Source organism: Mytilus californianus, unplaced genomic scaffold (assembly GCF_021869535.1).
Source record: "Mytilus californianus isolate M0D057914Y unplaced genomic scaffold, xbMytCali1.0.p SCAF_11, whole genome shotgun sequence".
Lineage (NCBI taxonomy): Eukaryota > Metazoa > Mollusca > Bivalvia > Mytilida > Mytilidae > Mytilus > Mytilus californianus.
Genome location: NW_026262593.1, coordinates 12637310 through 12709398, shown reverse-complemented (window position 1 = coordinate 12709398; position 72089 = coordinate 12637310). Strand labels below are relative to the sequence as shown.

General features: G+C 31.6%; 1 long non-coding RNA gene across 1 annotated transcript; it reads right to left on the bottom strand.

Annotated features, from left to right (window-relative positions):
* Positions 1 to 24909: 24909 nt before the first annotated feature.
* Positions 24910 to 51307, bottom strand: LOC127719574 (uncharacterized). Its single transcript, XR_007990377.1, has 2 exons — positions 50868 to 51307; positions 24910 to 25319 (listed from the first exon to the last, which is right to left on the bottom strand). It is a non-coding gene; the product is annotated as an uncharacterized LOC127719574 (long non-coding RNA).
* Between the last annotated feature and the right edge of the window lie 20782 nt (positions 51308 to 72089).

Sequence of the window (72089 nt, the reverse complement as noted above, 5' to 3'; positions counted from 1 at the left end):
TGGCTTTTCTTGTATTCAACAGATGAGTGGAAAACGTATTTACTTTTGATTAATGGCTGGTATTTTAAATGAATAAACTTATTGTATTTACGGAAAGAGAAGTGCTATGCCGAAAATTACTTTTTGTCGTTTTTGGTTTATTACTCTTCGTCGTTTTAATAAGCTTCGGATTTTCAAATATTTTCTCCTCGAGCATCACCGAAGAGACATTGATTGTCGAAATGCGCATGTAGTGCAAAAAAATAGTACCATTTATGTTATTATTTAAGATGACATACTAGTACAATCACTTATTTTTTGCAATATCGATGTATCTAATTAAGTGTGTGGTAGATATTAACATGATTAATATATACAATAAATGTTCAGCGTGACAACAAGAGAAAATTATATTCTATTCTAAGCATTTCTGTTGTTAAGGAGTTAGTTTTCAGTTCGATGAGTATTTATGGTATGAAAACGTTAAAAATGAATAGATTAATAATCAAATTTTCTTAAAGTGGATCATTACTATCTTTTTCTTCAGAACGAATTTCTTATTCTTTAATTTGCCACAATGAAGATTTTACCAAGTTTTGTTTTCAAAAATATAATAAACAGTTAGGGTCACCGTGCTATTTCTGAACTACAAATGTTTCAATTACGACAAATATGTAACCATATGATTATTAAGATTAACAAACCCTTTGATAGAAAAAAAATTGGTTTTAGTACTGGAAGTCAAATCCGTATAACTAGTGTTCAATAGTCTATCTTTGGAAAACCAGTCTGATTTGCTGCTCTCTGTACCATTAAAAATAAAATAGGCCTTTTCAACTCCATCTTTATTCACAGACACTTTAACCTATAAAGATGAAAACACTAATTACTTAATACATATTATTTTATATTATTATGGTGTTTGTTTTTGTACAGACACAAGTAATTTTATTGGGGTAAATTCTTTTTATTTGGAAGAGCACGTACGTTTAACATGAAACAATATTAAAAGAAGGGAGAAGATATCAACATATTGTTACAGTAATCAACGATGCCGACATGTAAGAGTTCAAAATTTCTGAAATAAAATTATTAGAACGATTTTCAAAAGAAAAACAGTATTTTAGTGTTGACATGAATTGTCTTTGATATGGTCATAATCATAAATTGACTGTTTACAAAACTGTGATTTTTTTCGAAATACTAAGGATTTTCGACCCCAGGAATATATTACCTTAGCTTTATGTGGCAAAACCTTTCGGAATTTTGGATCCTAAATGCTATTCAACTTCGTACTTTATTTTGCCTTTTTAACTTTTTTATTCGAGCGTCACTGATGAGTTGTTTGCAGACGAAACGCGCTTCTGGTGTAATAAAGTTCAATCCTGGTATCTATGAGTTTAATTACCTGAGGTAATTTATTTCTTTTTATTTAAAAGAACACGTAAGTAAGCCATGGAAAAAGAATGAGAAGAAGGGACAAAATATCAACATATTGTTTTAGTAAACAAGTTGAGTTACACAACAAAGATGCAGACACGAAGAGTTCAAAAATTCTGAAATTAAATAATTAAAACGATTTTCAAAAAATAAAAATCAATTTACTTGTTCGATATTTAGAAATACCCAATTGTTGATGATGTCAGACTTGTAATGTTGCATGACTTCTGGAGTGGAATCCAAGGCCTCCTGCTTTGTCTGAACAGAAGTATCGTCACGCATATACAGACCATAAAAACTGTTTGACACTGCAAAACACAGTCCAAATGAAAATTACAACAATTCTTCATTTGACGTCTTCCCTGACTCTACCAGAATAGCATACCAAATGTATAGAAGTACAAAATGTATCAAAAATAAAAATGTATCAAAAAAACTGGTAAAAAAGGAAAATACAGCTTATCAAATGTTAACATGTATTTGACTTGACATAATTCGTGTTAAGTGGAAGGATGAACTATATCTAATGGTGGTCGAAACCACAATTCAAAAGAAGTCGTTTCCATCTAACATACATAAGATAATACACGTAGTGATTTGAAGTTTGTTCAACCTAATTATCAAACACTGATTTTCAAATGCAGATCTGCAGATAAATTTTTAATGTTTATAGACAGAGTATTAAAAAATTACTCGATGCAGTAGGACATTTACATAATTCAAACACAATGACTTATAGTTTTTATTATATATTCATGAAATAATAATCAATTGCGTGATAGAAAAATCATAAAAAACATGTAGTAACAAAATGATACCAAAGGGATATTCAAAGTCGAAAAACTGACAATGTCATGTCTACAAAACAAATGACCAAAACACAAACAACAGTATACAAAACAAAACATAGAAAACTGAACATTGAGCGACACAAACCCCACCAACAACCGGGGGTGATATCAGGTGATCCTGAAGAGCAAGCAGATCCTGCTCCACAAGTGACACTCGTCGTGTTACTGTCATAAAATTTGTTGATACGTTATATAAAGTGATTAGGCATCTCGCAATAGCAGACTGATAATTGACTCCTATCTTACCCTTTGACATCACCAAACTCATAAACTATCGTTTATGTTAATTTTCTAACCTTGAAACTGAACCGAATATGAAACTTTGAAATTGAAATAATTTTTTTCATGACAAAGTTAAAATAAAAAAACTGTTACCGGCATAAACATCACATAAATTCAAAAAATATAAAAACTAAAGAACAACAAAAAAAACTAAAGCAAGAGCAAAACTAACTCCTTTAAACAAAACTGCAGCACATCCCAGGTGCTCCGGAAAGGTAAACAGGTTCCGCTCTACATGTGGCACCCGTCGTGTTGGTCATGTAAGTACAAACCCTGTGATAACTTTAATTCGGTAGGTCACATTTGAGGAAAGAGGACGGGATTTTGGTTGCGACAATTGACTGTCGTCAACAGATGTTTCATATCGGTCAACCAACTCGTTATGGTTCATATTGAACCCCTGGTACTCTTGGTTCTATAGATTCCTTGTAAGCAGCAACCCCCATTCGAGGAAATCAGGATAGGAAATGCAAGCGCTGGAGTATAGTATTAGCTGAGAGAGGGGTTTAAATACAGCACAAACAACATTTTCCAAAAGACCAAAAAGAGTGAAAAAGTATATTATAACAAAACGCATTAGACTGGCAGGTCGAACAACTGATGTTCTTAAACCCTGCTGACTGCTATTGACGATTGCAAAATTAATTGATCACAAGATGTAACAAAATGGATCTTAATATTAATTTAATACTAAACAAAAAACAATAAACTTGCGGCAAAGATGTTTAACCACAAACATGAGGTGCAAAAATTAGTACACTATAACCGGATTTCGACAATTAATGTCCCTTCAGTGATGTTAGGGATCGAAAAGTATTTGGAAGGCCATTTAATTTACCCCAATTTGGGATAGACTCTTGAATTTTAAAAAGTCAAAATAGAATGAACGGATTGTTTAAACCAGAGGAAAAATATGATACAAGCCCAAACGAAATAAATATAAACAAGTCTAAATTGAAAACAATGTTCAAACCTATGATTGCGTTGGATAAAAACCGCAATTGGTATACGTGTGCATGTATCTAATTTCGTTTATTCTTCCTAAGAGCTCCTGTAAATCGACATCGTGTAAATAAAGGTAAAGTCGACAAGACGAGTAGTACAGTTGGTTCCCATTTAAATGCCGATTGTTTGTTGAAAAACACGTTCTCAAAAGTATCGAATATGTTGTAAATCAAGAAATCAAGCATCTTGATAATGTCAGTATCAGAGAATATTTGTTTGAATCAAAGTTATATTTCACAAAGTACGATTTATCCATCCAGTCAAACTCTAGTTTCGTCTAAACAAACATCAATGGAATTTGGAACAAAAAGAGGCGGAAGATACCAAGGGAACATTTAAAACTCATAAGTTGAAGAGGAACTGACAACGTCATGGTAAAAACGAACATCGACAGAAAGACAAACAAGTGCACAAAATTTTACATAGAAATCTAAATGATAAGCAACTCTAACCCCATCTTCGGGGTGGTCTTAGTTGCTCTGGAAGGATAATCATATTTGGCCCAACATGTGACCCCGTCGTAATACTCCATTAAAAGACGTTAATAAATATATTTAGTAATTTGGCATCACGCAATATCGGATTGGTAATTGACTCCTATCTATCGATATGACATCACTAAATCCTTAAACAGAATGTAAAATTTTGAAATTTAAAAGCGTTTTTCGGGAGAGATTGAAAGACAAGACTGTTATCGTAGAAACATAACAACTATGAACATTTTTAAGCAGAAGTACACAACTGAAAATTAAATCTAGATCAATACATGAGTATATACTGTTCATACGACTTGTCTGGTTATCCCCCTTGTAGTTCAATTAACCAAATATAGAACAAGTTCAAAATAACCTTTAAAACAAAAACGAGATAAATCCGTCGAATGATATGTATGCCTTTGGTTTGAAAACCCATTGCGTTTCGAGTTGTTCAAACATCGTATTAGCGGGAAATTACTCCACTTTGAAAGCCCTTATAATGACAAATAATCAGTCTTGAAATTTTTATCGCTACGTTTAAAACATTGACCCCACAGAGCTGTTTTGAAATAGCATAGTGCAAGTGAAAACATTAATACATTCATAAATGTTTAATTCTTGATATCTTTGTTTATTACTCTCTAGTAGGCTATACTTGAATATGAAATAAGTTGACAAATAAGACTAAAGATGGCAAAATCAACAACTTTACTAAAAAAGAATAAAAGTATAAAAGAAGAATACATCATATCTAAAAGACTTTCATATAAAACAAAGTTGCATGTAAAAAACGACACAAATCCCTTTTATCAGCCAACTAATTTAGAGAAAAGATTTACACTGATACAACATAATTTTGATTCAAAAAACGTTAGACGCCCTATTTTAAAAGTATTTTAAAAAATTCAGAACTCCAAGTTAAATTACAGAATGGAGGTCTATACAACGTGAAAAAACCAAACGGTCGACTATATCAACAAACTGAATGCATGGAAAACAACTGTCATAATCCTAACATTAAACAAGCATTTTCCGAAGACAATGGTGACTTTAACTTGGTTTTATAGCTAACTAAACCTCCTACGTGTATGACAATGTTTTATAATTTCGTCATATTAACAAGAGATTAAGTGAGACAACCCAAACAGACTTATTTATTTACGTGACCTTAATGGGGTCTAGCTGCCAAAATTTTGTAAACGAACATTAGAGGCATACAACAAAACTGACTTAAAAAAATTCCAAACATACATAAAAAAACGTGTAGCACAATAGAGTAATACATAATGCCACTTACACTTTCCCAATAAAGTACAAATTAAGTAAAATAAAGCTACAAGGGTATACAAAATGAAAACGTGTCTATACAAACCTCATGCGTTCGAATTGCACCATTGGATACATCCATGAACGCATAAAGCCAAAAACCTGAAAGCTGGATGTACAAATACCGATCCACGTCAAGAGTCATAAAACCAAAAGAAACATAACAGTAAAAAGACAAATATAGGAAAAACTGTAAAATTGATAAAATGATAAGCAACATCTGTACCTAGTACATATATGTATACCTCAAGACCATCCTGTATTATTTGTAAAGTTGACACTGAATATTTATCTATAATGTGCTGGTACTTTCCGGTGAAATTTGTTTTTTTAAAAAAAGGGACGAGACGTTCTTTGAAAAAACCATAGCTGGTTAATTTTTGGTTCAGACACCGATGACGTTTTAGTCTGCGTAGCAGCTGCTAGGTCTTTAATATCGTTTAACTTGAGAAATGTATACTCCTTACGCGGGAAAAGCTGGTATATTGCTACTAAGGAGAGAAAAATTATAATTTCCAAATTTAATCGTCTTGTTTGTCATAAACTCTGGTCATAACTGCTGCGGTTAAATGCGAGGTATACGTTTCAAAATCAGGAACCGGAAGTTGTATCTGTGGTTTATTTTATCTCTAAGTTGATATATTAATGCGACCCAATCCGACATATTTGGATTGTTAATAGAGAGAACAAAATCAATATATATATCTGTATAAGAAATTAAATTAAATGATTTAGCTTCTTTTATCTTCTTGTTTTCTTTTTTCTGCAAATGTCTAAAGGAACTCGGACTCATATGAACATAAGAAAAGACCGACAAGTAGTTCCCATAGCAATCCCGACAACCTATTGACAAATTCTACTATCAAATTCAGCAAGAAATACACATAGCAAGTTTGTAAAAAACCTCATTAAAGACACTAGGTTAATAAGTTGGTACGAGTACATCGCAGCTGCTCTCTTCGCTCTCTTAGCGAAAAATAAATGAAAAACAAACTTTTTGAAGGGCAGAGTTCACATCCTAGGCCATTGACACTATCAAATAATTTGACCAGATTGATATCCGTTATAAGTCGCCGCCTAATCTGAAGTTCCAGAAGGCGATGAAATAGCTATTTTGTTTTTATGTATGATTTTAACTGCGGCCTGGACAAACCCCGTATTGTCAACGCAAGCGTTGTATCCTGAATTAAACAAATTTTGGCGTGTTAATTCAGGACTTTTTGTCTAGGTTTTCACATCGACAAAGCATTACCATTTCAAATTTAAACTAATCATGATAGGGAAAGAACTTAGTATACTCTCTCATTATAGATTAACTGGCTATATTTATTGTTATTTGAATCAAGCTTTTCAGTATTTGTATCATATCCAATCGGTTCAAAAATAATTGGTACATAAGTAGAAGCGAATGTAAAGGAAGCAATAAAAATCATTAAACGGACAAGAATGAGGACACCATGGTCAACTAAAACACGTTAACTAACAACATCCCAAAAACACCGGACAAACTGATTGTGCAACATAACCCCCAACCCCCAACCGAAAACGAGGATCACGTATACTACTTTGGAAGCAAGCTATCGAAGCCATATTTGGCTTCAATTGATCTTCATTGTCAATATACAGGTGTGGGTCAAAATATGAATCAGATATAAAAAAATTAAATGCAATTGAAGCGACTATCATTGTCACAAAACGTTGAGAGAGCACATCTAGTGTATAGCGGAGCTTGACGTCCACGTTCAAACAAATTTAGACCGCCTTCATGTATAAGGTTATGAAGTTATCCCATGACTTTTAACTCAAACCCGAAATAAATGGCAACTTCCAAGACCATCCGATACAACGGATTCCTTGAGAATGGCTAAAACTTTAATTTTCACTACACATGACTAAAATCAGTATGCATTACTCTTAGTCATGTCCAGTTATTCAAGTTTGCATGCTTGTTAACAAAAGACATAACTCTGTAATAGAACGAAAGTTAGAATGGCCTAAGATGTATGGCTTGTCCAAATTGGTCAATGTTGATACAGTACTCCAATACCGGTACCATAACCTACCTCCAGTGGTCACAGTAAATACATGATGCCAATCGTCTCCTGAGGTTCTTAGCATCAGATTCAGTAAGACAGTTATTACAGCTGAAAATGTAAGTACATCAATTATATAACGGACATGTATTTTATTTTGTTCTGCTGTATGGTTTCTGTCTAGATTAAATACCTCGTATATCCACTTTAGATTATATTGTATTTCCCTTAATTACTTTTAAAAAAGAAAAACCTCAGCCTACAAATATAACTTAATAATAGTCCTCTTCATTAGAAAAATAAATGGCTACAACGATGAGCAATTGTGTGAAGAACTCATATTGATTAGCCTAAGAGTCAAATTCCGACTTTTTGTAAATCAAGCAATATACAAAATATTTCAAAATACTAGTATTTAAAAATCCTGCTTTAAATAAAAGATATTGTCAAATTTCGGAAGAATTTATTGCTGAGTTTTTATTTAAAATACCCAATAACCTAAAATATAAAACAGTACATGAGACATTTGTCCTTTTAATTTCAAACTTGTACATGTGTTTCATAGTTTTGTCAAATTGATGTTTACAAATACATGTGCCATTCATTCATGTATTTATTTATTTTCATATTAAATGTCAGAATATAGGTTGTAAAATATGAAAACAACAATAAATTGCATGCGTCCGAAGCGTTTTTCTGGATTTACCTTCACGAGGAACGCTTAAAGCATAATATAAGAACCGAAACAGTCGAAGAGCTATAAAAAAATCAAAAAGGACCTAAAAAATAGTCAAATCAATCAAAGGTCACCAAAGGAGTGGAAACCTTAGTTTTTTTTATAATTTCAAAATTTATAAACGGAAAGGCTTGCTGAAAATAGAACTTTTAAATTAAAACAAAAAAACTACGGATTTCATTAAAATGATTTCTGTTTGTTTGGTTGTTAATGATAATGTGTTTCACATATAGATTTAAATAGAAGAGATGGGTATGTACGTCAAAGATACAACATCAAAGAGACAACAACCCAGAGACACAAAAGGTTTATGGATGTCATTATGATTGTCCATTATGGAATATCTGTGTAACGTGAATATTTCATTTGTCTATACCACAGTCCAATCCTTTTTCCGCTTTTGTAACATTAACGAATGCGACTAATCACTGGATATCACCTGTTATCAGCATCAGAACGGATGCCACAGATAACGCGGGAACTGCTCCCCTTTCATAAGAAGTCCTGATTTTACTCTCATTGTTTTTAAGTTGAATTCAATGTCCTTTAGTTTTGTTAGTGTGTTTGTATATGTGTATGTTGTTCTAATTTTTCATGGTTGGTCATCCTTTATCATGAGAAACTGTAAGTAACTTCATTGTAAAATGTCACATTCGGTCAAGTTTCAGAGATACGTGAACTAATGGCTTATGAATAAAGTAATGTCTTAGGAGTAAATAAGAAACACATATCAATCAAGGATGTTCATAGATGCAAAATCAACAACCATACATTGAAAAGAGTCGGGAAATTCAGATGACTATATGCTGACAAGAAAACGCTTGCAAACAGGTATCACAAAACTATATAAAACATTTCTTTTTTGCAGACACCCACAAAACACGTACGAACTAAGGTGATAAATAAATGATTAACACTTTTTGTGAGAAACATCGTATTGTTATATTTTTGTTAAAGTCCATTGATAAGTCGCATTCGGTTATAAACGAGGAAAGGAATCAGAGTACTCACATTAAAACCATTAAAACCACGTGATAACGTAATTCATTAACAAAATGTTACTATTTGAATAGCAATTGCATTTAATAAATATATTAAATGTAATTAAAATTCAAATAGATATAAGAAGATGTGGTATGAGTGCCAATGAGACAACTCTCCATCCAAGTCACAATGTGTTTAAAGTAAACAGTTATAGGTCAAAGTACGGCCTTCCACACGGAGCCTTGGCTCACACCGAACAGCAAGCTATAAAGGGCCCTAAAATGACTAGTGTAAAACAATTCAAACAGGAAACCCAACGGTCTAATCTATATAAAAACGAGAAACGATAAACACTAAAGAACCGCATCAAAAAACGACAACCACTGAACAACAGGTTACTATCAATAATTGAAACGCATACCTTGTCCAGTTTTAAAATGAAACGTATTGAATAATTAATGACACTTAAATGCTTAAGATATTCAATATTTATACGAGGTCAGTATAGGGAGAGACGCCCGACATTGATGTAACAGTCTTAACACAAAAGAGGATTGATTAATGTATGTTATCCAACACATAAGCACATATCATTTAGACGTTATCATCGTCTCCTTGGGTGAGTTCCATAACTAAAACATCTTTGCTGAAGTCTGTTTCATCGATGACAACTGAACATATACAGCATTGAAGTTGCACATTGGCGAGGGGATAACAGTTTTTTTTTTCTTCAAAAATTATAAAAAGTAAATATTTTTAATCCTTTCTAAATTGTTTTATATATATGTTAACTTGATAACACGGTCGCTTTAGGTGTAATAAATGTTAATGAAGTCACTGTTTGTAACGGTTGAAATGTTCAAATTGACAAATTTGACCTCACATGACCTTTCACAAAACATTTCTAGTAATATCAAAATCTTAGGAGCAACTTAACTCAAAGTCAAACAACTTCTTTGTATGGAAGGTGAAGACGTATACATATATTACTCTGTAAAACGGTTGCTCCAATAAACAAACTGTTGACAATGATTTATAAAATGGAAGGTTTTGCATTCATCGGCAAATGCTATAATTTTGGAGACAATAAGCAAATGTTTATGACAAAATTACAAAACAAATATATAAATACCTAAATGTGACAGACAAATGACCTAGGGGTATCTAACAAAATGCTTAAACAAGTCTGTTAACTTCGTTTTTGCCATGTTCGAACGGGAAAAGTGGCATATCACACATTTGTTTTTTCTAGCTTTTTTTATTTGGAGTTTATCTGTCTAGAACTATGCGCTTAAAAGTGTTATCCCCGCATAAAAAGTATAATTATTCAAGCGGTTTTACTTCAATAACTTTATTATTTTTATTGCTCATCTGTATATTATTCAATCAACCTTAATAATCAATATATTGCACTGCAAATATTATGGTATAGTTTTTTTAGATAAAGAAAACTTTTAACATAGGATATGCAATTTGTTTGTGTGTGCAGTGAGGAGAGGACTTACATTCGCCTAAAAAGCTGTAACGCAATAAAATTACATTTATTTTGCTGAAAACAATGTTGTATATATATGTTATATTTCTAAGTTGACTTGAATGAGTATTGAACATAATTATCATTAATAATGGAATACAACAAGGACACATAATTGTGCAGCATAATTTAAGAGAAATTATTGATTTGAAAAGTACTAACATTTTTATAGTATCATGAAATAGCCTAAAAGAAAAATTAAGAATTTTTTTTTTGGAAATTTACAACTAATAGAGAGGCGTAAGATACCAAAGTGACAATCAAACTCATACGTCGAACACAAACTGAAAACGCAATGGCAAAATAAAAAGACCAAAAGACAAACAAATGTACACAAAACAAAACGGAAAACTAAAGACTGAGCAACACGAACGCCACCAAAAACCGGGGATGATCTCAGGTGCTCTGGAATGGTAAGCAGATCCTGCTCCACATGTGGCACCAGTGGTCAATCAATGATAACATACAATGTAAGATTAATTTATATAAAAATAAAGAGATGTGGTATGATTGCCAATGAGATAACTATCTACCAAAGTTCAAATGAAGTGGATGTAAACACTTATAGGCAACCGTACGGCCTTCAACAATGAGAAAAACCCATATATGTTATGCTCATTATACATATTGTCTTGTCTTGATTTTTTTATAGTAAATAAACTCATCATAGATACAAGGATTAAAAGTTTCTTTAAACATGTTTTTGTTTACTATTGCACGAAAATAATGATGATTGTTTTGAGATTTCATTAGAAAATGTTGATTTGTATACAAGACTTTTACATGTCAATATAAAGTTATAACACGAGCTGCATTTAAAGAAATTACATGGTTTGTTTTAGTTATTATTATTATCATTTATTCAAGTATAATCATCCTATATTTTTTTTCAATCTAACAGTAACCGTAGCAACGCTTAAGGTCCGTGTTTTAGTTACTGGCAACACATAGGTCTTTTGACATAATATCTAATTGTTTCTTAGCGTTTAAAGTATATAAATGGTAAACAAATGTTTGCTTCGAGCATATTCGTTGGTTGTTTAAGGTTCCATAATCTGACACTACCTAAGGAGAAATTCAACCAACGAGAGTTTCCAGTAAAACCACTCACTATCATTCATTACAAACAAAAAGACACAATACAATTAACCATCAGCAATAAACAGGTGTTTTGAACCCCCAACATGATTCAATATGATCTTCAGATTCATTACAGATAATATTTATTTCGACATCAACGATTACACACAATGTAAAATTAAAAACCAATATCCATGAAACAGAATTAAGAATTAAAAAGTCTGCGAGAAAAAACAAATATTCCGTCCCCTTTAGATACATCAAACACACATATTAATTTGAAAATGACAAGTTAACCTGCAAAGGAAGATTTTTGTGTCTTTTAATTTTGTTTAATTTTGTTCTTGATATTTCAACGATAAAAAAAACTCACAATGATATTACACAATTATTGACTTTTGATAAGGTATTACACAATTATTGACTTTTGATAAGGTTGATACAATGATTTATTAATCCCAGAGATATGATATTCACAGAGGATAACGGCCGAGGGAAAATGTCATATCTCTGTGGTTGATAAATCGTTGTATCATCTGAAATCAAAAGTCAACAATATTTTTATTATATGACTTTTTATCCTTCTAAAATTGTCTAGTTTTTGCTCAAGATACTTTTAAAATGGCTCCTTGCTTTTATACTAAATATATCATCCGCTTTTGCAGTTTCTACCTTTCATATGTTGAAATAGTTAATAAAGTTCACTAAAAAAAAATACACGGAAAACAAGAAGAAGACAAAAAAATACACCGAAAACAAGAAGGAAAAGAAAAAAAACGAAAATTTGAAAGACGTCATAAACCTACGTCATTGACGTTGCCTTGGAATATCTATATTAAGATACACGGACGCTGCTCTAAATCTTAAATTAACCTCTCGTGATTTTTTTACGCGGTGAATATAATGTTTTATCAAGGAGGATTCCCTATGCTTTTAGCCAATGAGAAAACAGAAAATATAATAATCAAAAATATTGTTGCATGTTTTAAACATACAAATGTTGTTAGATACTGAAAAATTCCATTTGTCCATCAACGTAGGGTTAATAAAACTAAGACTGATTTTCAGGTAACACAGGTATATCTTTAACACTGATTCAACTCAATGACAGTAATGGGCACATTTCATATGTTAATCAGCATTAACCTTATTTTAAGATATGCCATACAGTTTAAATGAATGCACTGGTGTCTTATTCATAGACTAATACCGAGTCAAACAGTTATTTTAAATTATATAACTAAAATTTTTTGTCATAATGTTATATCATGTACACGAACCCTTTATTTGTGAAATAGCGCATTTGCTTTCAAAACATTGGTAATCATATGTCAGGTTACAGTTATTTACAGCGTCGGTGTTAACGAAAATAATAGATAGTCAATATATTTCATTTCGTTCAAACGAATTTCCGCAGCTTGCATATAGTATTGACAGGAAAATTAGCTTCCAGTTTCTTTGAAATCGTAAACTAACTTATTGACCGTTTTTATCATAGACGATGAATACTGAATATGTCAAAAACACCTATTCGATTTTTGTATCAAAATTCGTGACAATCTAGAAAAAGTGCAAATCTTTCTGTACGTTAACATGGTTAAGGAACCATTGCAACCTAGAAAAAAATTGCAAATTATAAGAATAAAACATACCTAGTTCTCTCATACTGTATTTATTAAGATTATGGCTGGTATATTTTCAGACCACTGCGCTTATATTTTATGACTTGAGCAATGACAATAAACATCTTTAAGCATCAGTGACCTCGGGCAAAATTCAAAGGCTAAATAGTTCAATGTGAACTTAAATGTTACAAACCACTGATAGCTAACACAATTATTAGTTCCTTAGTCTATAATATCAATTGGAAAAAAACAAGTAATTATTTGATATACATCTATAATTAATACTAAAATCATTCACTGCTATTTTGTGGATCATTATCTATAATAATGAAGAGCTGAAGTAATATTGCAAATAAGACATCTTGCCACCAGAGACCAAATAAAAAAGAAGTTATCAATTATATATAGGTCATCGTACTTGACAATTTTCTGATTCTTGTATTGTTTACAAACGTATGCTTCGATTCGGTAAGCACAATGACTATTCTGATATAGCCTTCTTGGAATATCTCGTGACCTTTAATTTAGATCACAACACTGTAAAATATTTGAGTGCAAAACTACTAAACAAGTCACAACAAGAAGTCATCTAGAATTGTTGTCACTTGTAAAGCTTTTATAATGTGATCATGCACAGAATCTTTATTGACTATCAAATGATTTAGTACATATTTAAAATATATTATTTGTTGTAAAATGCGTTTTCCAAAATGTGTAAAACTATTACACAATAAACTAATTTTGATCTCAACAGTTCAAATGCTGAACAATAAGTAATTTTCATTCTTTCAAAACAAACGAAAAATCAACAAAAACATTGTGTACAAACATGATCAAATTGTAATAAGTTAATGGTTTCATAATAAAAAAAGTGCTGAATATTTGCATTACATTATTACCCCTAAACCGAACTAGGAAAAATATATATAAACTCCATATTGTCAATTTCTGACAGTTTAATTTTGGAAGAAATCTTTATTAATAGTTTTTAAGCATTTGCACTTATTCGTATACAGTACGTGACCATCAAGGGGATTCTGAAAACACCCTCTTTCGAATAAAAATACTACACAAGAGTTTTCCATCTCTGATTCTGTGTATCATCATACATCTGTTTTTGTTTCAGATTTCATTGTATATGTAAATTAAGGTGACAGTAGTATACCGATGTTGAAATCTCGTAAATCGATTAAGAAGACCCCGCAAAGACAATAAATGATGTCATTACATATAGCTATAGTCTACCTCGGTTGGGGTTTCATTGTGATATTGTAACTGACCACCGGGTTTATAACCTTCATATTATCAATCATCGTATTGTAGATTTATAGTGTTCCTTTGATATAAGACAATTACTTCGAGAGCTACACGCTCTTGGGTGAAGTATAGATTATCGAAATTGTTTTGAACATCTTTTTGCTATGTAGTTTTTATTTAATCACTTTACTAGCGAAAGGAAATGACAATGTTTGTCACATATGTTGCATTTCTAACATTAGTTCTGCACTAACATGTTTTACTGGCGTCATCATATAAGTTATTTAATAGCAGTCATATTTGCATGATAAATTATAGTAAATTACCTTGTGACTGTTTCTATACAATTAGATTCAGTTGACTGTGATGCCTTTGATACAAATCAGAATTGAATAAAACATACTGGGTTTATAAACACCCATATTACAATTATCTTCAAAGACCCACATAATGATAAAAGCATGTCCTACCCCGTGGCGAAAACAATCTTGTCCGCGCAGACAAAGGCGCTTACTTTATGGGTTTTTTTTTGTAGATTAAAAAGCATGAGTTGTTTCACAAATGAACAAGGTATCAACTTGCAAACTCAATATATACTCCAACGAATAAAAAGTACTGATCAATCGTCCATCTTTTCTATGTTCCTTTAAAATTTCAACAAAAATTGATGAACTGTTCTCGCCACCTAAACTACAAAAGTGTCCTCATATAAGTTATGATGCTGTGTCATCCAAATGCTCAACGAAAGCTCTCCACGAATTATATATATATCCCTTATCAGCAATCAAAATCATAATTTATAGGCAGACGTCACACAAGAACGAAAAAATGAGAGCATTTTCATTTTACTTCACGTTTTGCTTATCTATGGTTTCCTCTCACTAGATATTTAAGAGTTTGATATTTTCGATGAGTTTTTACCAGAATGAAAGCATCTATCCCATCGAACTTAAAACACATGGAATAAAGTCTGTTTCATATATTGATTTACATCTAGAAATTTATTTTCGGTCAGGTTAGGTTGGGATCAAATTGTGAACTATTAATTTTTTAAAATGGAGTACATATCTCCCTGTTGAAAAGATATTAAAGAGCTTATGTTTCTATCTTAATTGATCATCATTTCCATGATAGAGGGTAAATACTTACATAGAAGCTAATGAACCAAGTGTTCTAATGGAAAAGGTGAAGCAACAAAACTTTACAACGTCATGAATTATTAAATGTTATGAATATCTGTGTCACAGACAGGTACGATAACGTTCCAACTGTCATAGTCATAATACTGTCCTCTTTTTTGGCAATTGCGACATCACCTAATGCCACTTTTCGGTTTGATTATGGAATTTTCTGTTTTTTTCAACTTCTCTTGTTTGCTTGTCCCCTTGGTATTGGCTTCCTCCTTTTATATATTTATATATAATTCATTGTCATTTGTTTTGTTTTAAGAGTTCCAGGAGCTACAAGAACGACACTTTATCAAAAGGTATATGTTTTTATTTTTTTTAATCCAAGTACCAAGTACAAATGTATTTCGGTACTGGCATGAAATACGTACCCTAAGCTGATTCTTTTCCGGGTTTAGCGTCACATTTGGTTCTTCCTGGTTTTATCAGCTCTTCAACGTTTATATTAGTTTTGGACTTTCAAATAGTTTGAGCTCGAGCATCACTAAATCGAACTGCACACCCAGTGCAGTAAAATTAGTACTTTAAATGTTATCAAAGTTATATGAAAATAGTTTTTTTGAGAAAAAAAATATTAAGGAAATTATTGAACCAATGCATGTATGTATATTATACTAAGTTCTCTATGAACAATTTTAAAATTTAATACGAATCCACAACATATAACCGACAAAACAACTTCCACTCAGTGAAATATTTCCCTGATAAGTAGTTTTCGTATTTTATTTGTTTTGTTGCCGAACTTCGTGACCTTAATAAACAATCAACACAGAATCATGAAGCACGTGAAAAAAGTTCGATGATAGACATGCAAAAGAGCGAAGTTTATTGTTTTTCATCTTCTATGCGTTTCTATATGTTAATAAAATTTTGTCATTACAGTTGTTAAATGATTTGGTGCTTTATTTTTTTTTCTTTCAGAACCAATTACTCTAACGTACTTCCACGTTTATTTACCTTTCCTTTCATCACGGATTTTTCCTTGAACTTGCGCTGTATGGTTGCCGAAGTACTAACGAGAAGTCACGGTCACTGCATAAGGACAAGCTATCGGCGAATTTTAATGTACTGGAAGACACGATTTCAATAAGACTACATTTCTTAAGATTTTGATACGATACAGGATTTTCTGTTAAAAGAATGTTCATGTACACGTGTTTTATAGTAAAACTTAGCCGTTTGAGTATATAAAACATATTATTCAACTCTTTTTTTTTTATTAAATTTGAAGTTTCATATGACTTTGATTGTCCGTTAAATTTTTACAATAAAAAGTATGCCTAAAAACAAATATAGCGATTATGGCGCTCCTGTATTGTCTTTGTATTCATAATTGTGGAGACATCATAAATATGTATCATTCTTGTTTATGAAATAATTGAATGTATTGTAAGAAGGACAACTCTACATTTCCTAACTGTCTAAATCTCATTAGTACAGTTATAATGCCATTATCTCAATTTGAAAAATAAAACCAATTAAGCAATTAATAAGAAAACATTGCAAAAAAACATTGCTTTATATTCAGGTCATTTTATTTTCGCTCTTTGTTCATATTTGTAGCATATATATTTTTTATACAATTCAGAAATACAAGGCTCCGGCAAAATCATAGTTCCATAATGCTGACCCAAATAAAATGATTGCAGTTAATAATCCCAAATGTTGTTTTACTGTTATTCCTGTTAAGGTAGCTTGATGATGGGGTTTTTTACCGACCTTGACTGGCTATAAAGCCCTCGCGCGGTCAGTTAAAGCAGCAGGGTTGTATTCCTCCATCTTGCATTTTGAACTAGTAGATAACAATTGGTCTAAATCTTTAATGAAATGTGTAAATTCGAGCGTAGTATGTGGCCTTCGAAAATAGTGGAATTAATTACTTTTGGAGTGTCAAGAACTCGTTGGAAGTACTTGATAAATTGCATGCATATATTGGTGATTATGAATCTGTTCAAAGTTTTGATTTTTCTACCCTATATACCACATTGCCTCACATTCTCATTGAGAAAAAATTCACACACCTAATTAAATGGGCATTTAAAAAGTCAGAATGTGAATATATATGTTCAAACTCTTTTAGGTCATTTTTTAGTAGCAATAAACAAAAAAACTATGTCAATTGGACATGCTTTGATACTATGTATGCCCTTGAATTTTTACTAGATAACATTGTTGTTCGCTTTGGAGATTCCGTATATTGTCAGGTTATCGGAATTCCAATGGGGACTAACTGTGCACCACTCATTGCGGACCTTTTTTTGTATTGCTATGAGTTACAATTTATGACAAAAATTAGCAAAGACCCATCGAAACAACATCTGATACACAAATTTAATAATACTTTTAGATATTTGGATGATATTTTGGCTCTCAATAATGACGACTTCAGTATGTATACTAAAGAAATTTATCCTGTTGAACTTACTTTAAATAAAGCTAATACTAACAATGACCACTGCCCTTTCCTCGATCTTGATATATATATCATTAACGGAAAGCTTAATACTAAAATATATGATAAAAGAGATGATTTTTCATTTCCTATCGTTAATTATCCATTTTTAGATGGTGACGTTCCCTTGTCACCATCTTACGGTGTTCATATATCTCAACTTGTACGATTCGCTCGTGTATGTAACAATGTTTTAGATTTTAACGAGAGAAATTTATGTATTACTGAAAAATTATTACACCAGGGTTTTCGATATCACAAACTAGTCAAAACATTTACTAAAATTTATCATCGGTATAAGGACATCATTCGTAAATATAGCTCAACATGCAGACTTCTTATACGTTCAGGTATTTAACATCCAATTTTTTATGGAAATATTCTTTATAAAGCACAAAAATGTCAGTATTCACCTCTGAAGCTAACAAAACCTTTAAATAGACTTATTAAGAAGGGATATAGTTACGATACTGTTGTCAGGTCATTAAAGATTGCATATTTTGGAGTTAATATTGATTCACTTATAGGGTCTTTGCATCGGCACTAAACACATTTATTTAAAAACCAGTTGTTGGCATGACACGGGTTATGTTCTTCTCATATATGTTATGATGGTATGATACTAAACCCCTAACGGGAAGGATTGTGCCTGATATTCATATGATGAAGACATAATCTTTCAATCAGTTTAATTGAAGTCTGGAGCTGGCATGTCAGTTAACTGCTAGTAGTCTGTTGTTATTTATGTATTATTGTCATTTTGTTTATTTTCTTTGGTTACATCTTCTGACATCAGACTCGGACTTCTCTTGAACTGAATTTTAATGTGCGTATTGTTATGCGTTTACTTTTCTACATTGGCTAGAGGTATAGGGGAAGGGTTGAGATCTCATAAACATGTTTAACCCCGCCGCATTTTTGCGCCTGTCCCAAGTCAGGAGCCTCTAGCCTTTTTTAGTCTTGTATTATTTTTAATTTTAGTTTCTTGTGTACAATTTGGAGTTTAGTATGGCGTTCATTATCACTGAACTAGTATATATATTTGTTTAGGGGCCAGCTGAAGGACGCCTCCGGGTGCGGGAATTTCTCGCTGCATTGAAGACCTGTTGGTGACCTTCTGATGTTGTCTGTTCTATGGTCGGGTTGTTGTCTCTTTGACACATTCCCCATTTCCATTCTCAATTTTATAATTCATGTGTACGACCTTTCATGTTAATATAGAAAATTATGTGTTTTACCATATCTTACGGCTGTATTTTACAAAACACAGAATATTTTTGTTTGATTCATTTTTTTTCAACTTTGTCACATAAGGGGAGATAACTGAGATAAAGAAACTTTTATAATAGAATGTGTTGTGAATTTACCTGTTTTATTATGTAGCAAGAAAACGAGCCCGGTGACCCCATCTTTTCTTTTTCTTATCTGAAACCATATTATTAGAGCTATCTTCTCATATTTTGTCTTAAAATTGTATGGTGTAGTTTTCTTTTTATCACACAAAATTTGGTTTTCCATGCCTAATCTATCCAAATCTGACAATTTTTCACAACCTGTAGCGTGAAAAAAGTCCGGTGACCCATGCTTTTTATCATATTTTTGCAAAAAAAAAGCGTTGGTTTTCCTGTTTGAATAGTTTTACACTAGTCATTTTGGGGCCCTTAAGCTTGCTGTTCGGTGTGAGCCAAGGCTCCGTGTTGAAGGCCGTACTTTGCCCTATTATTGTTTACTTTTTACGCATTGTGACTTGGATGAAGAATTGTCTCGTTGGCACTCATACCACATCTTCTTATTTCTATGATATAAACCAAATTTTGACAAATAATTGAAAAGTTATGGATTTGTATTTTGAACCCTCATCTACCTTAAAGATTATATTCAATACATCATAGAATGACCATTATAATGCAACAAAAAATATGTGTGGTCAATGATCGTATAAACATGATGATATAGAAACGATGTCGTTTTGAAATATTGCTATTACGAATGTAACTTAAACATCTTTAATATTAAATTTGTTGTTTTATTAAACACTCTTAATATTTAAATATTCTACGGCACGCAGTGTTATCTTGATTATTGTTTTAGTTTTCATCGGTTTGCAGCAAATTGTGAATCCTTCCTTTGTTTCCTATTGCTAATGCTTAATTATTGATATGTTTTGCTGTCAACATAAATGTGTTTCGTATACATATTTTTTGTTCAATCCTATTGCATTTTATTTTGCAATAAAATATTCTTAAATCAAAATCTTATCTCAACTACTAAGTAATATAAATATAAAAATGTTGGAGGCGCGTTTCGTGCACAATAGACCCATCAGTAACTCTCGAATCAACATAGTTAAAAAAAGTCAAATAAAGTACGAGGTTGAAAAGCAAATGATAACTCTGTTTTTGTATCTAAGTGACAATTTACCTACCGTATGTCGAGATATTTTGGCTGCAGTATATTTTTTGTTTACTTAGCACGTACGGTAAAAGGGAGAAGTTTAAACATACTATATGATCAAAATAATGCAATTAAATTGTCACTGTTCAATGTGATTAATCAAAGATCTGTTTTTAATGTCATGAGTATAGCGATATGAGCAATGATAATGATAAATCCTAATTATTTAATCTGATAAGAGAAAAACAATTACACTAATTATGATACGGATCAACACATCGTGTATTGTTATAAGGTCAATTGTCCTATGGTGTTTGTCACTGATGTTTTGTATTTTGTTCTATTTCAGTTGTCATCATTTTTTTTAGATATTAAAATCAACTAATTACTAAAACCGCATTTCCCAAAGCACCAAAGTGCCAAAATTTAACACACAATAATTTCACTACCACTTTATTGTGGAAAACCGACAAAATATTCCTATATCAAATGTATGGGATATATGTGTTACGATCCATTTAGAACATGAAGAACACTCCTACTATGAATTTCGGAAAATATTGTTGATTATAAGCCAAGAAAATATATTAAAAAGGTTTTTTTTTACAGATAATTAATTTAGATTTAAATATACTATTTTAATGAAAGATTGTCTATTTTATGATTTTTACTTTTGTCTTTTAAAAGGGATTTAATTTCCATTTTCGTGATGGTTTCTTTGCATTATCCATGAGCACCTATAGCATCAATTCAGTTCTTTGACAAATCCTTAAATCCGTGCAACAACAAAAAAAACGCAGGCAAATTAAAATAATTTGATTAAACTCGACTTGTTTATGACCTAACATCTAATACATGTACCCAATTTTTTATACAAATCCAGAACAGATGTTCAAACTTGTACATAATAAATTCGTTTCATCTCCTTTCGATCTGACTTGGGACAGGCACATAAAGAATGTGGCGGGGTCTGTGAGCGCTCAACCCTCCCCTAACTTGGGACAGTGGTGTTACAGCACAACATAAAAACAAACTATAAAACAATCAGTTGATAAGAACTGAACTCATCAGATCGATACAAAGCAGAAAAAAACATCTAACAAAAACACAGACCGAACGTGGCAGGATACAGTATTTATACATCCTTAACAAAATAAAGATACAAAGTACAGATCTGAGAGTACTTGCAGTTACAGTCAATAACATTTAATTTAAAAAAAAATTATTTTAATTTACTGATAACAAAATCAATATTTAAACCAATATAAACAATATTCAAAGATTTAATTACTGTGTTAAATTGGTAACCTTTTAGAATAAGTTTGTTTAAAGGATTGATAATTTTACCTGGATCGTATCTAAACGTCCGGCCTCGGTAAACAGGATCACCGTAAAATTTAGGATTTGCTATTCCGTTTGAAATATGTTTTCTACAGGTACAGCCAAACTTGCAAACTGAATCTTTGTATCCATGGAAGAATTTAGTCAGTTTGTTCTCGACTTATGAGTATGGATACCGTTTTGATAACTTTTGCCTCTCTTTTTTCACTCGGAGATATCAATGCATTAACTTATCTATTTGGGACGAACAAATTAAAATATCTACATAAGAAAAGACTTTCTTTTTATAGTTTTGACAATTACTCACAGTATGTTTACTTTGACATTTTTCAAATCAAAGTTGTATAAAGATCTTTAATTACACAAAATGAAGTCAAATCCGTAAATATTGAATGTATTTTTCTTTAAAATTGTCTAACTTTATGTTGACATGAAAAAGTTAATACACATATCATTAACATTGAAGGTTTCAGAACTAAGTTTAGCCTAAATAGCTCTGTATGCTATATTGAGGTATATTTATGAAACTTAATTTTGGCGAATCCGGATATTCCTTTTTTCTTTCGGTCAAATAGATGATTAAGTATTCAAGTGTTTATACATCCTTGGCCTACAAGTTATTGGGAAAAGATCTTCGAACGCACCTAATGTATAAAGTTTTATTTTCCATGTTTGCCGAAAACTGGAATACTGTGTTACTTATAGTTGTTTTTAATAAAGTATGGTATATACAATATATATATATATATAAATCGATTTGTTTGTTATGTGTTGCTATATATACATGTATATATACGTTGTTGACGTAGTTGTCCAAGTCTAGCATTTTGCTTATTTTAAGTTGAACTTATTCTCTAAATTCGCATTGCATGACTGAAAAAGAGAGGTGAAAGATACCAAAGGGAAATTCGTAATTCATGCGTAGTATGCTACTGGCCGCATGATGTCCTCGGGGACGAAATGTCCACCAGCAGAGGTATCGACCTAGGGATACCGCGGGAGCAGGGTTAAGGATAGCAACTTTTTGGAGAGAGAAATTTGTGTTATCTGATTTTCATCTTCTGAAGATCCGTTATCATGGTTATATATATTTATATCACTTCATCGGTTGCATTCATAGAAGAACATATTAATGTCTGTTTTCTTTTCATCAGTTTTATCAGTAGTGTTTTAGTGATATTTTTTTAACATTGTCATAAAGCGGGAGGTTTGGCATGTCATGAAACCAGGTTCAATCCACCATTTTTCTTAAAATGTCCTGTACCAAGTCAGGAATATGGCAGTTGTTATCAAATAGTTCGTTTCTATGTGTGTTGGCGTTTGGTTTTGTTGCACTTCGGTGTTCCTGTTGTTCCTTTGTTTTCCTCATATAGTTGATGTGTTTCCCTCGGTTTTGGTTTTTGGCCCGGATTTTGTTCTCTCAATTTGAACACCGGTATACTACTATTGCCTTTATTTATAACAAACGGACGAAATCACAAATTATGAGAGACAACTGAAAACTATAAGCAATAGAAAAAATGGACTGTACCATGGTAAAACAAGACGTTCGTATAAACAAACTTAAAAAAACACTATCCTCAAAACTACTTATAAGGCAACATGAACTCTAGTTAACAACGTGGTGATGGAGGTGTTCAATGATTGTCAGCACCTTCTCGGTTACTGTTGTCTTTCCAATGCAGTCAATTTTCATCAAATGAGTTACTTTTTGCAAAATATTGGGATAGAACCAATATGTATACTATACCCAGAAATACAAGGATGTCTGTACAATGAAACTGCTAAAAAACCAAGATATGCAATCATAGAGAATCAGAAAACGGAAAAACAACTATGACGGATTAATTGTTTTTAGTTGGGAAAGGTGTATCCGAATTGAAGTACTAAACAAGCAACGTGATTCTTATAAATTGGTGTGTATCATATTTGCTTTCCGTGTACTGTTTGGTCATTAATCAAGGCGACAAAGTACCTTTTATTTTCGGTGGTATCCTCACTTTAAGTTCATTGGGATATACATGATATATGAGATGTAAGCACTCATTGAATGGTGGCCTAATGATCGACAGTACTTCATCAATATATCTAAAAGTGAAATTGAAGAACTTTTCACTATGCTTTTATTTTTGTCTTTGAGAAGGTTCTGTATGGATTCTGCTTTATGAGTATAAAAATGAATAAGCCGGTAGTGGTTCAAAATTAGTGCCCATCGCAATACCGACTTCCAGTTGAATGATCAATCTACCAAACTCAACAAATATGTTGTCGATGGAAAAGTCTAGTATTTTGATTATATCATCTTCGGTTGTGAGAATTAGCGTTGCTCTTCAGAAAGTAAGATTAGTCATGACCCAAAACAAGGAACTTGTATTTATGTTTCCTTTTTTTGTAGAACAAAATCTCTGTTTATTAAGACGATAACTACCTAAAATCATTTTTAGACAAAAATCGAGCTACCAGAACATACTTACAAAATCTATTACTTTTTTATTAAGTTAGTTTTCAGCTGTGAAGTGTTCTATGGATTTTAGTTTGTTTTGTTTCTTTTATCGAGGATGATCTGTCTTTTGTTTACATTTGATTTTTGATGTACATTTTTTAAAATGATTGACTTTTTTAAAATACAAATATCATAAGAAGGAGATGTGGCATGATCGTCAATGAGACAACTATCCAACTGAGATCATATGAAGTGGATGCAAGTAATTAAAGGCTACCGTACGACCTTCAACAATTAGACAAGCCCATGCCATACAGTCGGCTTTTTAAGACCCCGACATGAAATACCATTCTCAAACTAGCTGTACATTCCAAATTGGCAGTATTCCCAGAAAGCCCTCTGTCCCATTATTGTAAATATAAGAAGACGGAGGAGTTTGTAAAACACACAGCAACCAAACTTCAAAAATAACAAAAAAGACAACTAGAGGAGAATTCTTTTTTTTTACATAAACTGATACAAAAAAGAGAAAAAAAACTTTAAATGAAAAACAAGTTGTCAAATTAGATAATACGTTCCCAAATTTAGTTGTAGCTTCTATCGTTTATATATGGAAATAGAAAGACAATGACCATTAATTTAGACAATTGTTATTTTAATAAACTTTTAACATCGTGTCTGTTTTTAGAAACATGACACTGCTGACCAATAACACTGTCTAGTGCGTTTAACTTTCTGATTGTTCCGAATGTAATTCATTAAATCGTCCCGATCTTCTAATAACAGTTTGATTAGACTAGGTTTGTTGGCTATCCTGAGTGGTCTGTCCATTGACGGATTTACAGCAAGATTGTCTGCAAAGTCAACTGGTAGATCGTCAACTGCTGAAGGTTCCTGGAAACAAAAATCAGAAACATTTAAAGCATTGAATGTTTACCTTTCTGTATGTGTTTACCTTCAATTCAATAAAGAAAAACAGATCGACAAATAGAATAATGTTGTTTTTGTGCGCGTTTTTAGTCTACTGATCGAGATTTAAAAAGGGGGAGAGTTGAGATCTCAAAAACAAGTTGAACTCCTTAACATTTGTATATGTTTGTCCCAAATCAGGAATCTCGTCTGCAGTTCTTAATGTTTGTTGTTATTTTTAGGAGTGGAGTTAATAGCAGACCATTGATCTTTCCTCTGACATTTACTCACAACTTGATAAACTACGGACGATTTAGAACATAGCACGCCTGTTTAATTTTTAAGACAGTATGTTTTCCACTAGATGCAGTATGACTATTTTTATCTTTGGGTTGCTGTTTCATTGGTGTATACTCCACAATCTACTTTTATTCAAACATAAAAGATAATACAGCTTTACGTGGAACATTTTTAAAAATGGTAACAAAAATGTTTAGGGAAAAATTCATCATAAACTATTTGTAACTGTTAGAAATTTTAAAGTTATTTATTGTTTATTTGATAATAAATTGTCGAAACATATTTCCATTTTGTATGGAAGTTTGATTTAGTAGTTTGTTTTTATTTCTAAGATTATATGAACTATAATAATAATGAAATAACGTTAGAGGCAACACATATACCGATGTCTAAAACATGATTACAAAATGCAGGCAAAAGATACCGAAGGGATATTCAAAGTCGAAAATAAACTGACAACGCCATGGCAAATAATGAAAAAAGACCAAAAGACAAACAACAGTCTACAAACACAACATCGAAAACTAAAGACTGTGCAACACGAACACCGCTAAACACCGGGGTGATCTCAGAAGCTTTGGAAGAGTAAGAAGATCCTGCGTCACATCTGTCAATTTAAGGATTTTACACAGTTTAAGGATGTCTCATTCAATCCAATTTTTTTTTAAATAATAAAAGCCCGCTCAAAGTTGTTTTCTCACTCTTTTCTAATTCCTAAAATTATGTTAACTGGCTTGGGATAATAATTTGTAAATGTGATGTATAGGACTGACTAGGAACTGATGTAATGTGTTTAAATATCTAGTTTGTTAATTTGATTAAATATACTTGTGTGTTAGGTATCTACATAAAACAACAATTACACAACCTTCTCATTAATTTATGCAGGTTTGTTTTATAAAATGAAGAAATGTGAATCTCTGTAACTTTAATTACTTGTCATAAAATAGCTGAATTATATACAAAGCATCATAGAAATAGGGAATGAAATTGTGTTTACTGTACTACAATATAGTACAGTGATAACGCTAACTTTCGGAGGTGGTTAAATGCATAATTCATACAACTTAGCGGCATGCACATTTCTCAACTGAAATAACATAATATTTCCTTTAAATGTTTTGTAATTTCTTTTATTTCATAATTTTTTTCCCATTTCAAGCAAGTCCTGATTTGAAAAAGAGCACATTAAGGATGTTATAAAACACCCAGCATTTTCATTTTCACTTCCACACTATCTCATTCTGAATGGTTTTACATTTTCATTCCATTCTGCTTATTAATGTTGAGGGCCGTAGTGAGGATAGATAATTAATTCAATCGACAAAAATTACGAAACTTTATTTATTTTTTTCTTAAATGACTTTCCCTATTAATGCAATGGGTTAAGAAATATTTATATTTTACTGTTTAACTTAATTCAAGCTAAACTATATTGAACTTTATTTAAAGCACTCAGGTTTATCTCATTCGCAAAAAATGTTCGATGGTAGTATAATGCAGATGTGATATGATTGCAAATGAGATATCAATTACCATTATGTGACACGCAGTTTATATTTCGTTTCTGGTGTCCTGGTGTGCAGTCGTAAATTCATGGGAGGTGACTGTTGTTATTCTGCGGTTTACATGTTGTAATGTACTGTCATATTATTTATTTATGTATTGCTCTATGCTGAGTGTTCTTGCTTTTATTTGTACTGTATTACTGTCACGTAGTGTTGTCATTTTAGCGGTACTTTTAACATTGTCATATAAGCGGGAGGTTTGGCTAGCCATAAAACCAGGTTCCACCAACCATTTTTTCTTAAAATATCCTGTACCAAGTCAGGAATATGGCAGTTGTTATCAGACAATTTTGTTCTATGTATGTTGGCGTTTGCTTTTGTTGAAGTTCAGTGTTTCTGTTGTTCCTTTGTTTTCCACTTAAAGTTTATGTGTTTCCCTCGGTTTTAGTTTGTTACCCGGATTTGTTTTTGCTTAATCGAATTATGACTATTGAACAGCGGTATACTACTGTTGCCTTTATTTACCAGTCTCTGTACAATGTATATTGTATAAATATGTATAGAACTTGGTCTCAATTCCGGTTTGAGGGTGGGGTGGAGGTATCGTTATATTGAAAACCAAAATTCGTAGCCTTCATAAAATATTTTAAATTCTAAACGAATTTTAAGATATTGAATTTCATCGGCAAATAGATTTGTTTAAAAGTAAAAAAGGAAAGAAAGATAACCTGAGCAAATCTAAGGTTGACGGAAATAAATCACATCATGACCAGCGGACGAACAAACAAATAACAGTCCACAAAACAACAGACAGAAATAGATCACATCATGACCAGCGGACGAACAGACAAACAACAGTCCAAAAAATACAGACAGAAATAGATCACATCATAACCAGCGGACGAACAGACAAACAACAGTCCACAAAATACAGACAGAAATAGATCACATTATGACCAACACATAAACAGATTTCATGGGCAAGTCTAAGAAAAGGTCGAGGAAAATAAATCACATCATGACCAACGGACGAACAGTCAAACGACACTCCACAAAAAAACAGACAGAAAAATTAAGAGAGAACAGTGCAATTCAAAGCAAAACACGTGGATATCCCTGGTGTCTGGAAGGGATATCATTTCCTTAAACAGTAACATGCAAAGTAAGAATAAACTGATGACAATATAAAATTTAGATTCACTGTGTCAACTTGGAACATTTGACGAGCTTATAGTTTGAAAGCCAAGATGGTATATACATTCTATAAAAGCGGGGCGAAAAAAGAAATTCAATCAAGTAAGAAATATCTATTAAATAGTATGCCTCTTTTTTAATTTTTCTTATATGTGTTTTCTTATAACATCAGATCGATAACATAGGCAATCTCTTGGCATACGTTTTACCTTGTGTTTCAATTAAAATAGAGGTTACATTTTTTTATAATATCGTTTGCATATGTACTTAGGTCAACAAACCGTTGGCTTGAATAATTTCTTTTTCTTTTTTTTCTTTCAGTTTCATTTTTTTGTAATTAGCTATGGTAACTGCTTCGATAATATCGAATGAATTTCAAAATCTTAAACTCGAAAAAAAATGATACATCATACATCTTAATATTGTATCTTTTTTTTTATTTTCCGCCTAATATTGTCTATTCTAGTTGCTATACTGAGAGATCTTCATGATGTGAATATCTCTGTACGCTTTCGTGCTAACTGCATAGTTCATTCAAGTGAACCAATGCAGAGAATATTTAAATGCTACAAATAAACATTCGAATTAAACTTCATTATAAAATATAAGCATTCCAGATTATTTTATTATCCATTTCTTATGAATGTGACCATTTCTGCATAACAGATAAAAAGCAATTGACAATTTTGCACTGTGCCATAATCAGATAATTTACAAATAAAGCAAATAAATAATGAAATAGAATACTGCAGATAATTAAATGTAAATCAGACCCTGCCTTGTTTTCAGGAAGCATTTGCTGATGATAACATTTTACAGGTCATAATTCTTTAAAATAACCAGTTTTATTTGTTGATTATGAATTTAGATAAAATCAAAATTGTTGACACCACTTATTGTTTGTCACTGTGTAGGGGTTGCATTCAATCAATATGGAAACAGTGCTTCGTTAAAAAATGAACGTTTTAGCAAGTCACCAATATTGTTACTGTGTAGAGATTGCATTTGATAAACACAAACAGTGTTTCTTTGTAGAAACGAACGCTTTATCAAGTAACCAGTATTATCACTGTGTAGAGCTTGTATTCAATCAACATGGCAGCAGTGTTTCGTTAAAGAATGAATGCTTTAGTAAGTCACCAATATTGTCACTGTGTAGAGATTGCATTTAATAAACATGCTAACAGTTTGTCGTTGTAAGAATGAACGTTTTACCATGTCACCAATATTTTTACCCAAAACCATACAGATATCGTTAGATATAAGTGAATGTGACATCACAAATAAAAATAACACTTTATTAATGTTTTGCATCCAGCGTGCTGTTCTGTATTAAACTTCAACAAAACACTCAAACCAACAAATTGAAAACCAAGAATGTATAAATACATGAATACTTGAGGAGCTATGTGACCATAAAAAGAAATTTTGGTTAACTTTGCCTGATAGAGTTTTAGTTAGAGATTTGCATGAATATGTGTACATACTGCAATTAACGAAACTGTCATAATCCATCTGTCAATGAAACACCTATACGACACCCTGTAAATAAAGGCTAGAACTACATTTATCACTGAGAGCAGCATGAATAACAAATACGTACAGAAGAAAAGACAAAAAGCCGTTACACAAAAACTAAAGTACAAAACATGAAAAGGGCAATATTAAGTGTAGAAAATTTTAACCTATGTTTTTATCGAAGAATTATACTTTTTATCTATGCTTTAAGGAAGTTATACCCGTATGTTATAACAGATATACAAACCTCCACTATTCATTATTGAAGCCCTGTGCTTACACTGGCTTATTATTTGCATATTTTTGTTGTGAGTGCAAGCTGGGCACTTGACAATGCAACAGTTTGATTTCAATATAACGTTTGATTTAAAGGAACAATATGCAATTCAAAACATTGCAAACAATTGTAGTTGCTCGAAGTTTTCGAAATTTAAAATTGTTGCAAGATAGTGAATGTAGCTTCATTAGAAACTCTTAAAATCATCTAATGCAGTAACATTATATTATGTTAAAACATTTTTTATTTTCAAATGAAAAAGAAGATTTGGTATGATTGCCAATGAGACAACTCTTCACATAGTTTTTATTGAAGCATTCTAACAGCTAATATCGATTCATACATATTTCAAAAAGATGAATTTTCAAATTTTATCAATTACCTTTAAGAAAGACACCTTACATGTATATTGCATGCCAACTAAGCAGGTAAAATCTAAAATCATACTGAGATAAACATACTTGTAAGATAGTATTTCTTATCTGATATGCTACAGAAATTGCGTTACTATAAGTAGGAACTCTGCTTTTTAATTTGTTAATTTGCAAAAAAAGGAATTAACCGCTTTGAATAATTGCGAACTGCTAATTTCTTGTTTTAATCTTATCCTCTCACTTTTTATCTTTCTTAATGTTAAATACAAAGAAAGATCATGGGATATTTGGACTAAAATGCGATCTATCGTACTTAGAAATATTCTGAAGATGTTATTGAAAGTCAACATTTTGTTTCCTCATACAAAGTAATTAAGAATTAGTATAAGCAATGCTACTGTGCTACTATGCTAATATGCTAATTATTTGACTGCTTGATCGTATAATTAGAGAAAAAGGTTAATGTTGCTGAATCTAACAATGCAGCATTATTATCATTTCATACGTATGCAAATTTCCTCGTTAATTTTTTTAATGATCTGAAGCTCGTTAAAGTCGAAACAGAAAACAATATCCATACATTCTTATGCTAAAATTGGATTCGTGCGTTAATTTTAACTACATATGCTTTATTATTCTGTCGATGTAAAATCAATTAACATTTACAGTTTCATCTTTTTTTAATGTAAGCAGATTTTTATCAATACAGACTATATATATACACAAGTCTAAATTGAAAATAACGTTCAAACCTACGATTGCGTTGGATAGAAATCGCAATTTTTATACGTGTGCATGTAAAACAAATTTCTTGGTAGAGAGATCAAAATACAGCACAAACAATGTTTTCCAAAAGACCAAAAAGTGAAAAGTATATTTTAACAAAACGCATTTGACTAACAGGTCGAACAACTGGTGTTCTTAAAGCCTGCTGAGTGCCATTGGCGATTGCCAAATAAATTGATCACCAAATGTAACATGGATCTATATATATATATATATATATATATTACTATAAAGTGGGTAAATGATAAAATAAATATTTCAATTTGGAAACAATAAATCATCCAAATCAGTAAAGGTTACATGTAATCGAAATGAAATCAAGGTCATCGCGTCATCATTTAACTAGGTTGCTAAATCCAATTAAGAATTGTTTCTGCATAACGAAAGGTTTACGACATATTGTGGGATTAAATATAGCATTGAAACCACATATTGTGGGATTAAATATAGCACTGAAACCATTTATTTCATTTCTAACATTTAAACCTTGTTTATTAAAGATTTCTTATTTAAAAATCTATAAGTGTCAAAGTATTCAGAGTGTTCAGAATTTATGAACATAATAACAAAAACCGGCTTATTGTTTTAATGTACTAATTGTCATGACATTTTTGTTTAGAGATTATACAACTGGGAAAATGTTAAATATTGGACTTGATTAAGTTAAACAACAGCATGACAAAAACAAAGGCGATGAGACCATCAATTCACACACAAAGTGCTACCTAATATTTGTTCAAACTATAGATATGTTGGTCCCCATTAAGCATTTACCCGACTGAACGTTTGATACTGTTGGTTATTGTTGACCGTGAACTTTTTTCCCTTTATTAACTTCCTTAACGTTATTTTATCATAAATTATATATTGTAAACCAACTAATTTCCGCGAGGAATTTAATTTCGCGACTTTCGCGAGTAGAAAAATAACGCGAATATAAATTGTCGCGAAAATTTAAAACTTGGATCTTTCTTTATCTAACTACAACAAGTAAATCTGAAAATCGCGAAATTAAATCGCCGCAAAGTGGGCTAGAAAGAGATAAACGCGAATTAAAGTACTCGCGAAAAAAAGTTGGTTTACAGTATTGTTTGTTCCATTTGCCTATTAAACAACTGTCTTTGATCGACTTATCACTAACTCAAAGTCAACCGATCGCCTCTCTGTCCCCACCCCAATCATTCTCACTTTTGCTACCCTTGCATATTATTCCAATGTTTCTGTATTCATTGTGTGAAAATGGCATAAAGATAGCTTCAAACTTTGATCTATTTTTTTGTCTTATGAAAAGGAAACAAACCAAATTTATGAAAACTTGCATTGAATGACTAGAAAATGAAAGGTAATAGTTACACTTAGCTGCCATAATTCATTCAAATTTGTGGTCAATGTATTATCTTATATAAGATAAAGTCAGAATATAGTATGTTTTGCTATTCAACGCTATAATAATGACAACAATTTGGAAGATGCCTTCAAATAAATGAGTTTAGTAAGTCTTAGTAAACACGAATTATGGTCCAAGGAGTTATTTCTCATATATGCTCTAATAATGACAAGTCATATCGACATTATTCAAATCCATTCCTACAAACTGATCAACTGGTAATACAGTTTAGCTTATAGCAAGTAAAATTTTGTTAGTATGAAGCAAGTGCAGTGTAATAAAAAATAATTAAATAACTGTAAGTGAGTATAAATTTAATCCAGACCAACAAATATCTGTCCAACTTTTATCCCATACAAATGACAATGTAACTTGTCTTTTTTATTGCAACATAACATAATACAGTATCTGTTTTATCGGTGTATTCTTTTGCAAACAGTATTGCTATATGCAATTTTGACTCATTACAGTAAAATCCATTAGAGAATAAGTTTTTGTTTTACTAAATCAGAATTATGAATCAAAAATGAACTTGTCGCTTTTGCCTCGTTTTATGGGATTTTTTTTGGATTTGTTTCATCAGATTCGTTTAGAGCAATACATTTGCGTGACATAAATACATGGAAGTCAAGATATCAAGATAAGCGTACAATGATAATTACAACCATCAAATGCCTACTTTTTCTGATGGATTTTCAATGTGGAAATAAGTAGATGCGTCAATGGCATTGCTATCTTCCAGATAGGTTATACTACCTTTATCAATAAACAAAACCATACCGTGTAGTAAAGTAATCAAAATCCTTTTTGTAGTATCAATCAGACTACTAAACATCCTTTTATACGTTTGTAACATTAACATGATGTAAGGACCGCAAAACTGTAAATTTGCTTATGCTATCATATGTATCATACGTTTTCGTAAATTTCAAAACTATGAGACAAATCAAACATTGTGTAAATATGTTTTGCGAGATAAGATCATATCACATCATAATTCTTGCGGTTATGTTTTTTATAGAACTCGTGAGATAAGAAACGCTCCATATAAACTTGGTGTTTATTTTAATAAACTCATTCTTACGCGTAATCAATTTGGTATCTTTATAGTTACTTATAATGATTTTATTTTCAACACATTTAAACATCCTGTCGATTTACATATTTTTTGCATTGCACATCATCATGGTTTTCTCAGATTGTTCATTGCGTCTTTACTTGAATATGTACTTGATGATTTTGAAGTCTTTAAAAACGTGATATATTCGTGAGTTAAGATTGGGATTTAAACTAGATTTCAGCAGTGGCGAGTACTCATAGATCTGCACTTTGAATCTTTACATTTTATTATTAGTTGGTGTGGTTAGTACCAATCTGATGAGTCAAGCCATTTTCAATTGATTGTACCAGTTTGTTCATATGTCGCGTTGTTACATTACTGTCTTTATTTTGGTGGCAACAGTAGTTTAACTATATTCAAATAACATGAACTGATTGAGAAGATAAATCAAGGAATCAATCATAAAACCTTATGCGCCTGTTTCAAGAAAGTGGTTGTCGTTGGTTCCTCTCTGTCAAGTAGTTCTTAATTGTGGTATAAACTACGACGTTGGTTCTCTTTTTTCAATTTTGTGATATCGGACCGTTTATAGATTACTATAAGCAAAGGGTTTACTCATTGTTGAATTCCGTACGAGGACCAGTTATTGTTGATGTCTTTGTCGATCGGGCTTTATTGATATTTCTCTTATTGACAATCATACATTGTACCACATCTCCTTTTTCGTATATCATATCATATGCCTTTGACAGGATTCCAGTCAGCATAGTCAAAAAATCATTTGCTTATTGTTTATATGAAAATAAAAATGACAAACCCATACATTTTGTATCATTTGGGATTCAAGGGGTGTTAACCATTATCAAGGCATAGAAGCAAACTTTTGGAAGACAAAAGATATGACCATGTACATTAAATTTTGTGCAGCAAAATAAAAAAACAGCATTGCCCGATGGAGCATAAAATTTCAGTAAACAAATATTACAGTATTTATTATTTTTAGAAATAAAACATAACTCCTCAACAATATTATTATTCTTTATTAATTTTTATTTAAATGTGATTCATTTTCCTCTTCGGACATCTTTTCCATCCATCTTCTATTTTACAATTCTCATAGTATATCAAGATTATTGTAATGATTATATCCGTATATAATCAAATTCATGAATCAACTGTACATTGTACATTTCCTCATTGCAACTTTATTCAAAATGGCAAAAAGTAAAATAAGTGACAAGACATGATGTTATTAAACAGTTGTAATGCTTCAGGGCAGATTCCTGCCAACTTTTGATTGAATTAAACCATAAAAATTCTAGTCAATTCCAATACAATTAGTGTTAATTTGACGGATTATGATGTTATCAAAGTGACGAATAGTGGAATACTACTCTCCCATTAGAGATATCATGCATATTGATGACATTTATTTAACAATCGTAAAAATTAACTGAAGTCAAGGGACTAATAAAGACATGAATAAGAGGCATTGGACGAACCATGTGTACAGTTTCACAATTCATCAGACCAAGTAGTAATCAAGTAGTAAATATATAGGCTTTTTATGAGAAAAGGCTGAAAACTTTCATTTATTAAATCTGTTATTACTGTAAACAAAATGTAGTTTCATGCGTTCAAAACTAATTTAATTTGTATTTCTTATTGACTTTCACAGTTGATTTTTTTTGTACTAGACCGACACACTTAGTTGGATTTTTAACATTCGCTGAAAATATTTCATCTGACTCATTATTCTGACCCCGACCCGACAAATCTTTCCTCTTACTCCAAAATACCACGTGCTTCGTGGAAAAATATCAAAAACCAATTTCAAAGTCTTTGGTTAGGTACAATATCAGATCAAACCCACGAATTCCCGCATCAGAAGCAAGAACGACACATAAAAGAACACTGAAGGGTGAATTACAGGATATTCTCCTTAAAACCACTTTTTTCAAAGAAAAGCCCTTTACTTTGTTGTTTTTTACCGTCATATTCCAATAGTAGGTACAATATTTTAAATGAATTGAAGTTTCGTTTGATTTTTCTCTCCGACAAGCACACCAGTTTGAAAAAGATACAGACGAAAAGTACAGCTTAGGATATCATTGGTAACACGCGATAAAAATTATAGGAAGAACTAGAAACTACCAATGTATTGAAGTATGGCGTTTTTATTATCAAATGATATTTCAAAATGGCTCAAGAATATGCCTTTTTTACTATCCTTGCCTACATATTTGAAAAAAGAAAAATGCCTTTTTTATCTTTTACATATACTCTTGATCATTGTGCTTCAGTACATATTTAGAACTCCTCGTCTCATCAAATTGCTTGAATTTACCTTCTAATTTTCAAAATACTGTTTACGTGTACTAGGTAAATATGCATGAATGTATAAAATGATTTCATTGTATTGTAATTAAAATATTTATAACAAAAGTGCCACTGGCTATTTAGGAATAAAATTTTGTGTCTCAAAATTAAGATCTAAAAGTGTACATAATTAGTCTTCACAAAGATATTTAAATGTCCTACCATTAAAATCCTTGGTTGAAACTTTCTTTTAAAAGACAAGTTATTATCATTTGAATAAAGAAAAAAAAGATATTTTCCCTAATACCTTGATGCAACGCAATCTTATCATTTTTGTCATCCATCTTCTATGCAGTTACTTTGTATACAAATCAAAATGTACTATGAAACCTTGCGGAGGGAAATTCAAGCAACTTGATTAGAAGAGGATTTGTAATATAAACTTGAGAGGAAACAAATTATCACATAAAACGATGATGATGGCGATCAATTATTTAACACGCTATCAAGTAACTTGATTACTATCATCAAGAATTGAAAAACTGTGATAATGTCAAAAGGAAACATGTCACCTACATCTATATTTTGACACAGCTAAAGGTTTACTGTGAATTAATTAAAAAAATCTGTGATCTTATAAATTGATCTATTGATAGTTGATTTTCCAAATACTTGTCTGCTAGACTAGCTATGGGCCACTTATATAAAAATAAACTTTAGTTTGACGCCGAGGTTTACATCCAACGACTATTCACACTCGTTCGTGTAAGAGGCCAACTAGGTGGTTACTGGAAATAAACATGCTATAAGCTCTCTTTTAATCTGCCAGTAAATGTCAGGGAGAGGCGGAAGATACCAAATGAATATTAAACTCAAAAATCGAAGGCAAACTGAAAACGCCATGGCAAAATACAAAAAACGAAAAACGAAAAAAATACAAACAACAGTCTACAAAACAAAACAAAACACAGAAAAAAAAGCTTGAGCAACACGAACCCTACAGAAACCGGGGGTGATCACATGTGCCAACGAAAAGTTGGCAGATACAGCTTCACTTGTGACACACTTCATGTACCTTATACAACACGCTGATAAGTTATATTGAGTTATTAGGCAGTACTTAATACTATTCACAAAATATTTTTCTGTAACAGCCTTTGAAACAGTTATTCTGACATCGTAAGGACAGTTTTCACCCTAAAACATTTTTAACAGATATATCCTAGAACAGTTTCTGAAAGTTTTATTTATTTGCATGTATTTATTTATCGTTAGTTTATCTGCATTATTTTCTAAACAATATATTTGTGGATAACGTTGTTACTTTGAATGAATATTTAGATTTGCTAATTTTTTTAAACTATCATTTGTGTCATAAGTAATATTTGTCAACAGTTTACAATAGTCTTAATACGGATTATTCTAACAGTTCTAAATAAAAATCTGAACTAATCCTAACTGCATTACCAAAATTCATCTTTTCGATCGAATTCACCCCGTATTCCACATAAACTCAATTGATTTAAGACCGCGCATGATTCGATGTTAATTTGAAAACAAATTAGTATAAATTATCACCTTCTGCAACAGTATTTCATTTGAATTAAAATTAAATCAGTTTCATTGAGTTTCTCGTGGCTAATTACAAGAATGAAACAAAACTTTTTATTTCATTCAAAATTGTTAATTTGTAAATCAATACCTGCATGCAATCAATCATTTGAGTTCGTTAAGCGAACAGTTTACCATAGTCTAATAAAGGGAAAAAATACCATACATTGTTTGCAATTGTCAAAACAAGATATTTAACAAAATAAATACAATTGGTCACAAACAACTACAAACAGAAGTAAGAAGAAACCAAGTGCTATCAAAAACTATTAACAAATAACAAATAACAAATACCAATATCATTATTTCGAAAAAAAAATGTAGACTTAAAGACAACAAAGTAGTCCGCAAAACACTATACCGAATATTAAGAAACGAGCAACACAAATCCCAACCACATCGGGATGACATTATTTCACTTGGAAGGGTTCATAGATTCTGTTCTACTAGTGGCAATTGCTGTGATGTTCACGTCAAGTAAAAATCCGAATTTAAATCTCATTCGGTTATTTCATTAACGAGTAGTTGAAAATGGAATTGCCGCTATAAAACATATAGAACACGTCCATTGTTCTCTTTGACACATACATTTTATAACGGTCAACCAATTAAGAGCAGACTTCAACTTCAACCATAAACATAACATAAAAGGGGCTTTGTCTTTGGTGAAAACAACATATACTGCTAATAGTTTTTGATAGCACTAGGTTTCGTCTTACTTTTCTGTGTACGGGTTTGTGGCCAATTGTTTTAATTTTGTAAAATATCTTGTTTTGGTATGGCAAATAATGTAAGGTACTTGTTTCATTTGACTATGGTAAACATTTTGTTTAACTATCTCAAATTACAAATCGCATATATATAATAATAAAATATGATTGCTTACGTCCACTTTGTTTGAGCTTTGGTTGGTAGCTGTCTTATTTGCAATCATACCACATCTCCTTATTTATGTATACATGTTTGTCATAGAAGATAGACAAACAACAACATAAATCATACTCTAATGTTGGACCAACACATATCATCCTTTTATGTAAACAACCTCACAAAACATATGTCATCCTTTTATGAAGTTAATTTAAAACAATATTATATCATACTTCATGTAGCCAATTTCAAACAACTCATATCATCTGTACATGTAGGCAATATTTTTTTTTTCAACAGCTATATTACACACGTTGTTACAGTACTTAGGCTATGCCCTTAAGCTAGCTAAAATACCAGGTGTAATCCACCATTTTCTACATAAGGAAATTCCTGTACTAGGAATATGACAGTTGCTTTCCATTCATTTAAGGTGTTTGAACTTTTCCCATCGATAAGGGACTTTCCGTTCTGAATTTTCCTTGGAAATCGGTATTTTTGGTATTTACTTTTCACAATACTAATTGCTTAAATATTTTTAAAAAGTGCAGTTTGAATCCATCCCTTCAAAGTGATCAACGGGTAAAACAGTTTAGCTCATAGCAAGTGAAATGTCGAAATAAGTGCAGTGTAATAAAAAGGAATACTTGCAATCGTATAAAATATCAATTTCATATCTGGCTTTGAAATTGTAAAGATGCATTTCTTTAAATATTTCAAAGTGTAAAGTCTTATGAAGCTAAGATAGTCATTAGAAAAAAAAACATGCTGATTTGAAAAGTATTTGAATTTATGAAAAGTGGGTTAATTTTTTAAATTAGAACTGAAATGTGTAGGTAGACACCATTAACCCTTGTCTCAATAAAAATAAGTGCAGTTGTGATTACCACCTTTGCGCTTACTCTTTAATTTCTGTGAAATACAGAGTTTTAGATTTTCGATGTTGTGTAAAAATGTACAACAAAAATACAAAGCTCAAAGGCAAATTCAAAAAGTTGGAAGTCCATAAAAACAGAGTAAATCAAACGCTAACACTCGACGGAACAAGTGAAAAATAACTGCCATTTTCCTGACTTGGTAGAGGCATTTTCCGATGAAAATGGTAGATGAATTCTGGTTTTATTGTCTCCTGTAGTTAACGTGTTTATTTCATACCTGAGTACTCAAAGAATTGTCGAAAAATGACATTAACAAATGCACCGGTGTAGTTAGATTACACGTTGATTAATACAGTTTATTTAAAACATTTGTAAAATGTTTTCCTTACATACAATAAGGGAACGACTATTTGATTTTCTGGTGAGAAGAGGGGCAAGCAGATTTTAAAAATGAATATCCGTGTTTAATAAGAGTTGAAAAAAATAACCTTGCATAGGATAGTAGGAAAATGGTGCAACACAAATGCAGGAAACAGTTAAAAAAAGTACAAAAGTGAAACCAAAATAGCCATTCATATCAACAGATGAAAATGAAACTACAATCAGCAAAACATCCCCCTGACTAAACTCTATTGCAAAAACATTGATAAATAATCGATTAATTAACAAAACAACGTTAATCAATTTACAATCAATCAATTAACAATGTAAAGTCTATCAATCAATCAATTAACAAAAGAATGTTAATCACTAACACTCAATCGATTATCAAAACAACAGAACAAAAAGGAAATCTGAATTTGAACTTAAAAAAACTTACTCGATCCACAGGTAGAATTGTTGGAATCACAGTTTCATTGTATTGTTGTGTTGATGCATGATCGCAATATTTTTTTGTATGCTTATCGTCAAGGGTCTTACGATGACCTATAGTTGTAATTTTTTATTATCGCTGGTTACCTGCTTTCTATACTGTAAAAGTTCATTCCATATCCATATCATTTTATTAATAATGAACGATTTTTCACTTTTCATGTTTTGCATTAGTCTCTTGGGTGGTATCCCAGGTTCCTTGTTGTTAGTTCAGAATAATCATTAATTAACAAAATTGCTAATGGCACTTAAAGTTACAGCTAATAGTTGGTTAAGCGTTGATTATCAGATTTAGGAAAAAATGGTGAATTTGATTCTTTTTCGATAATTTACTGACTGCGTTATAAACCCATTGTACTTTTTAACAGGGGTGGAGGGGTGGACCCTGTGGTTAGGGAAAGGGAGTCACATATCGTATTGGATGATACAGATCAGTTTAAAGTGTATGGCTTTGGTCGTGTTCTTGACCTTTCGGCAACGTGTTCATTTTCTACATTCGTACTTAGTGTTTCATAAAAAAAGTCATTTCAGATTCCCTTAGATTTTCTCTACTGTCTTCCTTCCAGTGTGTGTTATCGCTACAGACATCATATGCCGTGATGGAGTGACCCCTTTCTTGCATGTCTTTTGCTGCTGACTTCATTCTAGCATGTGTTTCTCTAATGACGTCATGCGGTGACTTCCGTCTAGTACGTGTATCGTTTCTGATGTCATGGGATGACTTCTTTATAACATGTGTTTTGTTACTGACGTCATCGGGCGACTTCTTTCTTGTATTGGTTTTCTGTCGTTCTGCCTACAGATTCCGGCTAATAAAAATGTTATGAAGCTGTGTATATAGTTTTATAGTTTGCATAGTTAATTTTATTTTTCCTAGAATATTTTAATATTTTTCTATCTTACTAAAATCTGTACTAAAATTGGTTGTTTGAAAGATCATATAACGGTCTATTGCCTGGCATAATTAAAATCATTTTCATTAAAATTGACTGTTCTAATTATACGTGAGTCATCTGTATAGCTATCCCTTGGGTTTGTTATTGTTTGTATTTTTGTTTTAGTTATAGCAATACTTAATTAAAACTAAATCTTCATTAGTTATTGAAGTTAGCTATTACGTAATATTATGCAATAATTCATGGACTATCAGATTAGGATTAGGAAATAGGCTTGGCAATATAGAATTATGTTTTTTTCTAAACTTAATAAGATTTGTCGGGACTGATCGGCATAGACTTGATTTCGGTATTCAAATTTATATTTAAATCAAAAGAATTATCATTATTTTTTTTAAATAATCTGAAACTCCCAAATCAGTCATAATAAAGCATTATAAAAACAAGACCAAATAAAAGTTCTTATCATACAACCCTATGTACAATAACTTTAAAGGCTGTTGTATTATTGCCTTCTTTTACATCCCGATCATAAAGTAATGGTTCTACAAATGTGTGATATCAGTCACAAATCTATCATGTATGTTGAATCATTGTAGTGCAGTCGGAAAAGGTAAAGATGCCTGATGAAGATTTAACCTTGTTGCTTGTATAAATGCATAAAGTCATGTGCCGAAAAAACTACACTTAGAAAGTATCATATATAGGTGGACTGTTTGTCCCCGAGGGTATTACCAGCCCTGTAGCCAGTACTTCGGTTCGGGAATGAAAATATAGATGTAGTGGTATTCAATTTTCTGTTACAAAATTATGGAAATTATTTACGAATAAGGAATATATCTCCCTCATGCAAAATTCTGATTTCTTGCCCTGCTTTGGATATACTTTTTGTCTTTTTTGCTTTATAAGCTCTCTATTATTTCAATAAGCCTTTAATTTTCAAATATGTTAGCCCCAACCTTCACTTAAGAGACATTTATGGTCGAAATTTGCATCTGGTGCAGAAAAATTGGTACTGTTATTTTTATAAAAGAAGCACCATCATAATTCTCCTCCTCCTCCTCCTCCTCCTCCTCCTCCTCCTCCTCCTAGCCTCCTCATCATCATCATCATGTTTAAATATGTTTTAATATTTCTTGACTTTTCCTATAAAATTTTTGACCTCCATTACTCGACTCATATAAAAAAGTATTAACAAAAGTATCAAACCCCAAGGTAAATTCAAAAAGGGGAAAGTGAAAGAAAAGCCTGACAAAATCAAACGTTGAAAACATCAGCCAACGGAACAAATGGAAAGCAACTGTCATATTTCTGGCTTAGTGCAGGCATTTTCCAAAGAAAAAGGCAACAGATACCAATCGGAAGATCAAAAATCATAACTAGAAAATAGACAGATAAACGTAAAACGACGAAACACTACATAAATATTAGAGACTTAGCAACACGAGCCACATTAAAAACCGGGGTTAGTGTAAAAAAAAACAGGATAGCATTTAAAGTCTTATGAAACTAGTTTCTTGACATTTTAATGTTATCGAAATTATTGAACCAATACATGCAGATATACTAAACTAAGTCTGACATGCACGTTTTTTAAAATTTATTACACATCTATAACGTATTATCAACAAATAATATTTCATTCAGTGCTTGTGATCGTAAGCTAATTAACTTTCGAGTTTGTTGCCGAAGTTTAGCGGATCGTGACATTGATAAACAATAAAAACAGAGCACGTGGAAAGCGCGACAGATAAGTGAATTGAAACAGCCAGGATATTTGTTTTTTATATTTTCCATGCGTTCCCATTTGTTAATTTTAGCAATTCCTTAACAATTGTTAAATGATTTGTTGTATTAAATTTGTTCTTTAAGAATCTGTTATTTCTATTTACCCTCAAGAGCAGTACGTGTGTTTACATTCTTTCATCACTGTTTCCCCCCTCGCACTTGCGCTGTGCGATGGCCGAAGTTATAACGAGAGGTCTCGTAATTAAGGTCACTAATACGGGAAAATATCGGCAAATTATTGTCTGGGAAGTCAATAATTCAATATCGGTACATTTATGAAGATTTTGATAGTATAAAGGATTTTCTTCGAAAAAAAAGATCACGTTCACTTCTTTTAGAGTAGAACTTAGCCATTCAAGTATATAAAACATGTTCAACTTTTTTTTTAATTTTGAAGTTTCATATGACTTTAAGGTTTTTTTAATTCAAAAATTGAAATTGATGCTTATATTAAAGATATGCCATCAATACTGTAAATAACAACGGGCAAACACTGACGAGGTTCTCGAACTAGGTAAATGCAAATGTGGTGTTAACTGATAGTGTTTAAAATAGAACAGAGTTTTCGCTACCCTCTATTTTCTTTAATACTGAGACAATATTGTGCCATTCAGAGTTGTTAATGAGCGATTGTTATAATTGATTGAAAACGTTGAGCAAAAGTAAGAAATACTAAAAGTTATTCAATGGTAAATGTAGAAACCGCTTCTCTATCAATTGTGGTAAATATAGCTTTTCTAATTCTCATGAACTGAAACCTTTTACATTCTACATGCATTATTTTAACAATACGAAATGATTTAATATGCATCATTTTGCAAATATCGTTAACATCAATGCACATAAACTCTCTCTCCCTCGAGCGCACAGACGTACAAAAAAGCATAAAATTTGTAAACCACTCACAAAAAGCGGCAATGTCAATTTTTTTTGTTACTTGTTATATTTTCTAATTGTAGTAGAATTCTGAATACAAAAATGATGTTGAATAATTGTTTCTTTAGCCTCTTACTTGTAACCATGAGACCACTGCATTGTATATACTTCATTCAAAAGATTAAATGACACCAATTTTCAATCAAATTCGAATTAAGTCTCCACGGATTGCATGAGTAAACATAGCTTTTTAATTGAGGACCATTTTACAGCTTCCGAAGCCAAGTAAGATTAAATTTTTAATCATTTTAATGTTTGTCTTCTATTTCCATTCCGGCGATTAATCAGTTCCGTTTTCCTTTGCGCACAAACGATATTGTTTAAATACAATATAGCTGCGAGGGCGATAGAACAGATTGTAACCCCGAGAAAACCGTGATTGTCAACCGAGACCATGGTTGACACTGTTATTTTTGACGGGGTAACACGCTGTCCTATCACCCTCTTAGCCTTGAGTGACAAAGTTTTTTCGGATCTACACATTGATCGATTAACCTCTCATTCAAATGTTCTTCAGTTTATTACTGTCAAAATATTGTCAACCGCTGCGAAGCCAAGGGTAAAAGAGGGGCTAAAGATACCAAAGGGACATCTAACTCATAAGTCGAAAATAAACTGACAACGCCATGGCTAAAAAAGAAAAAGACAAACAGACAAACAAAAGTACACAAAACACAACATAGAAAACTAAGGACTGAGCAACACGAACCCCACCAAAAACTGGAGGTGATCTCAGGTGCTCCGGAAGGGTAAGCAGATCCTGCTTCACATGTGGCACCCGTCGTGTTTTTACTGTATATTAATTTTTTTTAATTCAAAGTAAAAGACTATGACGTCTCGTTCCTAACAAACATTCGTATTTAACAAAGCGCACAATTGATCAAGTGTCTCAGTAAAGGGTAATAGAGTACTTGCCCTGGAATAGAGTAAATTATCTACCTCGTATAAACTAATCAAAATCTGGCATTTTGACATGAAGTACCATAAAATTGAATATCTCCATCTTGTTAACCAATCAAATCTGACATTTACACGTGAGTTATGAACATTAGAATAACCATATCAAACAAAGTAAGATGATTGATTGATTGATTAATAAGGATCATACAGTGCTACTAAATTTCACTTTTCAGAATTAATTGTTCGTCATTCCAGGTAGATTTACTGTAATGCTAGATCTAAATACTCCCCAATTTTTAATTATAAATGATATGCCCTATAAATCAGTAAGTAAATGTACTTATCTTTTTATCAACAAAGCAAACTTACGCCGTTATAAATATGGATCGTATTTTGGAAATATTTCACTTGATAGTTCTCAAATTTCCCATAGTTTTTGGAAAAAATTAAGTATTTAAGTTAATTGTTAATTTCTCTATATGGAGTTAAATAGTTATTTTTAAACGATGTCTACTCGTTTTCATTTATCATGTTATTAATATGCAAGTTCCAGACAATTTTTAATAAATTATTGAAGCATTGAAATATTCAACACATATCTAAATTGATTTATGAGAGAAATACATTTAGATTAAAGAGACTGTTCAGATAAATATGATCGTAAAATAATATACTATATTTTTTCAAGCTGATGACATCACAATTTATCTTGAAGTATATAAATAGTTAAATGAATAAATTGAATGTATTTAATTGTAATGATTGAGTCATTTTTAAATACTCTTGTTCATTCACATGCACCTGGGACCAGAGATAAATGTATTAGTCTTGTCATATATATACCCTTCATTTTCTACGTGCAGTTATATGAATCAATTATATCTAAAGGAAATCTATTGAAAATGCATTTCTCAAAATATAAATCGCCCCAAAAAAACAAATGTTGACCGATCTTTGATAGTCTGTTAAAATTTATTATCATTTTTTATGACGCAAAACGTTTTATAGTTTGAAATATTGTATAGACACCTATCAAACGTATAGATGTCTTTAAGTGTTACGTTACGTGTCGTTTGGTTACCCTTAAATAAAAGCAACAGAAATACACCGCAGTTCAATAGTAATAAATCGATTTAACTGAAACAAATCCGGGTCACAGACCAAAACCGAGGGAAACACATCAACTATAAGAGGAAAACAACGGAACAACATGTACACTGAACTGCTACAAAAAACAAACGCCAACATACATAGAAACGGACTATTTGATAACAACTGTCATGTTCCTGACTTTGTACAGGACATTTTAAGAAAAAAATGATGGGTTGAACCTTGTTTCATGGCTACCCAAACCTCCCGCTTATTTGGCAATGTTAAAAAATACCGCTAAAATGACAACATTACGTGACACGAATACATTACAATTAAACTCAAGAACACTCAGGACAGAGAGAGATACATAAATAAATAATATAATAGTACATTACAACATGTAAACAACAGAATAACAACGGACACCTCTCATTTACACCAAAATAAAATTATGAACTATGCGTCACACGAATATGTCAACGCCACAAAAAGTGACGTCACAGGAAAATTTCTAAAAATAGAATATAAAATTGCGATTAAGTTTGTAAATGGTGTTATTTTATGTATTTTCTAACCATTACAAGAATATTGATATAGAATTGTGTTAGTAATGGTGTAATTATTTATATGTTCTAACCATGTCAGTTTTTCTTCTAAATCAAAACTAAAAACAAACTAATCCTGTGCATAAAGTAGCTTTAAACTAAAAATCATATAATAAAACTAGCTGATTAATTATCTTAATTTTTACATACAAGTAGATGATAAAAATAGAATTCAAACCACAAACGATAAGACATAACACAATATGCAACCAGAATAACAAACGAAACACCATAACTAAATACATGAATGTTGAATGTATAAATACCGAGACACGTCTAATAGCAATGCGAATTCACACTCGGGAAAGCAGTCATATTCGGGAAAAGGTCACGTTCGGTACTTATCAGACCAGACGACGTAGATGGTAACCCACAATCTAAAACGTTGTAAAAATTACGTTCTAGTTTAGACACAGACACATCGTATAGATCAATCAATTCGTGATGGTGTCCGTAAAAATTTTAATCTTTCCTCCTCATAACACTGTTTGAGCAGTTTCTGCGTAAGGAGCACACTTCTGTAAATGAAGTCCTTATAGTGTGAACATGCACGAGTATAACATATCAACTGAGATATGTAAACACCATACGATGAGGCAGAAGGTATGTTACTGCTGAGAAATGGGAAATTGGTAACTGGGATGTTGAAATCGTCCAGTTTGTGATAGATTTTAGTGTGAAGTCGTCCATCTGTGTCAATATTGATGAAAAGATCAAGGTATGAAGCAGTTCTTCTAGAATCAGTAGTATCCGTAATTTCAAGTTCACTGGAATATATGAGATGTAAGCACTGACGGAAATATGGGTTATTGAGTGAAAGGACTTTTTTTTTGGAGGGGTGGAGGCAAACATATCTTAGGTAAAGTTGGTGGACATGTTTGATCGAATAAAAACTTATATTAAAAATGGCCTGTTGGTCAACATATGACATGTTGTCGACGTCACAGTCAACCTTCACATGGGTCTGGATTAGAGGTTCATTAATTCTGCAGTCTTAAATTGTTATGTCATTTTCCTCTTTTCTTTATATTTAAACACCTAATTATTCTCTATTCTTATTTTTGGCCCTTTTTTCTCTATTCTTTATTGTTCTGCAGTTTTCGCCTATGATCTCGTTTCTAAAATCCCCAACACAACCTGCTTCATCAGGTATGCTAGACGTCAAAGTTTCTGAAGGCCAAAAATAAAATATCAAAGAGCATAACAATCAAATGAGTCTGATTTGCATCTGCACTATTTTAAGCCTACTTTATGGTATTGTATTGTTTTACTGCCGTGTCATGACCTGTAGTAGTTTTCAAACTTTTCTATTGTTCTTTTGTGAATAGTTGTCTCATTGGCAATCATACCACACCTCCTATTTATATACTAAATAAAACAGCTTCCACGATCTACGGTCCATTTTGTATAAATTAAAAATGAGAAAAAATTGATATAACACGTAATCAGGATACATATAAAAGAAGAAGATGTGTTATAATTGCCAATGAGACAACTTTCCATCAGAGACCAAATGACATAGAAGTTAACAACTATAGGTCACCATAAGGCCTTCAACAATGAGCAAAACCCATACCACAAGTTCAGCTATAAAAGGCTTCGAAATGACAAATGTAAAACAATTCAAACGAGAAAACTAACGGCCTGATTTATGTAGAAAACAATGAACGAAATACAGATATGATATACAGCAACAAACGACAACCACTGAATTACAGGCTCCTGACTTTGGACGACAGATACAGAATGTGGCATGGTTGAACTTGATAGTGGGCGCCCAACCCTCCCCTAACCTGGAACAGTGGTGTAACAGTACAAAATATGAACAAACTATAAAAATCAGTTGAAAAAGGGTTAACTCATCAGATCGATACATAGCAGAAAAACAAGTAACAAAAACACAGACCGACGTGGCAGGGTATTTATACATCCCTACAACAAAATAGCAGCTAAGTAAAGATCTGAGAGTACTCGCAGTTTCTGACAGCTAGTTCAAAGCCAAAATCTACTAATAAAAAAGTCATGTATCTTAGACTAAAATATCATTTAGCACACATCTAACATCCATTGGATTTAGTTATTAATTTTTGTTTTATTTCTCCATGTATCTTCTGTATTTAAAACATTATTATTTTCTAAAACCTTATTTTGTTAATGTATAAACTACTACGTACTAGTTGACACAAAATTAGGTACACATTGATCGTTATTATTATTCACGTTAGTTGATAGCTGACTAGCTTTATAAAGAGCGTTTAAATTGTCAAGTAGTATTAGTTGTACACTGGCATGTAATATCAATATGTACTGATAGTTAATTTGATGCCCATATATCACTTGTTTCTAAAATAACCTTTCAGTGGACTTTTTTCTTATGGGTAGTCAATTAAGTACCGTAGACGGTATTTGGTTGTTGTTTTTTTCGGTACTTGCTTTTGTGTTGTATTTGAAAACACTTAGGCTAGCTAGATGCGTGTTACTTTATAGTACTAATAATCTACATCCCGTCAATACTGTTTACTTATATTCTGGCATTGCACAAGGTCGTGCGTTTATCAGACTGAAAATCACGTCTTTACACTAAATATGTTGGATGTGTGCTGATTGGTACTATCGTCTAGAAGAACATGATTTTTTTATTAGTTGTAATTGGCTTTGAGCTAGCTTTCAGTAACTGCCAGTACTCTCATATCACTACTTTGAGACGATTATTTTATGCTAGTTTATGTTTGTGCTTCGTACCGATCTATTTAGGTAAGCAATTAAAAACTGATTTGTATAGTTTGTTCTTTTGTTGTGCTGTCACATCACTGTCCCAAATTTAACCGCGTCATAATACTTATGGGCCTGTCTTAAGTCAGGAGCCTGCGATTCCCAGTTTGTGTTTTACTGTTCTTGTTTTGCTTTAGTTATTTGCGTCGTTGTTTCATTGACGTATACTTCACATCTTGAAATATTGAAATCAACTGTGATTTTTGAGAAATTGCATGTATAGTTTTCTTAATTCTACAACTGAGTTTGTTAAACATTAACTCGTTTATAATTTGTTCTTCAGATATTTGGTCGTCACCATATGCATAATCTGTAATTTATATTTGAAAAGAACCAAGTATCTTCTGAAAATATCTTAAAACAAAAAAAAGAAAACTGAACACTAAAGAAGAGACAGGAATGTATTTGGAGATGTTCTGCTGAGTACACATTGACAAAATAAGGTTTTAGAAAATGATAATGTTTTAAATACAGAAGATACATCCAATGGAGAAATAAAAAAAAAATTAATAACTAATTAAAAAAGTTAATAATTAGTAATATGACAACTTCAGATAAGAGAACAAAAAATTTTACACCATCCCGGTAGTCAATACTGCACTATCTTTGATATAACTATAGATTTACAAAACTCTGAATTGTTCGATATACTAATGATTTTCTACCCCAGACATAGAGCAACTTAGCTATATTTACCAAAACGTTTAGAAATTTTGGGTTTTCAATGCTCTTCAACCTCGTACTTTATTTGGCCTTTTAACTTTTTGACTCGAACGTCACTGATAAGGCTTTTGTAAATCAAACGCGCTTCTGACGTACAAAATGTTAAGTCTTTCTTTGTTGAATTATTTACATATATGTTAACATATATATTATACATAAAAAGTTAAATAACAAAAATACTGAACTCCGAGGAAAATTCAAAACGGAAAGTCCCTAATCAAATGGCAAAATCAAAAGCACAAACACATCAAACGAATGGACAACAACTGTCATATTCCTGACTTGGTACAGGCATTTTCTTATGTAGAAAATAAATAATGGAAATAATATCTAAATAAAGGAAATTATTATTATTATTATTATTATTATTATTATTATTATTATTATTATTATTATTATCAGAGGAAAAGCATGATTGATGGTTTGTTTTACATAAACATATATCATTCCATTTTTTATATTTTTCATATGTGTAGTTTTTTCAGTGATAACACTTTTTCTAATCTCGTGCACGATAAATGATATGTTTGAGTAAAACAAAATCATTTCGCAGAGATTTGTAGTTCATACACGTTTTTCGATAATAAGAGTTGTATAATGAACTTTATAATTCTATGCTTATGTTCTTAATTAACAAAACTAATTAGCATGCAAAAATTGTAAAATTTGACATTACTGAGGCAATATTTAGTTTCTAAATTTTATATATCATGAAGAAAAGGAACTATTATAGTATATCTTCATTCTCAAAATCTTTTTTCAAATAAATTTTATAATGAATTTGTTTTGATGTAAATGAAATACATATTTACCATAACTTTTCAATATGTGACGAAAAGAAAAACATTCAGAAACTAATATATTACCTGAAGTTGAAATATAACATCCGGGTCGTAGTCCAGTCGAACTGCCTCTACATACCCAAGGCACAAGATAATTAAGAATTGTAAAATCATAAGTGGTGGAAGAGTCATCACACTGCTATATAAAGTTAATTCGGCTCACAAAGATCTTCTCTTCTCAAGTATATCTAAAGCGTGATTAAAGTTTCCAGAGGCAAAAAATATCTTAAGCATACGACTCTGACCACTTTTAAAGTAAATGAGCTAGTATCAACAGTTTAACCACTTCGACTAATGTTCTTAATTTACGCCTTTTTTCCTGCTTTTATGAAGACTTAAAGTGGGTAGTCAAATCCAAGCGTCGTGTGTTGTTTTAAAAAAAATCAATGAAGCGTGTAATGCGATACAGTGCAGACGTCTCTCGCGGGTGTAGTAAAGATACTCGAATTAAACAAAGCTGTTAATAATTTAACGGATTAAATGAGGTAGTGAGAATTATACGTCAAATCTACTGGCCAGTCCTCCATTGCTCAGTAGGAAGGTAAAAGTATTCATGAATATAAATTAATGTCACAACCTTTGAAAAATAAATAATGAAAATGTTTTTCAATTAAAACAATGATGATTTATCAGATAGATGCATGATTTCAGATTTTTAGATTAGTTTAAAATTTGTTAATTACGATTTTTTTTTATTGTCCCAATTTGTTTAATTTTTATTGTTGAATTGTGGGATCGATTTTACTTTAATATCACAAGGAGAACGAAATGAAATATTTAATATTCATACAATATGTCCGATAAGTATTTTTACAATTTCAATGTCTATATGGAACATTCAATGGGGACAACAGATTCGACGCTTTCATTAATAAATGCACATAAATGTATCAAGATTACATGATTAAAATCAGTTTTTTTTATCATCAAAGGTCCTTTACGGAACTATACAAGAATGTAAAATAACAAAAATACCGAACTCGAAGGAAAATTCGAAACGGAAAGTCCCTTATCAAATGGCAAAATCAAAAGCTCAAACACATCAAACAAATGGAAACAGCTGTTTTAATCCTGACTTGGTACAGGCACTTCCTTATGTAGAAAATGGTGGATTAAACCTGGTTTTATAGCTAGCTAAACCTCTCATTCAGTGATGCAAATGGGGGATAAAGTTAGCTCTATAACAAGGTTTAACCTGCCTATTTCCTTCTTTGTAATGCCTGTTCCAATCCAGAGATATGACAGTTGTTTTTTCAGTTTCGTTGGTGAATACAGTCGAGCGTTTGGTTTTGCCAATTGTTATGGACTTCACCTTTTTATATTTACCCTTTAGTTTGGTACTTTTTTGTTGATATATTTATTACTGATAAATATATTTCATACATATACAGTTTTTACTATTATTATTTATGTACATATACTTTTCTTCGAAGCAAACATTATTACAAGAGATTTCCCATGATTTTAACGTTACAATAGTTCTATTGTTCGGAGATTATATTTCTCACTTGATTTGATATGTGTGTGTAGGGGTCTTAGATATTTGTTCATGATAACAAAATAACCTTTAAATGATAGACGATACCACTTGCAATTACTGAATAAAAATGAATATCTGAAAACAATATTGTCACTCCAAGCTTTCAATAATAACATTAATTATAATGAAATATAAGATACAATGCAGCATTATGATTGCCAATGAGACAACTATCCAACAGAGTCAATCTAACTTCAGTATTATCAATTGCAATTCACCGTGGAAATCTGCATGACGGGTAATGCAGGCATAGCAAAAGACGCTTCGACACACCCACCGGCGATTCCCTCCGTTTTGGTTTGTTACTTTTTTTGTATCGTCTTCGTTAATTTATGAAATTTGAACATCGGCAGTTTGCTGTTGGCAAAAGAAAGTGGAAACTTGTGTTTCGTGGTGATTGCGTGTAGTGATCGGAGTCTTCTTACTTACGGAAGGTTAGTGTTCCGAGCTGATGGTCTTTACGGCATTCAATACGTTGATGTAGGATCATATCGAGGTGTATATAAATGTAACTGTAACTGTGATTTAAGCTCACTTAAGAACATCTCGATCACCACAGTCATTACTACTTTAGAGGCAGTTGGGGAAACTGTGCCACTAGCATGTTTGCGTTTGTTACTGTTTCAAATAAAATTATTTTTCATAGAGAACTTATTATCAACATCATTTTTATCAAAAACGTCATATACCGATGGTATCATCTCATTATGTCTAGTGATTTCACTGTGTTGCAATTTTTGGCGACATTGATAGGCGAGTAAAAAGTATGATAAACAAGCAAATATCACAACGAATATCTTTCTGTTATTATACCAACAAATTTCCAATATTGAAATGCAGTAATGGGGCCATTTATAGCCGACAATATGGTATGGGTTTTTCGATAACGTTATATGCTGATGGTATCATCTCAATAAGTCTAATGGTTTTAGTTGTGGGTTAATCCATCATTTTCTACATTAGGAAATACCTGTACCAAATCAGAGATCGATATTTTTGTTATTTTACTTTTTGCAATTTTTGGCCACACCGATAGGCAAGTAAATAGTTTATTCAACTTTTTGGTCGAAAGAAGATCGTTCTAGGCCACGAAGTCCAACACCGAATTATTTAGTATAACTCTGCATTGACGTTATACACACGAACGTCTGCTAAGAGAGTTGTTTTCGTCTGTTGCAAAAGTACTATTAACACAATGTTAATATAAAGTGTGTCAAAGTCAAGTATGATAAACAAGAAATATCACTCCAGACATCCTACTTTTAATATAACAACACATTTTCAACATTGAAATGCAATTACGGGACAATTTATATTCGACTATACGGTATGGGTTTTTCTCATTGTTGAAGGTCGTACGGTTGCCTATAATTGCTCACATCCACTTTATTTTAACTTTGGTGGATAGTCTGATTGGCAATCATACAACATCTCCTTATTTTAATATTAAGGTTATGAAAATGACCCAATGGTTTTTACTGACATGTTGGGTAATCGTATCGTAATATTTTCAAAAATATAATAACAATCAAACGCCGTCAAGCTAGGTTTTAAGTTGAAGCTTTTGACAAATTAACACATTTTGTAATGACATAAGAGAAGGTGCTTTGCGAAAATTAAAAGAAAAACAAATTAAAGTCGCCGTATATTTTGTCTACAAAATAAAACACAAGAACTGTACATTCCTTTATGAAATTGTATCATATCCCCTTCAAAGGCTTTGTTTAAATAAAGGCAACAGTAGTATACCGCTGTTCGAAACTCATAAGTCGATAGAGATAAAAACAAATCCGGGTTACAAACTAAAACTGAGGGAAACGCATCAAATATAAGAGGAGAACAACGACACAACAAAAACACAACATTAAAAATGTAACGCACACAGAAACGAACTATAATATAACAATGGCCATTTTCCTGACTTGGTACAGGACATTTTAAGAAAAAATGGTGGGTTTAAATTGTGTTGAATCAACATGTTCTGTCTTTGTAAAAACAGTCGAAATAATAATATAAAATCACATAATTTTGAATAAAACGTTCTTACACGAAATTACAATGAATTGTTTTCCTGCCTCTAATTTTCATCATCTAAACAAACATCTATGTCGATCGTGTTCAACTGTTTACAGTCCAAGAATGTCAGAAGACCCCGTTCCTGCCTTTAAAGCTCGATTTAAGAAAAGGACCCATATACAAATACTGTAACAAAAAAAATGTGTATAAGAAACTTTGATATAGAATTAAGAAAATTAATGAACAACAATAAACACTTATCAAACGAAGGATCTCATTTTTGTTTTTTAAACTTTCTTTTCCTACACATATAACTCTGAGTCATTATATGAAGTAGTTATGAAAACTACCATTTTATACAACTTTACGTGGGGACATCTCTAAATCTGTCATAGCGAAGACTGCCGGTGTATGCAGCTTTCCAAAATTAAATGCAATTGAGAATTGCTCAATACTGCGTGAAACATAGGATAAATGTAGGACTGTAAAAAATGATTTAAGTCCAGGTTTGTTGGGATTATTGATGTTATTCATTTATTATGTTGTTTATTTTAGATTGTAATTTATTTTTCTGTCATTGTGTTGTATGATTTGCTTTTAATTATTGTAAGTGAATGTTATCGGAAACACAAAAATCGAAAGCGACGATCAATGACATATGCAAAATACAATTATTTAAACTGTTTAAAACTTTTTTTAAATCCAAATTATGCAGCTTAGCAATATCAGTGAAAAAGATTTAATATAAGTCGAGTTTTTAATCATTATGCATGAACCTACGAAATATCTCGTAATTACGAGAAAACTATCGCGTAATTACGAGATAATCATTTTTTAACTCGTAACTACGAGATAATCATATTTTAACTCGTAATTACGAGATAATTATCGCGTAGTGACGAAAAAACTATCGTGTAATTACGAGATAATTATCGCGTAATTACGAGATAATTATCGTGTAATTACGAGAAAACTATCTCGTTTTTACGAGATAATCATCGCGTAATAACGAGAAAACTATCGCGTAATTACGAGATAAGAAGTTTTTTATCTCGTAATTACGAGATAATTATCGCGTAATTACGAAAAAACTATCTCGTAATTACGAGATAATCATTTTTTTATCGCGTAATTTCGAGAAAACTATCGCTTTATTACGAGATAAAATAATCTGCTTCGCTGAGCGCAGCTGGATACGCCCGCAGAGGTCCTACCCTGAACAGTTGGGGCAAAAATGGACACAATATTCTATCTTGATACTGGTCTGAATTTGGATTGTAAATAAATATTTGACATATTATAGGTTTCTGAATAAATGTAGTCAAAGAACTTGAAATTGGTTATATGAATTGAATTTATATTCAATTAAAGATTTCTTGCTGTTGTGCAGTACACTGTGCTGTTGCGCAATACTTCTGTTGTCAGACTATAAACAAATAAAGCTAATTCTCAATGTCATATTAGATATTTATGAAAATGTAAAGGGAGCTTACATCAATAGATATAAACTATTCATTAAAGTTTCATGAGAATTGCTGACAGCATTTTTGAGTTATTGTCCGAAAACTTGAAAATCACCCCTTTTTAATGAATAAAACCCAATAACTCAGAAATGATAAATGAAAAATTTATAAAATTCTAAACAGAGCTTACATCAATAGATATCAACAATTCACCAAAGTTTTATAAGAACTGTTGAAAGCATTTTTTATTTTTTGTCCGAAAACTGGAAAATCCCCCTTTTTTTATTAAGAAAACCCTGTAACTCGGAAACGTAAAATCTAAAATATATATAAATCGAAAGGGTGCTCATGTCAATAGATATAAACAATTCATCACAATTTCTTGCAAGTTGGTGAAAGCATTCTTGAGTTATTGTCCGAATACTGTAAAATCTCCCTTTTTTAATGAATAAAACCCAATCACACAGAAATGATAAATGAAAAATTTATAAAATTCTAAACGGAGCTTATATCAATAGATATAAACAATTCACCAAAGTTTCATAAGAACTGCTGAAAGCATTTTTTTATTTTTTGTCCGAAAACTGGAAAATCCCCCTTTTTTTTATGAATAAAACCCCATAACTCGAAAAGGTAAAATCTTAAATTTATAAAAAAACGAAAGGGAGCTCACGTCAATAGACATAAACAATTCACCAAAGTTTTATGCAAATAAGTTAGAGCGTTTTGAGTTAATGTCCGACATGTTGACGACGGACGGACAGACGGACAGACGGACAACGGTATACCATAATACGTCCTGTAAACGGGCGTATAAAATTGATTATCTCGTAATTACGCGATAGTTTTCTCGTAATTTCGCGATGATTGTCTCGTAATTACGAGATAAAAAAAAATGATTATCTCGTAATTACGCGATAGTTTTCTCGTAATTACGCGATAGTTCTCTATTAATTACGCGATAATTATCTCGAAATTACGAGATGAAAACTTCTTATCTCGTAATTACGCGATAGTTTTCCCGTTATTACGCTATAATTATCTCGTAATTACGAGATAGAAAATGATTATCTCGTTATTACGCGATAGTTTTCTCGTAACTACGCGATAATTATCTCGTAATTACGAGAAAAAAGATGATTATCTCGTAATTACGAGATAAATAGAATTATCTCGTAATTACGTGATAGTTTTCTCGTAATTACGCGATAATTATCTCGTAATTACGCGATAGTTTTATCTTGTAATTATGCGATAAATATTTTTTTATTTGTGTCCCTTATAGGCTTTCGTATGAACCGTAGATATTTCAAATATAAAAAAAAGATTATCTTTATCAGTTTTTATCTATATGACTTCTAGACGTACCATCTTCAAAGCAAACAAATAGATATATTCTAAAATGAAGGATTTCATTCTGTGTTTCTACAAATGCCTATGATCGTATGAGCATATTAATTAACTGATTAAAACAATAACACTCCGAGTGGTAATGAAATGCAATATTTCAATAATATCAATAGCAAGATCATTGTCAGGGTTAATGCGTGATTAAAATTCATTATTGTACAATATCCAGATTAAGGCTTCATGTTTAATGTTTGAAAAAGGTAATTTATATTTCAGAATGATTTGTAAAGATATTGATAATGTGTTGAAATATGAATAAAATGATAAGTCCTTATGTAAATGAGAATAATTCAAAAACAAAAATCATAAGATCATATAAAAATTATTGTAAAATTTGTTTCATGTTATGTTTTGACAAATCTTTTGAACATAAGTTATGAATAAAAGTAGTCTTTTTTTAATTCTGAGAAGTTCAATTTTAATGAATATTAAATTATTTTATGAAACTAAGTACGCGGAGCTTGTGTTATTCTTATTTCTGTTTATCTGCAGGTTACTTCTTTATTTCTGTTTGCGTGTGTAACAGTTCAATATAAATACATATATCTAGTCTGAACAACATCATTTATTTCATATTAATACTTGGCTTTGATTCAGTGGTGTCGTTGGTTGCTCTCTATCGTATTTGGGTATTTTGTTTGTTGTTTTGTACATTAATCACATTAGTGTCGATTGAATTGTTTTATATTTTTGTTCTGTTGGTTCAATTTAAAGCTTACTGTACGTTATGAGCATTGCCTAATGTTGAATGTCATGTGGTGACCTTAAGTTGCTTAAATCTACGTCATTTGGTCTCTGGTGGATAGTTGTTTCATTGTCAATCTTACCACATCTTATTATTTTTAATTTAACTAGTTCCCAATAATTTTGCGAATGATGTCGAGAAAAAAGTCCCCGTGAAAAACCATCTGGATTCCTGTAACAAATTCACACAAGTAAATAATGTTAATATGATTGATTTTTTTCGACATTATGTTTGCTGACATTAATGGAAAGATATCGTACCACACATTTAGCAATTCCAAGTGCAATAACTGTGCGTCCTTGCTAGCTGAATCTAGCTTGCTACAAATCCTCCTTATATACAAAAAGAAACAGGACATCTATATAAAATCTCTTAAATTCATTTTCCTTTTTTCAAGCAATACTTACAGCTTGCGTGCTATTAGTTTTCTTGGATGTGCTACGAATTATTATATTGAGGATGCATTTGATAACATGGATGAATAATTCACATAGTGATATATTCATGTACTCCGAGAAATTTGAAGCCGATATTTAACACTAATTCAATGGTTATTAGAAGATAGTATGTATACATTTATACATTCCCTTTTGACAATAAAATTCATTCCAAACAAACGACACTTTTAGCATAAAATTAATTATTGGATATCTAAACGGAAGTACGGCAAATGATACATTTATTGTGATGATATATACGGTGTTGTCATGATAAATGCTCTATTTTGCACTCAAATAACTCAATAAGTATTGTTACTCTTTGTTAACTTAGATAGCAAGAATTGTCAATTTGTTTCTTGTATATCTATTTGAAACATTTCAAATGTCCTATCAATGCAATTAAAGGGCAATAACCCTTTATTATTTTACAGCTTATCGTCGTTTTCTATGGGAAAATAACATTACACTAAACGATCTGGAATATTGATTGAAACACAAAATAACATTTATTGTATATCTTTCGTTAACGACATCCTCGCCATTCTAGGGCGCATTGATAGTCGCACCTTGTTTTACCATAGGTAAGATGGTGAAATCGTAAAAGTATTTGATATAAGTCATTATAAGAAAGCAATTTAGCCAAAGGTTTTATAGTTTTGGGGTTTCTTCCCAAGAAGGCCTATACGTTATATGAGAATAAATGATTACGAGAATCATTTTGATATGAAATAGATTGTTTTGTTCTCTTTTTACTGCTTGATAGACCGATGAAAGGTTAGATATCAATAGAAATACAGTCGATTTAGTCTTTTTGTTACTACTAAAAACTTGAGGTAAGATACCGATGAAACCATCAATATACACATATTTTATATTCGTTGATAAAGAATTTTCATTTTGAATTATCTGCTTACTGTCTTATGCAAATTATTATTCACATCAAATTATTATTGAGGTCATCGTTTCGTTAATTGAAGGACGCAATCGGTGTATTGTAATATTCTTAGAATTTCTGTTTTTTTCACTTCCTTTCCAAAATAGTCACATCAGACGAAAGGTTAAAGATTAAAGGTTAAAGGGTCGAAATATAAACCCCAAAGAATCCATTAAGGATCTATTTGTATTGAAAAACTGTTCGTCAAAGATGTATGAGAAAAAAAAAACCGAAATCAACACTCAATAAGTTAAATGATCACATCACGAATTTGTTTGAAGATGTGTCTGTGGCTCAAATAATAAACAACATGATTTCGTGGTTTAGAATTTCTGATACCAGAAAATTCATTTAATCTGCAAATTTACCAGTTATGTCCTATTTCCGATGGTAACATTTTCACTGAGGAGATTAGCAAGGCAGAAAAGCATCCATAGTTGGAGACTCTTATTTTTTCGATGATCCCAATATTGCCCCTGTTTGAGTTCATGCGATTCCCTAAGATTTTGTATTTCACCTTGATTCGAACTTCTTACCAGTTTTAAAACAGTTGAACATCGGTTAAATACTGTTGGGTCGACATTAATACCCGAACATTAGATTTGCTATCTTTATTTATATAATATTTAAAAATCAAATTCATGTATCTAAAGAATACTTGAACTTCGAACGTTTAGTAAAAACTATAACATAAGTTACTTCAATGTAACGAAGCCTTGTTATCAATATACATATTATGTCTTGAGGATAGGTCTTTAAACAAACAGCGTGTATTCCTATTTATACTATGGACGTTCGTAAATGTTTAAAACGATAAAGCCTTAGTATTCCTACTTTTGAAAGAACAAGAGCAAATATAACAGAAAAACCTCGATTATTACCAGACTTGGTGTGACTAAACAACATATATATTATGTAAATCACTCAACAAGATATTGTATGTTATGATCCCAAAGGTCTGATAATTTAAACGTGTCAGAGAAAAAGATAATTGAGTTTATTAATGTCTGTAGCCACCTACATATGTAATACTAACCACCCTTCATGGTAAAATAATATAGCTTAAGTTAACTCATTTTGTTAATCACGAAGAAAAGAAGTACATGTAGTTGGTACATATGATCTTTCAGTCACGAAGACAAAATAGGTATACCTTAATAAGAAGTTAATGTCTACGTCAAAAAACAATGGTTGGTTCGATTTGTCGTGGGTGCTGTTTCGGACATCTGAATCAAATAACTTTAATAAAACAAGAAGTACTCGCTAGTGTAGTATTGAAAAATAACGACAAGGATTGTCAAAATAAAGTGTATATCATCCTTTTTTCAAAATTATGATAAAAGTGTATCGCACAAGGTCTGTTTCTTATCTCCGTATTATGATTTTCAAATCGTGAAACGGTTTATAGAGTTTAGCCACAAATATCTTTATTAGGAAAAAAATAGATGACAACGTTTTGTAATGATATAAAATAAGTTATCTCTTATTCAATATGACGATACATTGATTCTAGGGCGGCTAATCAAAAACATTAATGACTTTAACTCGGCCATTTTTACGACATAGATTATCAAGAAATAACGTTAATACAATGTTTACCTGATCCCATTGAGGCAACAACCAGTAAACAAATGAGCTTGATAAAAACGCTTTTTCATTTGTATAGTCTTAACGCGTGTTTAGTGTCATTATTTCGAATGATTTGTATCGTTTACCTCGATTTATGTAATTTGAACATCGGCAGTCTACTGTTGCCAAACGTTATTGTGCACTGGTGTTTCATGTTGATTGTGTGCGGTGAACAGAGTCTCCTCGTGCTTACTTACGAAATTTGGTGCTCATAGCTGCCACAATGAAGATGATTACGGAAGCGCTTATTCAGTCTACACGTTGATGTAGGGTCATATCGAGGTGTATATAAATGTAACTGTAACTGAGATTTAAGCTCTCTAAAGAACATCTCGATCAACACAGTCATTACTACTTCAGAGGCAGTTGGGGAAACTGTGCCACTAACATGTTTGCGTTTGTTACTGCTTCAAATAAAGTCATTTTTTACAGAGAATTTTATTATCAACATCATCTTTATCGATAACGTCATATGCTGATGATATCACCTCATTGTGTCTAGTGATTTTACTGTGTTGCAATTTTTAGCGACACTGATAACGAATACAAAGTTTATATAAAAAAATAGTCACAGAGGTCAACACCGAATTACTCAGTATATTTCCGTTTTGACGGTAAACACACGAATCTCTACTTAGTGAGTTGTATACGTCTGCTGCAAAAGTATTACTAATATTTACAGAATCTTACAAACAAATGTGTCTAAGTCAAATATGATAAACAAGCAAATATCACTACGAATATCTTCCTTTTAGTATACCAACAAATTTCTAATATTGAAATGCAGTAATGGGGCCTTTTATAGCCGACTATACGGTATGGGTTTTTCTTATTATTGAAGGCCGTACAGTCGCATTTAATTGCGTAAATCCACTTCATTTGAACTTTGGTGGATAGTTGTCTCATTGGCAATCATACAACATCGCCTTATTTTAATAACGTGAATAGAAAGACAACTAAAGGACACAATTCGAAAAGAAATATGACAACATGCTTTTAGAAAATTAAAAGAAAAAAAAATTAGGATTGAAAATTGAATTATCTGAGTTATATCCCCTTCAAATGCGTTGTTCAATTTGTATTCAGTCAACGTAATCTGTTTATGTAAAAACCAGTCGTAATAATAAGATAAAATCACATAATAGTAAAAAAATGTTTTTACATGTATGTGAAATGAACTGTGTTCCTGCCTCTATATTTCCTTATCTAACCAAAAAAATAATGTCGATTGTGCTTAACTGTTTCACATACCAAGATGTCGGAAGAACCTGTTCCTGCCTTTAGATCTTGATTTAATAAATGGACCGAAATAAAAAGACTATAACTTAAGTGTATCTAATAAACTTTGGTATAGAAGAAACAAATCTAATGAACAAAAATGAACAATTATCAAACGAATGATTTAATTCTTTTCCTACATATATAGTTATGAGTCATTATATGAAGTAGTTATGAAAATTACCATTTTATACAACTTCACGTTTTGACATCTCTAAATCTTTCATTGGGAAGACTGTCGGTGTCCATGGCTTTCCCCAAATGAAATGAAATTGAGAATTACTCAATACCTCGCCAAACATAGGCTAAATGTGAAATAGGAAATGCTTAACTTTCTGACAAAACTGAATTAAGCCCGTGTGTGTTTGGGTTATTGGTGTCAATCTTTTTGTATGTAGTGTGTAATATACTGACATTTATTTTTTTGTCATTGTGTTATCTCATCTAGTTCTGATGATTGTAAGTGAATGTTATCAGGAATACAAAAATGGAAAGCGAGAATCCAGGACATATCTAAAAACTTTTTAAAACTTTTTAATATCCAAATAATGCAGTTAAGCAATACTACTGACACAAATTTAATATAAGTCGAGTTTTTAATCCTTATACATGAACCATAAATAATTCAAATATAAAAACGATTATCTTCATCAGTTAGTATTTATTTGACTTCTAGACGTACCATCTTCAAAGCAAACAAATACACATGTTTTAAAATAAACGATTTGAAAAGGATGTTATACTGTGTTTTTGTTTCTACATGCCTATGATCGTATGGATTTATTAATTAACTGATTAAAACATTATCATTCCGACTGGACATGAAACGCATTATATCAACAATATCAATAATAAGATCATTGACAGACCTAACGCGTGATTCGAATTTAATACTTTACAATATCCAGATTAAGGTGTTGTTCTAAAATGTTCATTTTATAATGTTTGAAATAGGATAATTTATATTTCAGAGTGATATGTAAACATACTGATAGTGTGTTGAAATATGAACTAAAGATAAGTCCTTATGTAAATGAGAATTTTTTAAAAACAAATATCATAAGATCACAAAGAAATTATTGTAAAGTTTATTGCATGTTATGTATTGACATACATCTTTTGAACATAAATTATGAATAAAAGTAGTCTTTTTTAATCTTTTTTGTTTAAGCTATTTATCTTGAAACAGGTGAGAAGTTCGATTTTAATGAATATATAATTATTTATAAAACTAAGTACGTGCAGCATGTGTTTTTCTTATTTCTGTTGATCTGCAAGTTTCTTATATATAAGAAGATGTGGTATGAGTGCCAATGAGACAACTCTCCATCCAAGTCACAATTTGTAAATGTAAACCATTATAGGTCAAAGTACGGTATTCAACACGGAGCCTTGGCCCACACCAAACAGCAAGCTATAAAGGGCCCCAAATATGACTAATGTTAAAACCATTCAAACAGGAAAACAAACGGTCTAATCTATATAAAAAACAAGAAACGAGAAACACTTATGAACTACATCAACAAACGACATCTACTGAACATCAGATTCCTGACTTAAGACAAATGCAAACAAATACAGCGGGTTTAAACGTTTTAATAGGTACCAACCTTCACCCTTATCTGAAACATTAGTGTAACATCACAACATAGAAAGACACACTATAAAATATCAAGTGAAATGGCTCAACTCAATCAAAAGACATATTAACACAAGTGAACATACACTGAACGAATAAATTTGATCCATGATACAATGTAAATACAAAATCAATAAAATAAGGGGTGAATATTTCTGTCTGCGTTTGTACCAGTTCATTATGAATACATATATCTAGTCTGAGCAACATGATTTATTTCATAGATGTACTTGGCTTTGATTCAGTGGTGTGGTTGGTTGCTCTCTATCATATTTGGGTATTTTGTTTATTGTTTTGTACATTAATCACATTTGTGTCGTTTGACTTGTTTTGTATTTTTTGTTATGTGGATTATTTTAAAAGCTTATTATACGTTATGAACTTTGCCTGACGTTGAATGTCATGTAGTGACCTTTAGTTGCTTAAATCTACGTCATTTGGTCTCTGGTGGATAGTTGTCTCTTTGTCAGTCATACCACATCTTATTATTTTTAATCTAACTAGCTCAAAGTAATTTTCAGGATTATGTTGAGAAAAAAGTCCCCGTGAAAAACCATGTGAATTCCTGTAATAAATTCACACAGGTAAGTAATGTCAATATGGTTGATTTGTTTTCGACAGTATGTTTGCTGACATTAATGGAGTGATATCTTACCCCACATTTAGCATTTCCAAATGCAATAATTGTGCGTCCTTGCTAGCTGATGATTTGTTTTCTAATATAAAGCAAAATTGATACAAATCCTCCTGATATACAAAAAGAAAAAGAAAAAGAGACCGATATTTAACACTAATTCAAAGGTTTTTAGAAGATAGTTATATATATATACATTTATACATTCCCTTTTTGACATTAAAATTCATTCCCGCCAACGACTATTTTAACATAGAATTAATCATTAGATATTTAAACGGAAGTACGGCAAATAATACATTTACTGTGATGATATAAACGGATTTGTCATGAAAAATACTCTATTTATCAATCAAATAACTCCATTAGTATTGTTACTCTGTTAACTTAGATAGCGAGAATTGTCAATTTCTTTCTTGTATATCTTTTTGAAACATTTCAAATGTCCTATCAAGGTCATTAAAGGGCCATAACCCTTTATCATTTTGCAACTTATCGGTGTTTTCTACGGGAAAATAAAACTACACTAAATAATCTGGAATATTGATTGAAACAAAAAAATAAAATTTATTGTAAATCTTTCGTTAACAACACCCTCACCATTCTAGGGGGCATTGATAGTCGCACCTTTTTTACCATAGCGGTAAGTTAGTGAGATCGTGAAAATGTTGAAAATTTTGATATAAGTCATTATAAGAAAGCAATTTAGCCAAAGGTTTTATAGTTTTGGATATTTTTCCCCCAAAAAAGGCTATACGTTACATGAGAAAAAATGATTAGGAGAATCATTTTGATATGATACTTTCATATAGATTTTTTTTTTCTCTTTTTACTGCTTAATAGACCGATGAAAGGTTAGATATCAATAGAAAAAACAGTCGAATTAGTCTTTTTGTCACTACTAAAAACTTGAGAGAAGATACCGATGAAACAATCAATATACACATATTTTAAATTCGTTGATAAAGAATTTTCATTCTAAATTATCTGCTGACTGTCTTATTCAAACTATTCTTCACATCAAATTAATATTGAGGTCATCGTTTCGTTAATTGAAGGACGCGACCGGTTTATTGTAATATTCTTAGAATTTCTGACGTTTTCACTTCCTTTCAAAATAGTCACATCATACGAAAGTAAAAAAGTCAAAACATAAACCCCAAAGAATCCATTAAGGATCAATTTTTATTGAAAAACTGTGTTCGTTAAAGATGTGTGAGAAAAAAAACCCAGCTGAAATCGACACTCAATAAGTTTAATGATCACCATCACGAATTGTTTGGAAGATGTGTCTCTGGCTCAAATAACAAGCAACACGATTTCGTGGTTTAGAACTTCAGATTCCAGAAAAATTGTTTGATCTGTAAATTTACCGGTATTTGTCCAGTTTCCGACAGTTACCTTTTCACTTAGTAGATTATCGAAAATGTTTCCATAGTAGGAGACACTTACTTTTTGATGAACCCGATCTTGCTCCTGTTTGAGTTCATGCGATTCCCTAAGATTTTGTATTTTACCTTAATTCGTATCTTCTAAACCGTTTTATTACAGTTGGACATCGGTTGAATACTGTTGGGTCGACATTGATACCAGAACATTAGATTTCTCTATCTTTTATATATGATATTTAAAAATCGAATCCATGTATCAAAAAGAATACTTAAACTTCGAACTTTTAGTTAAGACTATAATATTAGTTACTTCAATTTAACGAGACTTTGTAATCAATATGCATTTTATGTCCTGAGGATAGGTCTTTAAACAAACAGCGTATATTCCTATCGGTACGATTCGCTTATCTAACTTTCAATATTTATACTATGGACGGTCGTAAATATATTTAAAACCGATAAGACATAAGTATTCCTACTTTTGAACGAACAAGGACAAATATAAAAAAAAACACGATTAGACCTAGTGTGACTAAACAGCAGATATATTATGTATATCTCTCAACAAGATATTGTATGTATATGATCCCGAAGGTGTGATAATTTAAACGTGTCAGAGAAAAACATAATTGAGTTTATTAATGTCTGCAACCACCTACAAATGTAATATTAACCACACTTCTTGGTAAAATAATAAAGCTGAAGTTAACTCATTATGTTAATCACGAATGATACGGTGCTTTTTGTCCACAATTTACTTTTTGTCCGATAATTTTGCTTTTTGTCCGACACTTTTGCTTTTTGTCCGTTGCTTTTTGTCCGTTTTGCTTTTCGTCCGATAATTTTGTTTTTTGTTCGACACGTTTGCTTTTTGTCCGTTATGCTTTATGTCCGATAATTTGTTTTTTGTCCGACACTTTTGCTTTTTGTCCGTTGCTTTTTGTCCGTTTTGCTTTTTTAGCTCACCTGGCCCAGAGGGCTAAGTGAGCTTTTCTCATCACTTGGCATCCGTCGTCGTCGTTAACTTTTACAAAAATCTTATCCTCTGAAACTACTGGCAAAAATAAAGCAAATATGGCCAAAATCATCCTTAGGGTATTTAGTTTCAAAAAAGTATCCGATGACCCCGCCCAATAATCGAGATTGCCGCCATGTCTAAAAATAGAACATTGGGGGTAAAATGTAGATTTTGGCGTATATCTCTGAAACTAAAGCATTTAGAGCCAATCTGACAGGGGTATAAATGTTCATCAGGTCAAGATATATCTGTCCGAAATTTTTCAGACACATCAGTCAACGCGTTTTTGGGTTGCTGCCCCTGAATTGGTAATTTTAAGGAAAATTAGCAGTTTTTGGGTTGCTGCCCCTGAATTGGTAATTTTAAGGAAAATTAGCAGTTTTTGGTTTTTATTTGATTGGGGTTTTATTTTTAAGTCGTTATAAAGCTTACTTGTTTTAACGACTTAGCTTACTTGTTATAACGACCAAGCTTACTTGTTATATCGACTTTTTTAATTCATTGATATTTTCCACTTGTATCACATATTGATTTGTAAAATTCAACCGTCTGGGTAACCGAGACTAGTTCCAGATTTGATTTTATTTCTCTTTCTTTTTCAGGAGTAATAACCCGGGATACAGTCATCTTTCTTTGGTTGGTACATACATATTTTATCGATAAGAAATATACCGAAAACTTAATCACATTTACGGATTAGTATTAAAAGTATCACAATTCAGTGAGGAGAAAACAAATAACAATAACTTCTACTTTTGCCGCCCTACAGACTTGACCAATTTTAAAATAAACACTGTTGATGTATTTATTTCAAATTTTCAATAAAAAAAGTGTTTTATATTTAGAAATGCACTATCTGTATCTAAAATATTGTGCATATCTATTTCGTTATAAAAATGACGTAAATGCTAAGTAGCCTTTTAATTACTTTTCCCCCTCTTTTCGAGTTTGTCAAACAACAATTAACTACTTGAATAGCCTCGAACGTCTTAACGGTACGCCATTTGGAAAAAGTTGCTAGCAAATTCCGAAATTTAAAGATTAATACAGTTTATCTCAATAAATAGATACACATATATTCCTAAAACTTTTCGATAGTGTTCCAAAAGTTAAAGCATTGTTTGTTATATTTGTAATGTTTGTAATGTTTAAAAAAAACAAAGTTGTTAGAAATATGACGAAATTATTACCAAACTTAAAAGAACTTTTTAGACTAAAATGTTGCAAAATATTTTGGAGCGACTGACAGACGGCCGTTCGTATATCAGTGCAAATGGTGACTATATATCACTAGCGGAAAGACGAAACTGTGCGTGTAAGCTATAAAATGTCGTAAATGTATGCACTTCCACATTAAGCAAACGCCGACACCATTTACCATATGGTAAAACAATTCAAACGAGAAAACCCAACGGCTTGATTGATTTACAAAACTGTATACGACAAACAAATATGATATACAGAAACAAACAACAACTACTAAATACAGGTTGAACTCCCGTTCCTGACTTATTTGTATGATTGTCATATATAATATTTAGCGCGGTTAAACATATTTAGAATTTCAATAACGAAACCATCACACATGAATTATTTGATTTGATCAATTTCTAAACTTTTATAAAGTTTCGAACATGTTCGTCTAAATCTTTGAATATCCCATGTATTCTACAAATTGGAGAAGGTAGACCATTTCTAACACGTTTGAGGATGACAGACTAACTTACAACCAGAATGAATATGCGTTTGTCTAAATAACACGATCTAAAATATTCCTTGTTGAGTAAAACACTAAGAATGACAACTCCTCACACGTACAAATATCCTTATATCTTGCCTTCTACTTCTTCTGTTTATGTCCCCTTTTTTCTATTTCTTCATTTTCTTTTTTTCACTCATCTAATAAGTATGTCTATTTTAATTCAACATTGTATCTATATAAATGTATATGAACGCTTACAGATATATAATTATTGTGATATCATATATAAGAGAGAGGTGAAAGATACCAAAGGGGCAATCACACTAAACAAAGCTCGAAACAAAGCAACAGCTAAAATGAAAAACAACAAGACACAAAACAGTCCACAAAACACAACATTGAAAAATAAAATCTGAGCAACAAGAACCCCGTAAAAAAACTGTGATGATTTATGATTTTCAGGAAAGGAAAGCAAATCCTGCTCCGTTTGTGTCGTATTATAATCATATTTTGGACAAGACTTCATTGTGCCAGGTCCATTAATATTATGTTTAAAAAAGACATATGTTTAGATGAACTTTCGAACCCGTTGTCTTGGGAGATCTTTAATCCAAGGGGGTCCTAAATAGTTGCTTTTTGATGATCCTACAAGGAGTTATAATTTAATTCCTTGCGAACACATTCATAAGGACCGAAAATTCCCATCTGCATCTTTTAAAGATTCCGAATATTGAATAAATTGAATGGGGTACCCCATTTTAAACCCAGCGTCACGGAAAATCTCATCTAAGGGCACTAGATAATGATTACATTTGTAGCTATTAGATAATAATACGTGGATTTCTGGCGAAAACATTTATAACGGCCGAATTTAAAGTGTATCTTGGCTGAAAGAAGGAATTTTACAATAAAAACTGAAACGCAAAAACGCACAAACGCATAAAGATGTTTATCTCGGACAATAACTTATATACAAAAAACAGCAGAAATATTTAAGAACTACCACCAATGAAGGTTACTATAGGTGATACTTTATGCTTTACGTAATGATCTTTTTATCTTTTTTTTTGTCGTTAATGTGGTACCTAACACTACAGGGAGATAACTCTGTAAAAATCAGCTAAACGTTTTAATTACGTTGTATTGTTTAGGAAATATTAAGCTTCTCAATGATCAAAATTAGTGTTTGTCAAACTGCTATATAACCAATGAAATTTTTCTGATAAAGTGGTTGGTTCAAATTTTTTGAAATTTTAATATTTTTGTCAAAGGGTCAAAGTAAACATTTTGTCAAAATTTTATGAAAATTACACGAGCCAAATTAATATTAGTCAAGGTGTTGGGTACCACCTTAAGAGCAAAAATTGCACAAAACTAAAGGAATCATCCTTTAACGAACACAACTCTTGAAAAGTCATCGGCTATTCGTAGATGGCTAAAGGCTATTTATTTCTGAAATCTAAATTTTGTTTCGCTGTTCTGGGTGTTCAAGATGTTACATGCAGCTAAAATATTGGTAAAATCAATTGAAAAAAAAACTGGTCTGTAAAAAATGTACACAAAAGTAAACGAATGAAAGCCGCTGGAATGCAGTCTAGGACTCGGATAAGCACATTTAAAAAATGACAGCTTACATGAACTGTGTGCCAATAAAAGCGCAAGTCCAACACCTGCTTTTTCAAAAATAAAATCTATATTCAAAATGATACTCTTTAAAAAAAAATTGAATATGAAAATTTACAATTCAAACAATAGATCGATATCAAACAAAAATGTTTCATTATCATTTTTCGGCTACAATGGGTATATGAAACATCCAATGTCGAATTATCAACAATGAGTCCTAACAAAGAATGTTTCTTTCATGTTGTGCAACAAAATCTCTACAGCACATGGTAGTGACAACACTAGATGTTTGATAGGATCCCGTGAAAAGCCAAACGTTTGTCCACGAAGGTAGCAAATTGTCTGTATGACCATCGCTGACGGCTTTTTGGTACACATAAGATGGTTGTTGGTTAACAGATATTTTTTTACGCCGGACGGCCATTAAAATATCACCAAGGAAAGGTCGCCGTGCTCTTTATTAATTTCCACGCAAACTGATATAGCTCCAAAGGTTTTACCATGAACACCAATGGATACTCGTGTCAATTAGAAAGCCACGCGGAATCAATATGGGAGATGTTCAAGACAAATGCATCGGTCCTGCTGGGCTTTTGTTGCTTTATGTCTCCCTCCATAGCCTATCATCAAAAGATCCCTTTTGCTGAATTTGTGGATTATTTGGTCTACTGTAGAGGGTAAATATACAGTCTACGAGCAATTGCATCCTGGGAAAGCCTCCTTAAATTACGCCCCAAATTATTTGTCACTGGTTGTCAGAAAGACCTGGCATATAGTCTGCTGTTTATTGAAGTTTCTTTACGATAAGGACGTGAAATTCATGACATAAGCTAAACTTTACATGTCGAAAGTAAAAGCAAGAAAGTCATACTTAAGTTAGAAAACGTTCGAACTCGAATTACATCCGTTTAAATAACCCTGTACTTCACATCTGTTCCAAAACTCTATCAAAGGAAAAGTATTCGACATTGTTCTTAAAACTCATTGTTAACCAACTATACATAGTTCTAATAATAATAAACTAGAGGCTCTAACGAGCCTTAGTGATCACCTTGGTCTATGTGCATATTCAACAAAGGACACTCTCTCCAACATTGTAAACAAGAATAGAATTCATGACAAAATCTGTTTTGCTGATCTTGTATTGCTGATCATTTGCTGTTAAGTTTCCTTCTATCTTCTTTAATTTTGCTCAAAACACAAAAGAGGATAAAAAAAATCCTCATTTATGGGCAATAACTCCTATAAAGAGTCACTGTCTACTTAACTATGTCGGCAAAATTTGACTTGTTAGAAGAAATTTACTTGCTGATAATTTTTGTGATTTGAAGTGTATCTTTATCTATTATAATTTTCTATAATATATGACAAAACGGAAAATCGTCTTTAAGGTGGTATGGGAGTAAAAATTAAAAATGATAAAATTTGTTCAGACTTTGCCAAAACGTAGTATATATTGTGAAATGTTCAAAAATATAATAAATATGATAGGTCATCGAGCATTTTCTCAAGCTACAGGTTGTGACAAAATGACACATTTTGTATGGATTATACGGGGAAAAACAGCATTATGTGATCAGAAACTAAACTAAATGATAGAATTGAAAACAAAATGCGAGAAGATAGCTTTTAGAAAATGCTTTGAGATTATCAATAGATAAGATAGGGTCACCGTGCGTTTCCTGCTAAAATTTAAAATAGCAAAAGTTCATGCAGACTCTTTCAGAAAATGCACTATTTCAGAGTTATCTCCCCAATTTAAAAACATTAAAAATCAAACA